General features: G+C 53.8%; 10 protein-coding genes and 7 gene segments (V, D, J or C); 15 read left to right on the forward strand and 2 right to left on the reverse strand.

Annotated features, from left to right (window-relative positions):
- Window positions 1–2,151: 2,151 nt before the first annotated feature.
- On the reverse strand, window positions 2,152–4,515 carry LOC134053394 (olfactory receptor 6F1-like). The gene is made up of 3 exons (XM_062508412.1): window positions 4,475–4,515; window positions 4,303–4,378; window positions 2,152–3,096 (listed from the first exon to the last, which is right to left on the reverse strand). Exons 1-3 carry the CDS (start codon window positions 4,513–4,515, stop codon window positions 2,152–2,154), a joined length of 1,062 nt encoding a protein of 353 aa, XP_062364396.1.
- Window positions 4,516–6,648: 2,133 nt separating this feature from the next.
- On the reverse strand, window positions 6,649–7,379 carry LOC134053068 (feather keratin Cos1-1/Cos1-3/Cos2-1). The gene is made up of 2 exons (XM_062507887.1): window positions 7,319–7,379; window positions 6,649–6,956 (listed from the first exon to the last, which is right to left on the reverse strand). Exon 2 carries the CDS (start codon window positions 6,952–6,954, stop codon window positions 6,649–6,651), a length of 306 nt encoding a protein of 101 aa, XP_062363871.1. The 5' UTR covers window positions 6,955–6,956; window positions 7,319–7,379.
- A 7,007-nt stretch (window positions 7,380–14,386) lies between these two features.
- On the forward strand, window positions 14,387–15,775 carry LOC134053435 (uncharacterized). The gene is made up of 2 exons (XM_062508459.1): window positions 14,387–14,438; window positions 15,222–15,775. The coding sequence occupies exons 1-2, from the start codon at window positions 14,387–14,389 to the stop codon at window positions 15,773–15,775; spliced, it is 606 nt and encodes a 201-aa protein (XP_062364443.1).
- A 1,416-nt stretch (window positions 15,776–17,191) lies between these two features.
- LOC134053436 (uncharacterized) lies at window positions 17,192–19,339 on the forward strand. The gene is made up of 3 exons (XM_062508460.1): window positions 17,192–17,631; window positions 18,476–18,824; window positions 19,132–19,339. The coding sequence occupies exons 1-3, from the start codon at window positions 17,355–17,357 to the stop codon at window positions 19,337–19,339; spliced, it is 834 nt and encodes a 277-aa protein (XP_062364444.1). The 5' UTR covers window positions 17,192–17,354.
- A 567-nt stretch (window positions 19,340–19,906) lies between these two features.
- On the forward strand, window positions 19,907–20,831 carry LOC134053437 (T cell receptor alpha variable 4-like). The segment is given in 2 exon segments: window positions 19,907–19,958; window positions 20,413–20,831. Coding segments are annotated over 2 exon segments (471 nt in total).
- Window positions 20,832–22,801: 1,970 nt separating this feature from the next.
- LOC134053438 (T cell receptor alpha variable 3-like) lies at window positions 22,802–23,843 on the forward strand. The segment is given in 2 exon segments: window positions 22,802–22,853; window positions 23,290–23,843. Coding segments are annotated over 2 exon segments (606 nt in total).
- Window positions 23,844–25,253: 1,410 nt separating this feature from the next.
- LOC134053439 (uncharacterized) lies at window positions 25,254–27,397 on the forward strand. Its single transcript, XM_062508462.1, has 3 exons — window positions 25,254–25,693; window positions 26,534–26,882; window positions 27,190–27,397. The coding sequence occupies exons 1-3, from the start codon at window positions 25,417–25,419 to the stop codon at window positions 27,395–27,397; spliced, it is 834 nt and encodes a 277-aa protein (XP_062364446.1). The 5' UTR covers window positions 25,254–25,416.
- Window positions 27,398–27,964: 567 nt separating this feature from the next.
- LOC134053440 (immunoglobulin iota chain-like) lies at window positions 27,965–29,561 on the forward strand. Its single transcript, XM_062508463.1, has 3 exons — window positions 27,965–28,016; window positions 28,502–28,865; window positions 29,312–29,561. Exons 1-3 carry the CDS (start codon window positions 27,965–27,967, stop codon window positions 29,559–29,561), a joined length of 666 nt encoding a protein of 221 aa, XP_062364447.1.
- A 2,961-nt stretch (window positions 29,562–32,522) lies between these two features.
- LOC134053441 (T cell receptor alpha variable 4-like) lies at window positions 32,523–33,449 on the forward strand. The segment is given in 2 exon segments: window positions 32,523–32,574; window positions 33,031–33,449. Coding segments are annotated over 2 exon segments (471 nt in total).
- Window positions 33,450–35,444: 1,995 nt separating this feature from the next.
- LOC134053442 (immunoglobulin heavy variable 5-51-like) lies at window positions 35,445–37,573 on the forward strand. The segment is given in 3 exon segments: window positions 35,445–35,496; window positions 35,935–36,432; window positions 37,503–37,573. Coding segments are annotated over 3 exon segments (621 nt in total).
- Window positions 37,574–37,905: 332 nt separating this feature from the next.
- On the forward strand, window positions 37,906–40,056 carry LOC134053443 (uncharacterized). Its single transcript, XM_062508464.1, has 3 exons — window positions 37,906–38,345; window positions 39,193–39,541; window positions 39,849–40,056. The coding sequence occupies exons 1-3, from the start codon at window positions 38,069–38,071 to the stop codon at window positions 40,054–40,056; spliced, it is 834 nt and encodes a 277-aa protein (XP_062364448.1). The 5' UTR covers window positions 37,906–38,068.
- A 567-nt stretch (window positions 40,057–40,623) lies between these two features.
- Window positions 40,624–42,220, forward strand: LOC134053444 (immunoglobulin iota chain-like). The gene is made up of 3 exons (XM_062508465.1): window positions 40,624–40,675; window positions 41,161–41,524; window positions 41,971–42,220. Exons 1-3 carry the CDS (start codon window positions 40,624–40,626, stop codon window positions 42,218–42,220), a joined length of 666 nt encoding a protein of 221 aa, XP_062364449.1.
- Window positions 42,221–45,181: 2,961 nt separating this feature from the next.
- LOC134053445 (immunoglobulin heavy variable 3-43D-like) lies at window positions 45,182–47,615 on the forward strand. The segment is given in 3 exon segments: window positions 45,182–45,233; window positions 45,712–46,209; window positions 47,539–47,615. Coding segments are annotated over 3 exon segments (627 nt in total).
- On the forward strand, window positions 47,555–49,816 carry LOC134053446 (uncharacterized). Its single transcript, XM_062508467.1, has 3 exons — window positions 47,555–48,122; window positions 48,964–49,282; window positions 49,714–49,816. Exons 1-3 carry the CDS (start codon window positions 47,846–47,848, stop codon window positions 49,814–49,816), a joined length of 699 nt encoding a protein of 232 aa, XP_062364451.1. The 5' UTR covers window positions 47,555–47,845.
- Window positions 49,817–54,729: 4,913 nt separating this feature from the next.
- Window positions 54,730–56,916, forward strand: LOC134053447 (T cell receptor beta variable 7-9-like). The segment is given in 3 exon segments: window positions 54,730–54,781; window positions 55,237–55,734; window positions 56,885–56,916. Coding segments are annotated over 3 exon segments (582 nt in total).
- A 285-nt stretch (window positions 56,917–57,201) lies between these two features.
- Window positions 57,202–59,034, forward strand: LOC134053055 (uncharacterized). Its single transcript, XM_062507860.1, has 2 exons — window positions 57,202–57,641; window positions 58,490–59,034. The coding sequence occupies exons 1-2, from the start codon at window positions 57,365–57,367 to the stop codon at window positions 58,981–58,983; spliced, it is 771 nt and encodes a 256-aa protein (XP_062363844.1). The 5' UTR covers window positions 57,202–57,364; the 3' UTR covers window positions 58,984–59,034.
- A 573-nt stretch (window positions 59,035–59,607) lies between these two features.
- Window positions 59,608–60,514, forward strand: LOC134053448 (T cell receptor alpha variable 4-like). The segment is given in 2 exon segments: window positions 59,608–59,659; window positions 60,096–60,514. Coding segments are annotated over 2 exon segments (471 nt in total).
- The last annotated feature ends 434 nt before the right edge of the window (window positions 60,515–60,948 follow it).

Consider the following 60,948-nt stretch of genomic DNA (forward strand, 5'->3'; position numbering starts at 1 on the left):
CCAGCCTTGTCAATGTTCCCTCCTCAAAATAACACCAGAATTCTCATAGCAAGTTGCCTATTGGCTCTTCTTCCTGTTTCATCTCCATGGGCCTCCACTGATGGGCACATCTGGAAAATGAGGCCTTTGGTAAGGAGGCACAATTGCTCTTACAGTTTTGCCACTGTGGTCAGAGAAGCCCAAGATGGGAAGGGCTCTTCCTTACCCTGCATCAGTAACTGGAAAATGGCCATCAGCCAGATTCTGGACAAGAATTTTCCTGCATTCATCCAGTGCCAGAGAGTGGTCCCACTCTTTTTCATGTCTCTCCTTTTCAGGGAAATGACCAGTGCTGGAGGGAGCTCCCATGTTCTTAAGTCCATGCCAATTTCTCTGTCCAACAGCTGGTAACATCTCAGTGATCTCCCTTCCTCTCATGAGCTGAAGAAAGGGTTCTGGAGACCTATTTTCAGGCAACCCCACTACAGCACTCAGCTCAAGGGTGCTGAGTTTCCAGATGGATCCCTGGAATTCACCCTGTGAACTGGAATCTGTTGCTTATGAAGTAGCATCCCCTTTGCCTGAGAAATCTCAGGGTACTTACTTGTTCTTCTGCTGTTCTTCAAGAATAGCCTGCCTCTCCCAAGTGACAAGGGTCTGCTCTGACAGTCCTGTCTGAGGCTTTGTATGCCCCTGTTTATCTCAGAGGGCTCTAAGCAGTATTGACGAGGAATTCACAGCAGGTCTCAGTGTCCTGCACTCTGCTGTGTCTTGGATTTCTTGGACATTTCAGGTCCTGCTTTTTGTTGCTTTCCAGGATTGTAGAGAGCTTGAACACTCCAAATATACATTTCTCTCCAAAATGCATCATTCTTAGCAGAAATGACAACAGTGATGTCTGCCTGAGGATAAATCCAGTAGTCTCAGACTCTTTCTGCTGTCCCAGGCATTTTCCCAAATACCACTGAAAAAGAGCACAGCTGACAAACAGTGGGAATCAGCCTATGCCTTGGGCAATGGTGCCTGGATACAGGACTAAGTGCCAAGTGCCCAGGTGGAGGCAGAAGATATGTGAATCTCCTCCAGAAATTCCATTGCTTCTAGAAGAGAAAAGTAGATGTTCAGTTCAGACTCAATCACCTCCCTTGGAGAGCTCTACACTCAAGTGAAATTAATCCCACACTCTCCATAAAGGTGTGTCTATCATGTGGATGCCTCCTCCTTATGAAGTGGTTACATGGACTGTCTTTACTCTCAGTGTACAGAAAGAAAAGCTTTGAGAACATGATTAATCTGTTCTGAAATAAAAATTGGGAGGGGAAAAACAAGTGTTGTTTGGAGGTGCTAATATCCTCCCAATGAGTGTAAAGAGAGACTTGCTTCCCAGCCAGCCTTCCACAGCTCTACACTTTGACTGCTTTGCCAATCCCATTAAAGTTTTTCCACAACAAAGACCAAAATGGGTGGAACAATGTACTGCTAAAAATGATGTGGGGTTTTAGATGTGGAAATGCCCTGACACATCTTCTATGAAGCACACCATTTTGCATAATTTTAATGAAAAATAAGAGAGTAGATTCAGATACTATTTTATTATATGTTATATCTTATGTTATGAATAATGGCTGTGGGTAGAGATATCAGACATTGCCAAATTTTATCCTTAATCAGAGTATGATTTGATGAAATAGCTACAAGAATGTGGCATAGATATATCACAAAACATCAGGCTAAATGGAAAAACACATCTACTTCCTAAAGCAATGTTTCCTCAAGTTGCTGGGATTTCTTTAGGAGATTCAGACAAACCCTGACAAAATGAAGCACTTGGTAAACTGGGGTAGAAACCTGTGGGAGTACCACTCCTCTGGCTCAGTTACAGAACCATTTGTGGTTGGGGTTTGTGACCCTATCCAAGCACGGGACTTTAAAGGACTGGGAAGAATTCTGAATTCACAGGGAATGAACAGATGATGGTAGGAGCAGCAGAACTGAGGCCCAGCCCAGCCAGAGATGGCTGTAAGGTGATAAGAGCTCACTGGGGAATTGGCAGATTCTTGATGCCTGGGATGCCCACACAGACACTTCAGTGGGGATCTTGTACAGGGCAAGAAGTCATGAGAGGGTGGGGATGAATCTGTTTGTTCAACTGATGCCCTGTGAAAAGTCACTTCACTTTTTCCGGAAAGCCTGTCCCAGAGCAAGCTTCACCTCTTTGTTTCTGAGTGTGTAAATGAAGGGGTTCAACAAAGGAGTTACCACTGTGTTAAAGGTATTCACAATTTTGTTCAGATCCAGGGAGTTCTGGGCTGATGGCTTGACATACAGGAACATGGTGGAGCCATACCAGATGGTGACAACACTGAGATGGGCAGAGCAGGTGGAAAAGGCCTTTTTCCGGCCATGGGCTGACTGGATCCGCAGGATGGAAGAGATTATGTACATGTAGGAGACCAGGGTGACCACACAGGAGGCCACCACAACAATTATGGAGATGAGAAAGGTTGCCAGCTCCACAGGCCATGTATCACTGCAGGAGAGGGCAAGGCAGGAATCTATGTCACATAGAAAATGATTGATGATATCTGGCCCACAGAAAGTCAGCCTGGATGTCAGAAAGGCCAGCAGGGAAATGGCCAAAAAGCCTCCCAGCCAGGAGCTGAGTGCCAGCCGAACAGAGAGGACACTGCTCATGAGGGAGCAATACCTCAGGGGGTAGCATATGGCTAAGTAGCGGTCATAGGCCATTACAGACAGGAGAAAACACTCAGTTGAGCCTAGAGAGAGAAGAAAGAACAACTGGAGGATACAGACACTGAAGGAGATGGTCTGGCTAGTCCCCAGCAGGACTCCTATGGCTTTGGGAACAACACCCGTAGTATACCAGATCTCCAGAAAGGAGAGATTACAGAGGAAAAAGTACATTGGGGTGTGTAGGTTGCTGCTTCTCCACACAAGGGCTATAATGGATGCATTGCCTATTATTGTCAGGGTGTATATCAGTGCAAATACCACCACAAAGGAAACTCGGAATTGCCATGTGCCTGGGAAGCCAAGAAGGATGAATTCTTCCACACTTGTCCCATTTGCCATGTCCTTCCAAATGTTGAGATCTGTCTGCAAAGAAAGATAAGATTCTGTAAAAGTTTGCATGCCTGTGCTGGTCCTTCAGGTGCTACAAGTAGTGAAAAAGGTCACCATCCCTGAAAATGCAGTTGGTGCACAACATGGGAAAATGGCATTTATCCTATGTTAAAATTGTCAAAGAAATCCTTCCCTGATGAAACTCATTTGTACAACTAGATCAGGCATACCCCAACAAATGAACACTTGGATAAGTATTTATCAGATTGTGCACCTCCTTTACAGCATGGGGAAGGTAGTCACATCTCTAAGATGAAAATCCCACTTAGGAAATTATGGACAAAAAAAAACCAAGCTGTTACAAGTAGGAGGGGAATAACATAACCTGTAGTCTCCAAGGCAGGCAATACTGATGTGTGATATCAGTAAATGCAACTGAGGAATACAAATACTCTCATGATAATGTGACACTGCAAGAGATTTGCCCCTCACAAGGGATGGAGACTGAGCTGCAGCCACATAGGGCACTAGGTAAGCATGACAGTCACTACTCAAGGTCTCCTATACTTGCTTTCTTCCAAGCCTCAGAACAGGAATCCTTTGCAAATACTTCCATTTCCCTCACTGGTGTCTGCTTCTCAGCATACATGCTAGGGTTGCAATTCACCTCTTTGCAATTTTGCCATCTCAGTCAGGGGAAGGATTTCTGCTGACCAAGCTGAAATATCAGCAGTGAAATACTATCTCAGCTCCTCAGCTTACCCCCTTTCTTTCTTCACAGAGAGAGAAAAAACGTGAGGGAGACATGGCTCATTTTGTCTTATAAACATGGCTAAAAAGCACTTTAGAAGTGCCAGGTTGTCTCTGAGGTCTCAGGCAGGAGTCTGGTAAGCATCTGGATGTTAGACATCTCAACTTGGGCAGAGATATTCGTCTCAGCAACTGAAGGCAAAATCCTCTGAGTTTAATCCCATTAAAGGTAGCTCTGCTGAGCTGTTCCTGCAGACGAGGGAAGATTCTTGATCAGTTCTCTAGAGAGAACATATCTTCAGGTGGATGTGGAAGAGAGATGGACTAAATCACCATCTGAATATCTTTCTCTCCTATCTTCCTCCACAGCAATGTATTCCAGACATCTTATGTACTAAAAGGGTAAAGAAATCTCCCTTAAATCAGCTCTCCTTAAACATGCAAGGCATTGGAAGTCTGTGCTATATGTCTTGGGCAGGCTTCACTCACCAGATTTGCCCGTGGAAATGATCCAAATGACATTTTCTGATGCACTATCCTCCCAAGGTTGCCATGGTCCCCTTGGCTGATGGAGAGCATTAGAAAGAGGAAGATTTACTGGGGGGAACTCTGGATTCAGGTGAAGGTGTGTTGATGAGCAGCTCTCCCCCTGCTGACTCACTTTAAGCTGATGGCAGCTGCCTGACCTGGTTTCCTCTCCATCCAGTAGGATCTGACAGCTTCCAGTCCTGATCTTTTCCCTCTCACAGCCACCACAGTAATTCCACTAAAGGGAGCTTTGTGTGCACACACACAAAGTGCAAACTCTCTTCAGCTTAGCTTCATACAGTGAGATCATAGACTACAGAGTGCCAGCATCATTAGCATAAGAACATTCCCACACCCACCTCATTAACACAATGAAGCTCCAGCTGGCCACGCCTAGGAGACTGTTTTCTGTTTTCCCTCTGGTGTGCCCCAGGGAGTTTGACCTCTGGGAGGTCTTAGATAATAGTACTCTCTCTTTACACAGGCCAATTAAAGAACAGCAATGCAAATACTTATGGGGCTGCTAGGCTGGCTGTTTGCCTCCTACCTGCTCCTGTGGTATGAGAACCTTGTCAGGAACTCAGCTGACACGGAGATGTCTGAAATAGTCGTGTTCCAAGAGACTGGTAGTGTTAAGGTGGCCATGCAACCTCCAGGGTGGGAAGTAACAAAAGGCAACTATGGGCACATGAATACAGAGACTGTAAGGTAAGGGCTTCCCCAGCCTTCATTTCAGAGCCTCTAAATGCAGTTAAGGCCTCTGTCTTCACCTTTAATTGAAGAACTAAGTAAAGATGTAAGCTCAAAATCAGACAAGACATTAGTAGGGGAAAATTCATTTCCCTTGACTCAGAAAAGATGCCCTCTGTAGAGGTACTCATCTTTGCTCTATTCATCATCAGCTGAGAGCAATACTCTCAAGACTTAGTTCTACCCTATCAGTCAATACAGGCCTTACAGACACCTATTTTTCCTCTCAAGACACTCAAGATAAACTAGTCAGCTGGCTTAGACCTCACACACACACAAATACACACACTTATCCTCCAGAGGGAGTCTGCCTGCACTGTCCAGCACCACCACACATGTGTTGGACTTGACAGAGATGTTTTCTGATTTGACACAGATGTTTTCTGACTTGACACAGATGTTTTCTGTGTCCCAGGCTTCAGTGTGGTTGAGAGAAAACTGACCTGTACTTGGTGTGAGGTGGAGATGCAGCTAATGGGAGTGAAGTGCTTAGCCTGAGCCTATTTGCTGACCATGAAACCATCTCCCCACTATCTATCTGTCCTATCCATGGAAATGGATGTAGGGTTAAGCCATGGGATGGAGGTGTTGGAGCCTGTGGGTTCACTTGTGATCACTTAACAAAGCAAGCCATGCACACATGACCAGGTATGGAGGCCCTGCTGTGAGTCTGTCCTAGTTAAGGAGTTCAGAGGCCACCACTGGTCAGCTGCAGAATTTGTGTCTCCAGAAAGATCATTCATGCCATTTCCTGTGCACAAATGCTTTGGGATGGGGTAATATGGGTGATAAGATCTCCCATCACTCACTGTGGGAAGAATCTACAGAGTTTGATAGGGGTTGTACTCCCCATCTGCAGGGCATGTTCTGAGGCCAAGGAGTCATATCTGAGCAGAAATGTTGGAAGGCTAAACCTGTTCCCTGCTGTCTGTGGAGAAGTCAGGGATGCCTTCCTCAGCTCCAAGGGATAGTGCCTGAAAGGGCCCAATTTCTGTGTTTCCCACCCTCCCCTCCTCTGGGTATAATCAGTGATCCACTTGTGTTCACACCTTTCCCTCCACCACCCATGGCAATGCCTTTTGGTCTCAGCAACTTGAGACAAGGACACCAAAAAAAGATTACATGGAGGCTAAGGGTGAGATGCTGAAAGCTTTATTGTCATTGAAGTGGGAAATGAGTTCCCTTATAGAGGAGGCTACTGGTGGTGGTGGGAGACCACATGTAACCGAGGAAAGTCTGTGCCCACTTTGGCACAGACACTGGAGAGCCACTGGAGAGCCAGTGGGGCATCCATCTGCCTGCTTCACTGTGGGCAGGGGTTAGCAGATCCCCCAGAGAGGCTCTGAAAGTCTTACAGTCCAGAAGTATGGAAGACGAGAGAGAGTAAGGCAGGGAAAGCAAACAGGGGCCATGGTTTCAGAGAGCCCCACCTGCCCTCCTTCAGAAGGGCAGCACTGGTTGCTCAGCACCTCTGAATTTAATGGCCAGGAGCTCTGTCCTCAGTCCAGAATCAGCTTCTGGGTTCCTGGGGGTCCTTTTGATGGCTGCACCATGACTTTAACAGGGACGGCATCTGCTGCCACCATAGCGGTTGGTGATGCAGGAGAGGTCAAAGCCCCCAGAGTTGATGGGCACTCCATCACAGCTGAGGATGCTGCCAACAGCAGCAGAGGTGGAGGATCCCACCACGGTGTTCTGAGGGAAGGAGCTGAGGATGGGGCCAGGCAGGGTCACCACCACGGGAGAGGGTTCGATGATGACGGTGGAGTCCTGGCACTGCCTGACACAGGGCTCATTGCAGCTGTTGGCCAGCGGGGTGGGGCCGCAGGGCTGGCAGGGCCGGCACGGGGTGTAGCAGGACATGTCTTGGGGCTGGAGATGCACCTGAAAGAGAGGGAAGGGAAGGAAGGAAGCAAAGCATAGGCACTGTGAGGAGCCATCTGCCATGAGTCCATCATCCCACTGCAAGAATTGCAATGGTACCTGCTTGTGCCAGAAGAGAGAAACTAGGCAGTGAAAGGGGTTTTCAGCCTCATCCTGACATAGTACTGCAAAGTTTCATCTCATTTCTTAAATAAAGAGCTCCCTCAGCCAAATCCCTGGCACTAAGTAAGAATTTAATTCTTCTCTGACCCCTCAGCAGCAGCAGCACTAAGACCCCTCACAGGCTATAGGAACACACATCTGCTTTACCAAAAAAGGACAGGGAAAAGAGCTTCAGACTCACCTGGGTACAAAGGAGAAGGAGGCAGGAGAAGTGGATGAGAAAGTATGAAGTTGGGCTGGCTTTTATGGTTGCTCTGAGTTGCCCCAGGCCCAGAGGTGGCTTCTATGCAAGTGGTAATTTCCTAAAGGTGCTCATGATGTATGGAAAACATCCCAGCTAATGAATGGGCTGGGTGCTTCTTTTCTGCGTTGCCACCTTTTCATTTCCTGGCTTCTGTCATAGACATTTCTTCATGGAAGCTTCTTCTAAGTGCTGAGATTGAGATGCCTCAGGATTTCCAGGGCAGGAATGTGTCAGTGTCTGCAGAATACTCTGCTCAGGTGCTGGATGGGTGCAGTGTGGGGAAGTGAGGTTGGTCTGGAGCTCACTTGTGGTGTTGCCTGTGGCCTTGTTGATAGGAAGGGACCCAGCTGCTCCCAGTCAACCCTTGACTGGTCACTCAAGGACAAGCCATGATACGATTGCAAAAGGACATGCCATGTCTCTTTCCTTCATGCCTCCCAACTTGCTCCAGTGCTTGTTTGTGTTTAGAATCTTGGGCATATGGGTTTCATCTTCTTGCTCCTAAGGCTGTCCTTATGTCCTTCCAATAGCTCCAAGGAGGGAGAATCCTCAAGTCATCTTGGGCAATGTGAGCCAGTGCTTGGTTATCCTCAACAATAAGAAGGTCTTTTCTATGTTTCACAGAGAGCCTCCAGGGTTCCAGCTTGTGCTTGTTGCTTCTGGTCCCATCACTGGGCACCTCAGAGGAGCATCTGGCTCTGTTTGCCTTGCACCCTCTGGATTTGAGTTGCATGGCAAGGTTTTGGTTGTGGGGGAGCCAACACCAGATGGCTTTATGACTGATCCACCACTGGCCAAGGCTGAGCTCATCAGCAATGGTGAAAGCACCTCTGGAATAACATGCTTAAGAAGGGAGAAAACACCTACTGTGAAACACCAGCCAGAAGAGAGGTGAGAGAAGATGTGAGAGAAACAACCATGCAGACACCAATCTCAGTGAAGAGGGGAGACAGGTGCTCCAGATGACCCATAAAAGCTGATACGGGATCAGGCTCCTATCAGGAGCTGTGGCCATGTGAGTGACAGGCCTGTGCTAGAACAGGTTTGCAGGCAGGACCTGTGAAGGGCTGTAGCCCATATGAAGAACTCACATTGGAGAAGTTTATGGGATACTGTCTTCTCATGAGAGGGAACCCATGCTGGCGTAAATAAAGAATGTGAGAGCTCCTTCTCCTAAGGACAGAAGAGCCACACAGACATATGTTGAACTGACCACAACTCCTATTCCCTACCCCTTTGGAGGGGAGAAAATCAGGAGTGAAGTTGAGCCGAAGAAAAAGGAAGGGGTGGGGGGGAAGGTGGTTTTAGATTTTAGATTTATTTCTCATTACCCTACTCTGACTGGATTGCAATAAATCAAGTAAATTTCCCCAATCTCAGTTGTTTTTTCTCATAAGGGTAATTGGTGAGTGATCCTTCCTGTCCTTATCTAGACCCAGGAGCCTCTATCCAGCTGAGGAGGGGGAGTGATGGAACAGCTTTGGTGGGTATCTGGCATCCAGCCAGTGTCAAAGCACCACACCCTCCTTTCAGGTATTTATATATGTTGGTAAAATTCATCTAAGCCTTTTCTTCTCTGTAATGAAGAGTCCCAGTTCTCTCAGCCTTTCCTTATAGGAGAGATGCTGCTGTAAGAGAGTTCATTCATCATTTTTTTGGTCCCTTCATTGGATTCTGTCCAGCACTTCCATAACCCCCCTGTACTAGGGAGTCTAGAATAAGATCCAGTACTCCAGAAGCAGCCTCACCAGCGATGAAGAGAGAGGAACAGTCCTCTTCCTGGACCTTCTGGCAGCATTCCTTCCACTGCAGCCCAGAACACTGTTGACTTTCTTTGAGGCAAGTGCCCATTGCTGGCTCATTGTCAACTCGGTGTCCAGCAGGACAACCCATGTCTTCTGCAAAAGGCTTTACAGCTGAGGGTACATACAACACATACTGATGCACAGGGTTGTTCCTCCCCACATGCAGGACTTTGCCCTTCCCCATGCTGAACTGCAGAAGGTTCCTGTCAGGCCACTTCTTCAGCCTGTTGAAGTCCCTCTGAAAGGTAGCATCCACAGTACTGTAAGAATGATCAAGTGCTCCTCAGTAAACAAGGGCAGAACAAATGTATTTCTTCTTGGGAGAAAAATCGAAGTTTTTTATACAAGTAAGATAGCATTGAAGGGTCCAGTCTGCTTGATTTAGTCCAGTGTGATTTTCAGTCTTAGAGCACATCGAGCCTAAGAACACCAAGAGACTTATGTTATTATGAGAACCCGTGATGATTGTCACATCTTGCATCAGAGGACAACAACCAAGTTTACTGGGAGCAAAGTGAAAGTGATTGATGAGGGCTGAGAAGTATCACTTACAGCACCTAATAAAAGAAAAATCCCTAAACACAGTGGCACACTCCGTAATGTGTACTGGTGAGACTATAATACTCATAGAATATGAAATCATGGGTTGGTTTAGGTTAGAACGGACATTTAAAAGGTCATCCAATCCAACCCCTTCAACTATAAGGTGTGTGGAGGGGGTAAAGAAGTTGTATTTAAAAAACTTAAAACTTTTTTCTTTTTAGTGTGCAGTTAAAAACACACATTGGAGTGGGGTGAAGCCGCCTGACCTGGTCTGAGCTGAAAGACCACACACACACTTCCAATTGGGTTATAAGTTTTATTGAAAAAACACATTAAGGAAAATTGCTGCAAGAGATGTTAGTCTGAATCATCTGAAACATATTTTGAGTAGCTGTGGTCATGGGAAAAATCCATCTTCATATTTTTCAAAAAGAACCAGCATCCAATTATTTTTTATCTGGATTGCTAAAATGAAGTTTGCAAACCTGTTCAAAAAGAAAACCTTTTTGCAGTGACGCAGGGAAAAATCACAGTGGTGCTTACAGACCTTGGAGGAGCAATAACACAGTACTTCCTCTGGGAAGCAACATCCATAGAAATGTGCTTTAAAAGGTCATGACTCTTTCAGGAAAGGGAGCACTGTTCAGAGGGGAGCCGTAGAAATCAAAATCCTGCAGAGTTCAGATGTGCCAAGAAAAGTGCTGGCCAGTGCTCTCCAGGCTGTGGATTCATCAGCAATGCTGAGGAAGTGTGGGCCTTAGGGACCCAGTTGTTGAGGGAAGTGCCCAGAGATATGTTCTTGGTGTAGGACTACTGAGAAAATTCAAGAGATCTCATCCATCTCAGATCTCTGTCTTAGGAGAAAATTCTGCCCCTGAAGTTTCTGTTAATTATTACCTTAATCTGTTCTGCAGATGTGGCGGAGGTCCCAGGAGGACCAGATCTAAGTAGGAGTGCCAGGGCCAGACTCAAGAGAGACCCATCAGCAGGATCCATCCTGTGACTGCAATGGGTGGTGAAGGGACCTGGCCAGAACAAGAGTACAAAATAAGAATAAGAGTACTCTTGTTCTTGGAGAACAATAGCAGCTCAGGCCAGATGCAGGCACTGAGAGGGCAGAGCTGAGGCAGGCCTGTGCTAAGCTTGGGCTGTCAGAGCCCCTGGCAGGGACCAAGATGGAGCTGAGCCCATGGCTGAATTGGGTCCAGGTGATCTTGGGCTTGGTGCTCCCTATCCTGGGGTTACCTGCTGACTCTGCTCTGCCTCCCACAGACTCTGTCTGGGGTAGAAGTGCACTTGTGGCTGGGTTGTGACACCTGTGGGGTCCTAGAGTTCTTGGGCCTCAGGACAGCTGCTCTGTCCTGGAGCAAGGCAAGGCAGAACAAAGCCCTGCTGTGTGTTTTGCCACCACTCCCTGTCCTGGGGCTGGCTTCACCTGCTGGGTGCTGTGTTCAAAGGGAGAAGGACTCCAGCATGGGGCTTGCCATAGCTGATCCCACGGCTGACCTGGGAACACCTCAGCCCTACACCTGGAGCACCAGGTGAGCCAGGCCAGAGGCTGTGCTGCAGGGGGAGAGGGTTGTATGGAGAAGTTGTCTCTGCTGCCCATGACCAGGCATGCTGAGATTGGCCCCTGGATTAGTTGATGGAGGAGAGGAGCAGTGGAGTAGGGAATGTAGGCCATTCCAAGACTATTAACCCATTTCCAATTCCTGCCATTCTTTGGCTTGTGAACCTTCTTGCACCTTCAGCACAGCTTCACACAAAGCAAGAGAAACACTCTTCCCTAAGAACCTGTGGAAATGCTGACCTCCTCAGGGCTTCCCACATGCCTGCAGTTCTCTTCTAGAGAATAGCAGTTTTCAGGAGTTGTGACTGCAAGATGTGTTTCAGGTTCAAGCGGTATTTCTGACAGACACAAGCCATTGGCAGTGGAATAACAAGGGATGTCTTCCTCCATAGATGAAAGGCTGGATAAGAGTTGTAAATGTGCTCTTGCAGCCCAGAAAACTGTCTGTTTCCTGATTTTGCCCCTCTACGCTGAGACCCCATCTCAAATACTGTCTCTAGCTCTGGAGTCCTCAGCACAGGGAGGACATGGATCTTTTGGAGCAAGCCCAGAGGAGGCCACAAAAATGATCTGAGGGCAGGAGCACTACTGTTATGAGGACAGGCTGAGACAATTGGGCTCATTCAGCCTGGAGAAGACAAGGCTTTAAGGAGATTTTGTTGCAGCCTTTCAGAATGTAAAGCTTAAATAAATATTTTAGCAGGGTTTGTTGTGATAGGTCAGGGGATACAGTTTTAAACTAGAAGAGGGTAAATTCAGACCAGCTATGAAGAGATTTTTTACAAAGAGGGTGATAATAGAGAGGAATATGTTCCCCAGAAAGATGATAGATAGCTGAACATGTTCTAGGTCAGGCTTGTGTGAGGCTTTGAACAACCTGGTCTAGTGGAAGGTGTCACTACTCATTGTAGGGAGACTGGACGAGGAGAAATTTAAAAGATCCAACCCAAAATTCTATGAAATTCTGTGATGTTTCAATGTGTGGAAGCAGTGCTAGAAAGTCAAACCCAGGAACAAGGCCACTTTTTTGAGACAAAGGCCCCGAAGATCCCAGTGGAGTGACCCAGACTGACATAATTTACTTTTAATGGACTCCTGCAGCACGTGGCATGAGTCCTGGACTGACGCTGATGTGTTTTGACCCAGAAATGCTTGGGCCTCTCATCTTGTCATGCAAAAGATGCTTTCATTGAGGAGTGTGCCAGAAATAAAGCAGGAAGTGAAAACACAACCATTTAAGAAGCCAAATCACAGCTCACAGCATTAAATGAGATGTTTTGCATTCAAGATGAATTTGTCAGAAAATTACTACCTCTAGAAGAGATACCTCTGGCAGCCTGGGGCAGTAAAGGTCCATGATAAAAGTCAGGATCAGGGAACATGCACCGTTGATGGAAGGAGATCAGCTCAGTGAATCCTTAGCAAACTGCACATATTTAGGCCCTGTTAGAATGTACACACAAGTGGTAAGGGAACCAGGTCCTGTCATTGTCAGGTCACTTGTGGTTACCTTCAGCTGAGCAGGGTGATCGGGTACTGAAGCAAAGCAAATGCCACTTCTGTCTTCAAGAAGGGGGAAAGGAGAACCCAGGGAGCTACAGCCTTCACAGCCTCACCTTAGCCCCTTAGGTGATGGAGCAGCTAATCCTGAAAAGCTCTTCTAATCAAGGCATGTCAGTGATGAGAAAGTCACTAGGAACAGATCAGTGTGGCTTCACCAAGGGGAAGTTATGCCTGATCTTCTTGACAATGTGCTGTGGTGATGTGACAGGTTCAGGAGAGAAAGAAAGAATGGTAGATCTTCTCTACCTGGATGTGAGAAAGGTCTGTGACACTTTTGTGTGGATTCCTGTAGGAGCCTCACAGAGAAGCTCTTGATGTTGGATGAGCAGACAGTGAGGTAGAATGAAAACTGACTGGCCAGGCACAGGGATCAGTGATCAGCAGCACAAAATAAAGTTGGAGACCAGTGACTGGTGGTGCATCCAAAGGGTCAAGACTTGATGGGTCCTGTTTAACAACTTCATTGATGATGTGGGTGATGGGACAGAGTGGGCCCTCAGCAGGTTTGCAGACAGCACCAAACTGGGAGGAGAGGCTTATGCATCAGTCAGGCCAGCATCCAGAGGGACCTCAGCAAGCAGGAGAAATGGCCTGATGGGAAACTCATGCAATCAAACAAGGGAAAGTACAAATTCCCTTCTGTCAAGAAGTCCAACAGTATCCTCAGCTCCATTAGACCAGGTGTTGCCAGGAGCTCAAGAGAGGTGACTGCTCCCCTTTGTGCAGCACTGGGGAGATACAGCTGCAGTGGCCTCCTCTGCCACCACATTGGTGACAAAATGGATCAGTAAGAGCGGTAAGGTGAGTGGAAAATTGTCTGGGCTACCAGGCCCAAAGAGTTGTGGCCATTGCTTCAAAGTCCAGCTGGCAGACAACTCTAGTGTCTCTCAGGGATCAGCAGCAGGACCACTAGATTTGCATGTTACCATGAAGGTCATAAATTTTGGGAAGGAAGACATTCCACAAATTTGGAAGTGACATTGAAAGACAAAGAGCAGGCAGTGAACTGGCATCTCTTTCCCAAGTTGTTCCCAGAGAATCCTGGAACCACCTGTGCAAAGGAAACAGGGAATACAGATCAGACTCTGGAAGTTCTCTATAACAGGAGACTAGGCTACCAACAGCTGCTGGAACATGGGGCTCTCAGGCTCCTCACAGCCATCTGCAGAAAATCTCTGGCTGCTGTTTCCAGCCCCTGAGCACGGAGAGAGCTTGGGGACCCTGCTCTACTCTTGGTTAAGGATCTCCCTGCTGCCTCAGACTGTAGCTATTTCTATGCCAGCTGATTCCCCCTGGGATGTCCTTGCTGGAGGACGGGAAGAGTCCATTCACCAGGACACCAAGCTGTACCCGTGCAGAGCCTCTGACTGCTCTGAGCCGGCGCGAGAGCACGAGCGGCACCGGCGCAGGGTTCAGCCCCGGGGCGGAGCTGAACGGAGCGGCGGGGACGGGAGGCGAGAGAAGGGAAAGAGAGGGGAGCCGGGACCGGCCGGGACAGCGATGCTCGGCCGGCGGAGCGGCGCGATGCGGCAGGGTCGGGGCGCGGGGCTGGCGGCGCTGGCCGCGGTGCTGCTCGGTGCGAGGGGGGGCGGCGGAGAATGAGGGTCGGGGCTGGGGCTGGGATGTTCCCCAGGGATCACGGCGCCTGGTCCTCTGTGTCTTTCAACGTCTCATCCCGCCTTCTTTGCGTCTCTGTCATCTCTCAGCCCCCTTTCCAAATCCTCGTAGTACCCATCTCTCTTGGCATGAGCCAGGTTGCATCTGTGCCTGCTTTTCCATGAACCGTTCTCCTTCTCCTGCCTGTTCAACTTATCATTGCGCTGATTGTAGCCCTCTACCCTTCATTGTAACAACTTTCCCTGTCTATTCTTCATCCATCCACCCACTCATCGTCACCCTGCTCTCCAAGCATCATCCCGCACTTCTCTTTCCACTTGGAGACTTCTCTCATCTCTCCCTTTGATTGTTTCATATCTGTAGATACAATCGTTATCTCGTTAATGTCTCCATTATTCCATCATCCACACATACCCTGTGCATCCGAAGTTATTTTTCTTCTGAATTCAGCCCTCCATTCTACCCTGTTGAAGACTCAAACCTCCTGTCCCTTTTCTTTCTTGTTGCCCCTTCCTCCATGCAGCCAACATTCTTATTATATCATGCACCAATTTCAAATTCTCACCCACATCAGTATCACGCTCCATGCCTGGTAATGTTCATTCACTCCCATTTTTTTTCAGCCTGGTTCTGTCTCACTGCAGACTGTGAGACATACTGCAGACTGTCTCTGTGGGAAAACAGGCAACAAAGTTGAGCCATCATAGCTGATCTTCGGACTTTCTAACTTCTTTCCTGGCAGCGGCTGCGGGCAGAGCCCAGGTGCAGCAGGACCCATTCCTGGAGACCACCGAAGGCACGAGTATCAGAATCAGCTGCTCACACCCCAATATACGGACTGGCGATTTCATCCATTTCTACCGTCAGCTCCCGGGCCAAAGACCCCAGCTCCTGGCGGTCACTGCTAAAGCGCCCAAGGAAGTGCGAAACCCAGAAGGGCGTTTGTGGGTATCGGCAGATCGGCGTTCGAGCGCGCTGTGGCTCGGGCGGCCCCGGCGCGGGGACGCGGCCGTGTATTACTGCGCGCTGGGGCCACGGGCAGAGGAGCCGGGGCTGCGGCCGGGCACGAACCGCCGCGGGCGGGGCCGGGCGGGGCCGGCAGGGGCCGCTCCTCTCCCGGCTGACGCTGCTGCGCGGCACCGGCACCGAGCCGCGCCTGGAACCACAGAAATTACACAATATCTGCGAGGGAATACAATAAATCTCCTAGAACTGACGAGCGTTTCAAAGGATCAGAAAGGTCTGTCACACCTACCTTTCACCTTAAACTGCTTGGTCCCCTTTCCTGCACGATAGCAACCTGTCAAACATCCAGAAGAACAAATGCCACAATTGAGCAATGCTGCAAGTGCTAGAGGGAGAAACTCTAAAGGCTGAGTTACACATGAGGTTTCAATCCAGAGACTTGCCCTAGAGACCCCATTTCCTTAGGGGACAGGAGCCTTTCCGCATCTTCAGGAACTCAGTGGAAGGAGCAAGTTCAGCAGAGGCCGCAGTCAGGCCATGGGAAAGGCCAGACTGTCTGGTTCTCCACGACTCACATCACGCCCATTTACCTTCCCAAGAGAAAGGGAAAAGGGAAAGCGATGATCAAATCACACAATGACACCAGTGTAGCAGTAGGTGATAAGGGAGAGAAGGAGGGAGCCCAGAGCTCTCCAGTTTCTAATTAAAGGGCCATTAGCAACCTGCTGTGAATTGCCTCAGGCTGAACTTTGTCAGTGACAGGAATTGACATGAGGAGCTTGAGGAAAATGGAGGTTTGAGGCGGTCTTGTGGGATTAGGGAGCACTCACCAAGGAATGCCTGTGAGGTTGTGGTGCCTCCAGCCTAGGAGTTCTCCAAAAACCCTCTCAACATGACCTGAGTGTTGTGCTCTCTATTAGGCTTTCTGAGCAGGGGCTTGGATCAAATTGCCCCAGAAGTGATCCCTTGCATGGGAAACCATGATGTGACTCCATAATCTGAGACGTGAGGAGAGGATAAGAAGAACGACCGAGCCTTCAAAGGAGACGTGAAAGTGAGAGATTTGAATCTTCAAAGCGTTCCTTGGAGGATGGAGAGAGAAGGGAGTCAGATGTGCTGAAGACGCTGTGAATGCAGACACAGAGATGCAGCCAGGTGCAGCCAAACCAGCCAAAGGGTTGGGATGATGAGAGACGACAAGGAAGACCCAGGAAAGCACAATCGGCAGTGCTGTGGCCCTGGGGTCAGCAAGGATGGCTGCAGGTTTCTTGACTCAGCACAAATGCAGAACGCTCATCTCCCTGTACATGTCTGATCGTTTTATCTCTGCTCTGATGCCTTAAGAAGGCACAACCTTAGAAAAAGGACTTAGCAGGGAAAGCTTGATCCTGCCCGTTGAACAGGAAAATCTTTGACCATCTCAGGTCCCTCCACTTCTCTCGATACCTCCTTCTAAACCATGGAGCAGTGCAACACCTGCCTGAGAATGTTCCCATTACACCCATTATCATTGCCTGCATCATTGTTCACATCGTTCCAAAGAGTTTCGTGTGACCAACCCGTTTCAGAGGAAAACAAAATAACCTGTATGTGATCACTCAGTAGTGGATATGAGGAAAGAAGAAAACCACGCTGGGAGTGAGGGACCTGGGAGAGAGGCATTTGTCCCAGGCCGATGAAGAAGGGCAGGGGGAGAAGGGGCAGAGACACGGGAGTCCCCTGTTCCCAGAGAAAACTGCCATGAGCCCAGGCGGGTGAGAAATCTCAGCGGGGAAGAAGCCCCTGAGCTCGCAAATGCCCAGCACGGGGTGTGCAGCAGAGCTGGCGATTGCAGCCGGGGAGGTGAGGACTGCAGTGCGAGCTGAGCGGGAACAGCCCCTTGCCATGGCTGAGGCCCCAGAGGCACGGAATGCTCCGAATGCCAGCGGCTGAGCGAGCCACGGGGGCTGCTGCTGGACGAGCGAGAAAGCCAGCAGGAGCATTTCAGGCACGGCAAGGACAGCCCATCGCTCTGCCCGCTCCCGCTGCTGCTTCCTTCGCTCCCGCCCACAGTCGATTCCGGCAGCTCTCTTATCTCGGGGCTGCCACGTCCTCTCCGACTCTTCCTCACTCAGCGAACACGCAGCTTGCTCTCGCCATGCACCTCGCACATCTCATCCTCAGCGTCTTCCTGGCACAGCTCCTGGGTAAGTCCTGCCTTCTCCCCAAGGCACTCCTCTCATTCTTCTTCTTCTTCCCCCAAGAAACTCCCAAAAGCCCATTTAGGGACGTGTTGGGAAATGTCAGTGACTAGAGTGAAAATGCTGAGAAAAATCTCTTCCTCTTTGCGGTTTTTTGAGTGTTTGCTCAAAGAACACATGGATTTTGAACGGAAGAGAGTGAAAACTCCGACCACTTCTCTGTCGTTTCTCTGGCCTTCAATCCATCTTTCTCTACCTCTCTCTTCTCATCCTCCTGCTGACACCTCAGAAGGTCTAAGCAGTCTCTATTATCCTGCATTGTTCCCATTTATATGTAAATTCTCAGATCCTATCAAACCTGCCCAAGGCACCTCACAGTTCTCATTTCACTGACATTAACAGGGTGTCCTTTTGTGACTCCAGGCTGATACTGCTCTGCCACGGCTTCCAGGGTTCTCTGGGCTGGCAGCACAACCAGGGCTCCCTCTTTCCAAGCTCAGCTTTGTATTCTACTCAAGAATCGAGGAGCTCTCAGAGGTGACAGGGAGGGGGAAGCAGGATGAAACTTTCTGCTGTGCCTCATTGGGATCCTCAGTCTGCTTGAGCACACAAAATTCAGGTTGTTCCCAGGTCGTCTGAGCAGTCAAGTAGGAGAAGGGCCACTGAGCAGCTCTTCTCAGGATCCTGACAGCTCTGAAGCCTTGACCAAAGTAATTCTCGCCTGTTTGTCCGCCCATCTCAGGACTTCCCTGCATGACAGAGGGTTTACTGCTCGAGGGATTTGCACCCAATTTCCTTTTCCTGCCTGTAGTCCTTCCCTGTGCACCTGCTGACATTGCCTTTCTTCCAGGCACCATGGGGCAGATCACGGTCACCCAGGAAGATGGACAAGTCATGGTGAAACATGGACACACATTCCACACCACCTGCAAATACCAGAGCAGTAATTTTGACGGACTATTCTGGTACCAGCTGCGGAAAGGCCAAGCCCCCCAGCTGCTCTCCTATCAAGCAGGGACTGGCCCCAGGCACATCGGTCGTATCAGCACGCACCTGAACACCACGGGGAAATACAGTGTCCTGAAGGTGGAGGAAGTGGAGGGCTCTGACAGTGCCCTGTACCTCTGTGCTGTGCAAGACACCCTGGTGCAGGGAGCTTCCTCGGCTGTGCAACAACCCAGGGGAGGGAGGGAGGGGAGGTGTCATGAGGGGCAGAGATTGGGGAAGAGACACACATCCACCCAAGTGTTCACCACAATTTGCATCCCATGTTTGAACAATGGTCTCATAATTTTTCCACCATCCATCCAGACATTTCCCTTGGGAAAGTATTGTAATCTATTTTGACTCATTTCCACATCGTTCAATCTCGAATTTAAGAAAAATATGCCCTGTCCATGGCTGGCACCTTGTCCTTGCACACTCCAGCCCTGCTGATTTTGGCCCCCCATGTTCTCAGCAGAGCCTATGTCTGGTTCTGTGCTCCTGCCCTGTGTGCTCTTGCAGCAGCCCCGTTTGCATGGACACACGTGAAGCACAAATTGGTGGATGGCTCCACACTGCTGTGCACGAGCCTGTGTCAGTCCGTGTGTGTCCCTCATCAGGAGGGAATTCCCTGCCGATGCCAGGGACACCGAGCACTGCTCTGGCCCTGCACAGCACAGAGCAGCAGCTTGCCAGGCTCAGAAGGAGCCCGAGTGCAGCTGAGCGCTGACGGCAGCTGCTCGCTGCAGATGTGTGCAGGGAAGAGGTGCTGAAATGCAGCCCCTGTGTCCCGAGGCCTCCCTTTCGTGCTATTGCAAAGCTCCCGCTCCGCTGATGCAGATGTCAGCCCCAGCAAGGGCTGTTTCGGTCCGGCTTGGATGCTCACTTGAAGTGAGGACCAACAACACGGGCGGGGGCTCAGCAGGGCTGGCAGCTCCCGTGGCCTGGGCCCCAGGCGGGACAGAGCCGCTCGCAGCAGCGCTGCAGAGGGCAAAAGGAGGAGCTTTGCCTTGCGGCCGTGGAGACAGGCTCGGCAATGCTGCAGCCGTGTGCTGCCAGTGGCGAAGTGGATGGATGTGCTCGGGATGCAGTGTGGGTGGTGTGCGGGATGGGACACAGCCGTCTCCTGTCGCTGGCCGTGCCAATCGTCCTGGTGGCGCTCGTTGTGCCGGTGCCGGCAGAGGCGGGGGCTGAGGCCGGCCGGGGCGGAGCTGGCGGCGTCGGAGAGGAGGCGGCACGGCCGCAGCAGAGAGCCGGGGCTGAGGGCACAGCGATGCTCGGCCGGCGGAGCGGCGCGATGCGGCGGGGTCGGGGCGCGGGGCTGGCGGCGCTGGCCGCGGTGCTGCTCGGTGCGAGGGGGGCGGCCGGGGGGTCCGGGGCAGCGGGATATGTGAGATCGGCCCAGCCCGACATTCATCTCTTACCCTCGTGTTCTCTTTCAGTTCCTATCTACCCTTTGTCCCGTTCTGTACCTTCATACGTTCTTCCCTACTTGAAGTCATTCCTTCCAACTGTGTGTTCCTTACATCACTTCTTTATACATCCCTCCCTCCCTCCATCCATCGCTCCCTCCATCCATCCGTCCGCTCCCCTCTGCCAGTGTATTTTCTCATTTCGTTCTGATTTTTCCTCAAAACACGCTCACAGATTCTTGCCCTCACAAAAACATGCTCAGTGAGACAATCCCTCCCAACTTTCTTATCAGAACATACCCCGGTTCGCTCTGACCTGTCTTCCTCTCCCATCGCGTCCTGCATGTCATTCTTTTCTAAAGAAAAGGGATTTTTCTTTTCTTCCACACAGTGGCTGTGGCCAGAGCTCAGGTACAGCAGGACCCATTCCTGGAGACCAACGAGGGTACCGAAATCAACATCAACTGCTCACATCCCAAAATCCAGACCATCGAATACATCCACTGGTACCGTCAGCTGCCCGGCCGAGGACCCCAACCGCTTGCAGTCATTTTGAAAAATTCCAAAGAGCTGCCGGACATCGGAGGAAAGCTGTGGGTGTCGGCAGACCGGAGCTGGAGCGCGCTGTGGCTCGGGCGGCCCCGGCGCGGGGACGCGGCCGTGTATTACTGCGCGCTGGGGCCACGGGCAGAGGAGCCGGGGCTGCGGCCGGGCACGAACCGCCGCGGGCGGGGCCGGGCGGGGCCGGCAGGGGCCGCTCCTCTCCCGGCTGACGCTGCTGCGCGGCACCGGCACCGAGCCGCGTCTTGAACCCGCGGGACCCCGGCCCGGAGACACCACGGCCCCGGCACACGGCTTGGCCTTCCACGACAGCCCCCTCCGAGCACGGGGATGCTGCCCTGCAAGGAGTACAAAACGATTCTGCTGGACAGGAACATCTCATCTGCGGTCACGGCAATCTGGCAAGGTAGTTCTCAGCGTATTGGCGGCCAAAGAAACGCTCCGGAGATTTCGGCTCCTTGCTCGGTGAGGAAGGGGACCTGATCAAATAACAGGGAAAGGGCTCTCACTCCCCGTGCCTATTTGCCCTCATCTCCTCAGTTCCATCCCATCGCTGAGCCTCCCTGAAGCCTTCCTGGGAATAAATGAGCACAAAGTGTAGAAGAAGAAGTAATTAAAGAACTCCTACTGCACACACACGAGTTCACAGTATCACAAAGACACTCTGGAGCTTGCACACACCCCAAGAGTAACTCATAGCTCCGCATTTATGAAGAGGTGTGGGTGCACACACATCTCCAAAGCACACCCAAGCACTGACACTTCTCCTTCTGGCATGTCCCCACCGATGTGCAAACACACACACTCACTCCTATTCCTGCTCCCGCACCCAAGTCTTTGCACGCCCATCTACGTGAACATTCCTGTCCAGACATGTGCACGCATGAAGCACATCCCAAGACGTCTCTATTCACACACATACACGCTCCCATCTTCCCTCCTCTGCTCACCCTGATGCTGACCGGTTTTCGCCTCCTGATGGGTTAGCATTGGGCTGCTGGTTTTGATCCTGCCCTGTTAAAACTGCCTTCAGGAAAGTGTTCAGGCCTCATTGGACATCTTACTCTCCGTTCAGCCTGCGAGTACACAGACTATGTCATGGGCTGGCCTGACTCCTTGTCCTTCCCCACAAGGCTCCAGCCCTGCTGCTCTTGGTCCCAGGTTTCCTCAGCAGCATCCATGGCTGCTTGTGTCCTTGCCTGTGCTCCTGATTTGTGTGTGCTTGTTTCCAGGCAGGGTCCACAGGAATCCATGTGGGAGCACAGATTCGTGCATGAATCCACCCCGGTGTGCAGGAGCGTGTGTCCGTGTGTGTGCGTGTGCCTGTGTGTGTGTGTCCTATTGTGTTAATGAACAAGTGAAATGCGTTGATTGCACTGGACACGCTCTCTGCTGCTCTGTCCTGAGCATCACCGAGCAGCATTTTCCCAGACTCAGAAGGAGCCCGAGTGCAGCTGACCAACGATGTAGCAGCCTGCAGGAGATTTGTCCAGGGAAGAGGCGCTGAAATGCACTCCCTGCTTCCTGGGCCCTCCTTTTCCAGCTGCTCTAAACATCATGTTCTGCTACTGCCAATTGCCGGCCCCAACAACGATGGTATGAGTCAAGCTGGGGTTTTAGCTTCATCTCTTTAAAACGTTTGCAGTGTTTCATCATGCCACTGAGTGCTCGCACAAAGACAGACACACAGACGTACGGATACACAGACAGACGGACAGGTCTCTCCAGCCTGTGCACAGCTGCTCCCCCCTCTGCTGCATCAGATTTGTTTCGCAGACACGGAGTAAGGCTGAGGTTTTATGCCCACCTCCTGTATCCTGTGAGAGTGGATTTCTTTTCAGTGCCCTGAAGGACAATTCAGGAGTCCCCACAAGACAGCCAAGGGGGGATGTCAGGAAACAGATGATGGGAGTGAAAGAAACACAAGGAACTGTCAATCTTGAGCTTCATGACACCAGCCCAACCCCTGCCATCCATCCCGACCCGCCGCTTCCGACTTTCAGAGACTGGACCGCAGCCGCACTCCCACCGCGCTCGTCTCCGCTGCGAGCCCTGCCCGGACTCGCCGAGCAGCGGCGGCTCAGGGCTCTGCCCCGGGGCGGAGCGGGGGGCGGCGGAGAGACCAGAAGAGGAGTGGAGACGTGCGAGAGGAGGCGGCACGGCCGCAGCAGAGAGCCGGGGCTGAGGGCACAGCGATGCTCGGCCGGCGGAGCGGCGCGATGCGGCGGGGTCGGGGCGCGGGGCTGGCGGCGCTGGCCGCGGTGCTGCTCGGTGCGAGGGGGGCGGCCGGGGGGTCCGGGGCAGCGGGATATGTGAGATCGGCCCAGCCCGACATTCATCTCTTACCCTCCTGTTCCTTTTCGGTTCTTTTTTAACCTCTGTCCGTTTCTGTACCCTCATGCTTTGTTCCCTCCGTGAAGTCATTGCTTCCAAATGCGCGATCTTTATTTCACGTCTATATCCATTCATCCATCCATCCGTCTGTCCGTCCACCTCAGTCAGTCTATTTTTCTTATTTCGTTCTGATTCTCTTCAAAACACCCCTTATACATTGTTGTCCTCGCAGAATTATTCTCAGTGAAATAATCACTCCATACTTTATTATCACACCATAATCCCGGTGAGCTCTGGTAGTTCTTCCTACCCCATTTGCCCCTGCATGTTATTTTCTACTAAAAAGAATGATTGTTTTTTTCCCCCCCTACAGTGGCCGTGTCCAGAGCTCAGGTACAGCAGGAGCCGTCACTAGAGACCACCGAGGGCACCGGAATCAACATCACCTGCTCACATCCCAAAATCCAGACCAACGATTATATCTACTGGTACCGTCAGCTGCCCGGCCGAGGACCCAAGTTCCTCGCGCTCACTGCTAGAGGCTCCAAGGATTTGCCGGACATCGGAGGAAAGCTGTGGGTGTCGGCAGACCGGAGCTGGAGCGCGCTGTGGCTCGGGCGGCCCCGGCGCGGGGACGCGGCCGTGTATTACTGCGCGCTGGGGCCACGGGCAGAGGAGCCGGGGCTGCGGCCGGGCACGAACCGCCGCGGGCGGGGCCGGGCGGGGCCGGCAGGGGCCGCTCCTCTCCCGGCTGACGCTGCTGCGCGGCACCGGCACCGAGCCGTCCCTGGAACCACAGAAATTACACAATATCTGCGAGGGAATACAATAAATCTCCTAGAACTGACGAGCGTTTCAAAGGATCAGAAAGGTCCGTCACACCTACCTTCCACCTTAAACTGCTTGGTCCCCTTTCCTGCACGATAGCAACCTGTCAAACATCCAGAAGAACAAATGCCACAATTGAGCAATGCTGCAAGTGCTAGAGGGAGAAACTCTAAAGGCTGAGTTACACATGAGGTTTCACTCCAGAGACTTGCCCTAGAGACCCCATTTCCTTAGGGGACAGGAGCCTTTCCGCATCTTCAGGAACTCAGTGGAAGGAGCAAGTTCAGCAGAGGCCGCAGTCAGGCCATGGGAAAGGCCAGACTGTCTGGTTCTCCACGACTCACATCACGTCCATTTACCTTCCCAAGAGAAAGGGAAAAGGGAAAGCGATGATCAAATCACACAATGACACCAATGTAGCAGTAGGTGATAAGGGAGAGAAGGAGGGAGCCCAGAGCTCTCCAGTTTCTAATTAAAGGGCCATTAGCAACCTGCTGTGAATTGCCTCAGGCTGAACTTTGTCAGTGACAGGAATTGACATGAGGAGCTTGAGGAAAATGGAGGTTTGAGGCGGTCTTGTGGGATTAGGGAGATCTCACCAAGGAATGCCTGTGGGGTTGTGGTGCCTCCAGCCTTGGAGTTCTCCAAAAACCCTCTCAACATGACCTGGGTGTTGTGCTCTCTATTAGGCTTTCTGAGCAGGGGCTTGGATCAAATTGCCCCAGAAGTGATCCCTTGCAAGGGAAACCATGATGTGACTCCATAATCTGAGACGTGAGGAGAGGATAAGAAGAACGACCGAGCCTTCAAAGGAGACGTGAAAGTGAGAGATTTGAATCTTCAAAGCGTTCCTTGGAGGATGGAGAGAGAAGGGAGTCAGATGTGCTGAAGACGCTGTGAATGCAGACACAGAGATGCAGCCAGGTGCAGCCAAACCAGCCAAAGGGTTGGGATGATGAGAGACGACAAGGAAGACCCAGGAAAGCACAATCGGCAGTGCTGTGGCCCTGGGGTCAGCAAGGATGGCTGCAGGTTTCTTGACTCAGCACAAATGCAGAACGCTCATCTCCCTGAACATGTCTGATCGTTTTATCTCTGCTGTGATGCCTTAAGAAGGCACAACCTTAGAAAAAGGACTTAGCAGGGAAAGCTTGATCCTGCCCGTTGAACAGGAAAATCTTTGACCTCCTCAGGACCCTCCACTTCTCTCGACACCTCCTTCTAAACCATGGAGCAGGGCAACACCTGCATGAGAATGTTCCCATTACACCCATTATCATTGCCTGCATCATTGTTCACATCGTTCCAAAGAGTTTCGTGTGACCAGCCCTTTTCAGAGGAAAACAAAATGACCAATATGGGATCACTCTGGATTGGATATGGGGAATAAAAGAGGGTGGGAGTGAGGGACCTGGGAGAGAGGCATTTGTCCCAGGCCGATGAAGAAGGGCAGGGGAGAAGGGGCAGAGACACGGGTGTCCCCTGCTCCCAGAGGAAACTGCCATGAGCCCAGGCGGGTGAGAAATCTCAGCGGGGAAGAAGCCCCTGAGCTCGCAAATGCCCAGCACGGGGTGTGCAGCAGAGCTGGCGATTGCAGCCGGGGAGGTGAGGACTGCAGTGCGAGCTGAGCGGGAACAGCCCCTTGCCATGGCTGAGGCCCCAGAGGCACGGAATGCTCCGAATGCCAGCGGCTGAGCGAGCCACGGGGGCTGCTGCTGGACGAGCGAGAAAGCCAGCAGGAGCATTTCAGGCACGGCAAGGACAGCCCATCGCTCTGCCCGCTCCCGCTGCTGCTTCCTTCGCTCCCGCCCACAGTCGATTCCGGCAGCTCTCTTATCTCGGGGCTGCCACGTCCTCTCCGACTCTTCCTCACTCAGCGAACACGCAGCTTGCTCTCGCCATGCACCTCGCACATCTCATCCTCAGCGTCTTCCTGGCACAGCTCCTGGGTAAGTCCTGCCTTCTCCCCAAGGCACTCCTCTCATTCTTCTTCTTTCCCCAAGAAAATCCCAAAAGCCCATTTAGGGACGTGTTGGGAATGTTTGTGGTTGGAGTGCAAAAACACTGAGAAAATATAGTTCCTCTTTGTGGTGTTTCGACTGTACACTCAAGAAGCTCTTGGATTTTTAAAAGGAAGAGAGTGAACCCCATGACTTCTTCTCTGTCTTTTCTCTCCCCTTCAATCCCTCTTCCTCTGCCCCTCTCTTCTCCCCCACCGTCACCTTATAAAATCTCAGCAGTCTCTACTATCCTGCACTGATGGTACATATATGTAAATTCCCAGATCCTATCAAACGTGCCCTAGGCACCCCGAGGTTCTCATTTCACTGACATTAACAGGGTATCACGTTTGCCTCCAGGCGGACACAGCTCTGCCACGGCTTCCAGGGTTCTCTGGGCTGGCAGCACAACCAGGGCTCCCTCTTTCCAAGCTCAGCTTTGTGTTCTACTCAGGGCTGGAGCACCCGTCAGAGGTGACAGGGAGGAGGAAGCAGAATGAACGTTTCTGCTGTGCCTCAGTGGGCTCCTCAATCTGCTTGAGCACACAAAATGCGGGTTGTTCCCAGGTCGTCTGAGCAGTCAAGTAGGAGCAGGGACACTGCGCAGCTCTTCTCAGGATCCTGAGAGATTTGAAACCTTACCCAAAATCATTGTCTCTTGTCTGTCTGCCCATCTCAGGAATTCCCTTACAGAGTAGAGGGTTTTCTCCAGCAGGCTTTTGCACCTAGTTTGCTTTTCCTGCCTGTAGTCCTTTCTTGTGCACCTGCTGACATTAACTTTTCTTCCAGGCACCAAGGGGCAGATCGCCGTCACCCAGGAAGATGGACAAGTCATGGTGAAGCATGGTCACACATTCCACACCACCTGCAAATACCAGAGCAGTGGTTTTAATGCCTTGCTCTGGTACCAGCTGCGGAAAGGCCAAGCCCCCCAGCTGCTCTCCTATCAAGCAGGGACTGGCCCCAGGCACATCGGCCGTATCAGCACGCACCTGAACACCACGGGGAAATACAGTGTCCTGAAGGTGGAGGAAGTGGAGGGCTCTGACAGTGCCCTGTACCTCTGTGCTGTGCGAGACACCCTGGTGCAGGGAGCTTCCTCGGCTGTGCAACAACCCAGGGGAGGGAGGGAGGGGAGGTGTCATGAGGGGCAGAGACTGGGGAAGAGACACACCTCCACCCAAGTGTTCACCACAAGTTGCATCCCATGTTTGAACAATGGTCTCATAATTTTTCCACCATCCATCCAGACATTTCCCTTGGGAAAGTATTGTAATCTATTTTGACTCATTTCCACATCGTTCAATCTCGAATTTAAGAAAAATATGCCCTGTCCATGGCTGGCACCTTGTCCTTGCACACTCCAGCCCTGCTGATTTTGGCCCCCCATGTTCTCAGCAGAGCCTATGTCTGGTTCTGTGCTCCTGCCCTGTGTGCTCTTGCAGCAGCCCCGTTTGCATGGACACACGTGAAGCACAAATTGGTGGATGGCTCCACACTGCTGTGCACGAGCCTGTGTCAGTCCGTGTGTGTCCCTCATCAGGAGGGAATTCCCTGCCGATGCCAGGGACACCGAGCACTGCTCTGGCCCTGCACAGCACAGAGCAGCAGCTTGCCAGGCTCAGAAGGAGCCCGAGTGCAGCTGAGCGCTGACGGCAGCTGCTCGCTGCAGATGTGTGCAGGGAAGAGGTGCTGAAATGCAGCCCCTGTGTCCCGAGGCCTCCCTTTCGTGCTATTGCAAAGCTCCCGCTCCGCTGATGCAGATGTCAGCCCCAGCAAGGGCTGTTTCGGTCCGGCTTGGATGCTCACTTGAAGTGAGGACCAACAACACGGGCGGGGGCTCAGCAGGGCTGGCAGCTCCCGTGGCCTGGGCCCCAGGCGGGACAGAGCCGCTCGCAGCAGCGCTGCAGAGGGCAAAAGGAGGAGCTTTGCCTTGCGGCCGTGGAGACAGGCTCGGCAATGCTGCAGCCGTGTGCTGCCAGTGGCGGAGTGGATGGATGTGCTCGGGATGCAGTGTGGGTGGTGTGCGGGATGCGACACAGCCGTCTCCTGTCGCTGGCCGTGCCAAACGTCCTGGTGGCGCTCGTTGTGCCGGTGCCGGCAGAGGCGGGGGCTGAGGCCGGCCGGGGCGGAGCTGGCGGCGTCGGAGAGGAGGCGGCACGGCCGCAGCAGAGAGCCGGGGCTGAGGGCACAGCGATGCTCGGCCGGCGGAGCGGCGCGATGCGGCGGGGTCGGGGCGCGGGGCTGGCGGCGCTGGCCGCGGTGCTGCTCGGTGCGAGGGGGGCGGCCGAGGGGCCGCGGCCGGGCCTGGGCTTCTCCCGCACGTCCCTGGAGGCTGCCGTCCTGCCTGGCTTCTTTAGACTCGTCATCCCGCGAAACTGTTCTCCTCTTCATCCCTCCCTCTTCTCTGAGCCATAGTCTTTCAGAGATCTCAGCAATCAATTATTTGTTCAACCCTTCAGTAGCATTCCTTCTTTGTAACTCACCGTGTCAGTCCTTATGCCTTCAGACTTCTGTCTTTTTGTGCTTTCTCCCACATCCTCCCTTTCTGAAGTGACTTTCCTTAGTTGTCCTGTCGTTTAGGCATTCATCTGCCGGCGAACGATTAATGCACACTTCAGTCCCTGCCTGCCTTTAAATCCTCTAGGAACTGTTTTCTTCACCGGCTCTGTACGGTCCTGACTCTTCTTGAGTGTTTTCTTCTCTGCTGTAGGGCAATCTAGGATTTCAGGTTTGTCCTTTTTCTGTTCCCGGCAGTGGCTTCAGGCAGAGCCCAGGTACAGCAGGACCCATTCCTGGAGACCACGGAGGGCATCAGCATCAATATCAGCTGCTCTCACCCCAGCAAAGTGAGCGGCGATTACATCCACTTCTACCGTCAGCTGCCGGGCCAAAGTCCCGAATTCCTCGCACTCACTGCTAGAGGCTCCAAGGATGTGCCGGGCATTGGAGGAAAGCTTTTGGTGTCGGAGGACGGGCGTTCGAGCGCGCTGTGGCTCGGGCGGCCCCGGCGCGGGGACGCGGCCGTGTATTACTGCGCGCTGGGGCCACGGGCAGAGGAGCCGGGGCTGCGGCCGGGCACGAACCGCCGCGGGCGGGGCCGGGCGGGGCCGGGGGCACAGCTCCGCCCGCGGACAGCAGGGGGCGCTGCCGCTCCGCCCGCCGGGGCCCGGGCTCGGGGGGCGACACCGACACCGGAACCGACACCGGAACCGAAACCGGCACAAACAGTGACACCGACACCGGAACCGACACCGGAACCGACACCGGCACAAACAGTGACACCGACACCGGAACCGACACCGGAACCGACACGGGCACAAACAGTGACACCGACACCGGAACCGACACCGGAACCGACACCGGCGCAAAAATGACACCGACACCGGCACAAACAGTGACACCGGAACCGACACCGACACCGGAACCGACACTGGCACAAACAGTGACACCGACACCGGAAACGGCGCTGACATCAACATCGGAACCGACACCGGAACCGACACCGACACCGGAACCGAAAAGTGAACCGACACCGATACCAAAAACCGCCCCCACAACGGACAGTGACACCAGAAGAGGAATCGACACCGGAACCGACACTGGCCCCGACAACGATACCGAAACCGGGTCCAGAACCGACACTTACACCGCCATCGGCACCTCCAGCTCCCACTCGGAGTCACCCACCACTCTCAGCCCCTCTTCTCACTGCGGGTTTCTCGCAGCTCAGCTCCTGACAGCAGCAAGCAGCCCCGCCCGGCCTCAGCTCCATGTGCTCACTGACATGGTCTGGGGGAGGCATGGAGGGCAGTAGGGTCCTTCCCAAGACATCTCTTGCTCCTTCCGAAAGGGCTCTGTGCCTTCTGGGCAACGTGCCATCCTCTAGAATGTGTACAAAGGCCTGCGACTGTTGTCTCCAAACTACATCCATGTTCACATCCCATGCATTCCCACTCACACCACCCACCTGGGAAATGACGGCTCCACCTCTCTTAACGTGCACTCCGGGCACACACAGAACACCAGCACAGCTCAGAGACACCCATCTTGCTCACCTCCTCAGGCCTGTTCCAACATTTGCCAATGGAAATACAGCTGGGCTGAGCCTCCCACTCAGCCATCTCATTCCAGAAAGAGTGCACACATCAGGTCTCACTCAGCTCTCCTGTGTGCCCCTGGGCTGCCCACCAGGATCTTCCCTTTAGCAGGGATACCACTCAAGGTCACTCCTCAAGGCTGAGGAATCCTGACTGCATCTTATACTTGGTGTGTCAGCTGGCAAGAAGAGCACGGAAACCCTGAAATCTTAGCTAAACGATAGAAAGGATGGATGGTGCATAGAGAATTGGTTAGACTAAAAGCATTCACCAAGGCTGCGACAAAGCCAGGATGCAGCTGCACGTAAACTGCCCAAATGAGAAGCAGTTTGGATTGCAGGGGAGTCCTTTGTGAACCTCTTGACTCAGTGGCAGTCTCCGTGACAGCTTTAGCTGACCCTGGAAATAATCAAGTGGACTTTGCTCTCAAATCTAGGTAAACCAGCATCTTAGTAACTTTGTTCACTCACTACTTCACATCAATGCAATGTGTTGCTGCTTTAGCCTCGCAAGTGCGGGGTTTCATCAGAAACACCGCTCGTGACAGAACAAACAGCTTGCTTAGGTCGCACAGATACACAGACATCCACAAATCTACACCTCTAGTCCTCTCGAGCTCGTTGAGAAGCCTCAAGGCAGCCAAAGAGAGGCTGCTTGCACTGTCCATGGCCACAGCGCTGCTGCTGGGCTTGGCAGAGTCAGCTTGTGCAACTCGTGTTTCCAAGGTTTCCGTGTGGCAGGGAAAAGACCGATTGGAGTTTGCTGAGAGTGGGAGATGCCCATCCTGAGCCCACTCGCCCACACTAAAGCCCTTCCCTGCTATGTGTCTGTGCCTGAGCATTGTGGCCATGGCGTTGGGAGCAATAGGTGAAGAGTGAGGCAGTGGTGAGGAGGATTGTCGTTCATCAAGTGTCCTGGCAGCTGGAAAGAGCCCTTGGGAAAGAGGTGTGAAGAGCCGATGGGGATCCTTTAGCGTGCACCGAGTTTCACTGTGCCTGCATCTCTGTTGTGCAATTCTGCACACAGGTGCCTTCAGGGATCCCGTGCTACGGGAGGGAAGGGAAACACGTTTTTCATTCCAGCTGTGTCTGGGTGATTGTTCTGTCTGTCTGCCAGTGCTGACTCGCACACAACTCTCTGGGTTTGAAATTTCATACCTGGAGCTGAGAGACGTTTTCTTTCCCAATATGGAGAGACTCCTTATCAGCAACAGTTCATCACAAGATTTCATGACAGATCAATACTCATGAAATCCATGCAGTTGATTCCTTCAGACATAAACGGTTGTCTCAGTCTGAGACTAAGGTTCAATGCACCAAAGCTCCCGCAGGTATGCAGAAATCAAGGGGTTCCACTCTCAATGTTGGGAGTCAGTGGGAGGTCTTGATTACACTTTGGCATGTATAGTCTCTCTATAAATGATTCTGGTTTAATTCTAGCTCGATTTTTCTAGGTATTTCCATCCATGTAGTAGCCATAGAAATACTCAAGAAAAATTGGGAACATCCCAGGGATTTGAGCTGCATTTTTTACCTGCCCTTCATTTCCACAGGCCTAGAGGACATCTTTGCAGAGGGAACAATTTCCCCACAAGCTCATGTGCGTGCAAACACCTAATGCTGGGGGCTGTGCTTTCATCTCCTGCACTGCTGCATTTCATTTCCAGGTTTGGGCCATGCCCATTCCAAACAGAAGGATTCTTCTGCTAACATTGCTATGAAAGGCACCAGGATATATTGGGCAGGAACGCAGCACTGAAGGCAGAAGCCTCAGCTGCAGTGCTGGATGGATCCACAAGAGAAAGTGATGTGTCAGCCAGGGTGCCTCTGATTTTATCATTGCCAGGAAGAAGCTCCAGCCATCCCCAATGTCTCATAGTCTCATAGCCTCATAGTCTATTGTGCTGGATGCCACCTCTCAGTTTTGTGTGGCCTTCTGCCCCCAGCGCATGCCGATGTTCAGTTCTGGTTTTCTCCCCGTGGGTGTGCCTATCCTGCTGTTATTGCCCTCAGGAAATTGTGCTGGTCTATTTTGATTCAGCTCCATTCTGTGCACAACAAAAATTTTGTCCACTACTTGACTGGGAGCTCAGCCTTCCAAATAATTCTGCTGCCCTGCTGCTTCTGGCACCGTGTGTGCCCTTAGCAAAGCCACGTGCTGATATTACTGCTTACGGTGTTCCTGCCTGGCAAGCTCTTGGAGCAGCCGAGTTTGCAGCGACACGTGAGAAGCACAAATTTCTGAAAGACTCCACACTGATGTGCGCATGCCTTTCTGTATCTTAGTGCGTCCATGTGTGTTCCGTCATGGGAAAGGAATTCCCTGACCATGCCAGGGACACCGAGCACTGCTCTGGCCCTGCACAGCACAGAGCAGCAGATTCCCAGGTTCAGAAGGAGCGCGAGTGCAGCTGAGCGCTGACAGCACCTGGCCGCGAGAGATGTGTGCAGCAAGGATGTGCTCGGGATGCAGTGTGGGTGGTGTGCGGGATGCGACACAGCCGTCTCCTGTCGCTGGCCGTGCCAAAAGTCCTGGTGGCGCTCGTTGTGCCGGTGCCGGCAGAGGCGGGGGCTGAGGCCGGCCGGGGCGGAGCTGGCGGCGTCGGAGAGGAGGCGGCACGGCCGCAGCAGAGAGCCGGGGCTGAGGGCACAGCGATGCTCGGCCGGCGGAGCGGCGCGATGCGGCGGGGTCGGGGCGCGGGGCTGGCGGCGCTGGCCGCGGTGCTGCTCGGTACGAGGGGGGGCAGCCGGGGGGTTCCGGGGCAGCGGGATATGTGAGATCGGCCCAGCCCGACATTAATCTCTTACCCTCGTGTTCTCTTTCAGTTCCTATCTACCCTTTGTCCCGTTCTGTACCTTCATACGTTCTTCCCTACTTGAAGTCATTCCTTCCAACTGTGTGTTCCTTACATCACTTCTTTATGCATCCCTCCCTCCCTCCATCCATCGCTCCCTCCATCCATCCATCCGCTCCCCTCTGCCAGTGTATTTTCTCATTTCGTTCTGATTTTTCCTCAAAACACGCTCACAGATTCTTGCCCTCACACAAACATGCTCAGTGAGACAATCCCTCCCAACTTTCTTATCAGAACATACCCCGGTTCGCTCTGACCTGTCTTCCTCTCCCATCAAGTCCTGCGTGTCATTCTTTTCTAAAGAAAAGGGATTTTTCTTTTCTTCCACACAGTAGCTGTGGCCAGAGCTCAGGTACAGCAGGACCCATTCCTGGAGACCACCGAGGGTACCGGAATCAACATCAACTGCTCGCATCCCAAAATCCAGATCAATGATTATATCCACTGGTACCGTCAGCTGCCCGGCCGAGGACCCCAACCGCTTGCAGTCATTTTGAAAAATTCCAAAGAGCTGCCGGACATCGGAGGAAAGCTGTGGGTGTCGGCAGACCGGAGCTGGAGCGCGCTGTGGCTCGGGCGGCCCCGGCGCGGGGACGCGGCCGTGTATTACTGCGCGCTGGGGCCACGGGCAGAGGAGCCGGGGCTGCGGCCGGGCACGAACCGCCGCGGGCGGGGCCGGGCGGGGCCGGCAGGGGCCGCTCCTCTCCCGGCTGACGCTGCTGCGCGGCACCGGCACCGAGCCGCGTCTTGAACCCGCGGGACCCCGGCCCGGAGACACCACGGCCCCGGCACACGGCTTGGCCTTCCACGACAGCCCCCTCCGAGCACGGGGATGCTGCCCTGCAAGGAGTACAAAACGATTCTGCTGGACAGGAACATCTCATCTGCGGTCACGGCAATCTGGCAAGGTAGTTCTCAGCGTATTGGCGGCCAAAGAAACGCTCCGGAGATTTCGGCTCCTTGCTCGGTGAGGAAGGGGACCTGATCAAATAACAGGGAAAGGGCTCTCACTCCCCGTGCCTATTTGCCCTCATTTGAAATGGAGTCGCTTCTCCTCAGTTCCATCCCATCGCTGAGCCTCCCTGAAGCCTTCCTGGGAATAAATGAGCACAAAGTGTAGAAGAAGAAGTAATTAAAGAACTCCTACTGCACACACACGAGTTCACAGTATCACAAAGACACTCTGGAGCTTGCACACACCCCAAGAGTAACTCATAGCTCCGCATTTATGAAGAGGTGTGGGTGCACACACATCTCCAAAGCACACCCAAGCACTGACACTTCTCCTTCTGGCATGTCCCCACCGATGTGCAAACACACACACTCACTCCTATTCCTGCTCCCGCACCCAAGTCTTTGCACGCCCATCTACGTGAACATTCCTGTCCAGACATGTGCACGCATGAAGCACATCCCAAGACGTCTCTATTCACACACATACACGCTCCCTTCTTCCCTCCTCTGCTCACCCTGATGCTGACCGGTTTTTGCCTCCTGATGGGTCAGCATTGGGCTGCTGGTTTTGATCCTGCCCTGTTAAAACTGCCTTCAGGAAAGTGTTCAGGCCTCATTGGACATCTTACTCTCCGTTCAGCCTGCGAGTACACAAACTATGTCATGGGCTGGCCTGACTCCTTGTCCTTCCCCACAAGGCTCCAGCCCTGCTGCTCTTGGTCCCAGGTTTCCTCAGCAGCATCCATGGCTGCTTGTGTCCTTGCCTGTGCTCCTGATTTGTGTGTGCTTGTTTCCAGGCAGGGTCCACAGGAATCCATGTGGGAGCACAGATTCGTGCATGAATCCACCCCGGTGTGCAGGAGCGTGTGTCCGTGTGTGTGCGTGTGCCTGTGTGTGTGTGTCCTATTGTGTTAATGAACAAGTGAAATGCGTTGATTGCACTGGACACGCTCTCTGCTGCTCTGCCCTGAGCATCACCGAGCAGCATTTTCCCAGACTCAGAAGGAGCCCGAGTGCAGCTGACCAACGATGTAGCAGCCTGCAGGAGATTTGTCCAGGGAAGAGGCGCTGAAATGCACTCCCTGCTTCCTGGGCCCTCCTTTTCCAGCTGCTCTAAACATCATGTTCTGCTACTGCCAATTGCCGGCCCCAACAACGATGGTATGAGTCAAGCTGGGGTTTTAGCTTCATCTCTTTAAAACGTTTGCAGTGTTTCATCATGCCACTGAGTGCTCGCACAAAGACAGACACAGAGACGTACGGATACACAGACAGACAGACAGGACTCTCCAGCCTGTGCACAGCTGCTCCCCCCTCTGCTGCATCAGATTTGTTTCGCAGACACGGAGTAAGGCTGAGGTTTTATGCCCACCTCCTGTATCCTGTGAGAGTGGATTTCTTTTCAGTGCCCTGAAGGACAATTCAGGAGTCCCCACATGACAGCCAAGGGGGGATGTCAGGAAAAAGATGATGGGAGTGAAAGAAACACAAGGAACTGTCAATCTTGAGCTTCATGACACCAGCCCAACCCCTGCCATCCATCCCGACCCGCCGCTTCCGACTTTCAGAGACTGGACCGCAGCCGCACTCCCACCGCGCTCGTCTCCGCTGCGAGCCCTGCCCGGACTCGCCGAGCAGCGGCGGCTCAGGGCTCTGCCCCGGGGCGGAGCGGGGGGCGGCGGAGAGACCAGAAGAGGAGTGGACACGTGCGAGAGGAGGAGAGGAGGCGGCAGGGCCGCAGCAGAGAGCCGGGGCTGAGGGCACAGCGATGCTCGGCCGGCGGAGCGGCGCGATGCGGCGGGGTCGGGGCGCGGGGCTGGCGGCGCTGGCCGCGGTGCTGCTCGGTGCGAGGGGGGCGGCCGAGGGGTCCGGGGCAGCGGGATATGTGAGATCGGCCCAGCCCGACATTCATCTCTTACCCTCCTGTTCCTTTTCGGTTCTTTTTTAACCTCTGTCCGTTTCTGTACCCTCATGCTTTGTTCCCTCCGTGAAGTCATTGCTTCCAAATGCGCGATCTTTATTTCACGTCTATATCCATTCATCCATCCATCCGTCTGTCCGTCTACCTCAGTCAGTCTATTTTTCTTATTTCGTTCTGATTCTCTTCAAAACACCCCTTATACATTGTTGTCCTCGCAGAATTATTCTCATTGAAATAATCACTCCATACTTTATTATCACACCATAATCCCGGTGAGCTCTGGTAGTTCTTCCTATCCCATTTGCCCCTGCATGTTATTTTCTACTAAAAAGAATGAGTGTTTTTTTTTCCCCCCCTACAGTGGCCGTGTCCAGAGCTCAGGTACAGCAGGAGCCGTCACTAGAGACCACCGAGGGCACCGGAATCAACATCACCTGCTCACATCCCAAAATCCAGACTAGCGAATCGATCTACTGGTACCGTCAGCTGCCCGGCCGAGGACTCGAATTCCTCGCACTCATTGCTAGAGGCTCCAAGGATGTGCCGGACATCAGAGGAAAGCTGTGGGTGTCGGCAGACCGGAGCTGGAGCGCGCTGTGGCTCGGGCGGCCCCGGCGCGGGGACGCGGCCGTGTATTACTGCGCGCTGGGGCCACGGGCAGAGGAGCCGGGGCTGCGGCCGGGCACGAACCGCCGCGGGCGGGGCCGGGCGGGGCCGGCAGGGGCCGCTCCTCTCCCGGCTGACGCTGCTGCGCGGCACCGGCACCGAGCCGCGCCTGGAACCACAGAAATTACACAATATCTGCGAGGGAATACAATAAATCTCCTAGAACTGACGAGCGTTTCAAAGGATCAGAAAGGTCCGTCACACCTACCTTTCACCTTAAACTGCTTGGTCCCCTTTCCTGCACGATAGCAACCTGTCAAACATCCAGAAGAACAAATGTCACAATTGAGCAATGCTGCAAGTGCTAGAGGGAGAAACTCTAAAGGCTGAGTTACACATGAGGTTTCACTCCAGAGACTTGCCCTAGAGACCCCATTTCCTTAGGGGACAGGAGCCTTTCCGCATCTTCAGGAACTCAGTGGAAGGAGCAAGTTCAGCAGAGGCCGCAGTCAGGCCATGGGAAAGGCCAGACTGTCTGGTTCTCCACGACTCACATCACGTCCATTTACCTTCCCAAGAGAAAGGGAAAAGGGAAAGCGATGATCAAATCACACAATGACACCAATGTAGCAGTAGGTGATAAGGGAGAGAAGGAGGGAGCCCAGAGCTCTCCAGTTTCTAATTAAAGGGCCATTAGCAACCTGCTGTGAATTACCTCAGGCTGAACTTTGTCAGTGACAGGAATTGACATGAGGAGCTTGAGGAAAATGGAGGTTTGAGGCGGTCTTGTGGGATTAGGGAGCAGTCACCAAGGAATGCCTGTGGGGTTGTGGTGCCTCCAGCCTTGGAGTTCTCCAAAAACCCTCTCAACATGACCTGGGTGTTGTGCTCTCTATTAGGCTTTCTGAGCAGGGGCTTGGATCAAATTGCCCCAAAAGTGATCCCTTGCAAGGGAAACCATGATGTGACTCCATAATCTGAGACGTGAGGAGAGGATAAGAAGAACGACCGAGCCTTCAAAGGAGACGTGAAAGTGAGAGATTTGAATCTTCAAAGCGTTCCTTGGAGGATGGAGAGAGAAGGGAGTCAGATGTGCTGAAGACGCTGTGAATGCAGACACAGAGATGCAGCCAGGTGCAGCCAAACCAGCCAAAGGGTTGGGATGATGAGAGACGACAAGGAAGACCCAGGAAAGCACAATCGGCAGTGCTGTGGCCCTGGGGTCAGCAAGGATGGCTGCAGGTTTCTTGACTCAGCACAAATGCAGAACGCTCATCTCCCTGTACATGTCTGATCGTTTTATCTCTGCTGTGATGCCTTAAGAAGACACAACCTTAGAAAAAGGACTTAGCAGGGAAAGCTTGATCCTGCCCGTTGAACAGGAAAATCTTTGACCATCTCAGGACCCTCCACTTCTCTCGATACCTCCTTCTAAACCATGGAGCAGGGCAACACCTGCCTGAGAATGTTCCCATTACACCCATTATCATTGCCTGCATCATTTGTTCACATCGTTCTAAATAGTTTCGTGCGACCAACCCGTTTCAGAGGAAACCAAAATAACCTGTATGTGATCACTCATTAGTGGATATGAGGAAAGAAGAAAACCACGCTGGGAGTGAGGGACCTGGGAGAGAGGCATTTGTCCCAGGCCGCTGAAGAAGGGCAGGGGGAGAAGGGGCAGAGACACGGGAGTCCCCTGTTCCCAGAGGAAACTGCCATGAGCCCAGGCGGGTGAGAAATCTCAGCGGGGAAGAAGCCCCTGAGCTCGCAAATGCCCAGCACGGGGTGTGCAGCAGAGCTGGCGATTGCAGCCGGGGAGGTGAGGACTGCAGTGCGAGCTGAGCGGGAACAGCCCCTTGCCATGGCTGAGGCCCCAGAGGCACGGAATGCTCCGAATGCCAGCGGCTGAGCGAGCCACGGGGGCTGCTGCTGGACGAGCGAGAAAGCCAGCAGGAGCATTTCAGGCACGGCAAGGACAGCCCATCGCTCTGCCCGCTCCCGCTGCTGCTTCCTTCGCTCCCGCCCACAGTCGATTCCGGCAGCTCTCTTATCTCGGGGCTGCCACGTCCTCTCCGACTCTTCCTCACTCAGCGAACACGCAGCTTGCTCTCGCCATGCACCTCGCACATCTCATCCTCAGCGTCTTCCTGGCACAACTCCTGGGTAAGTCCTGCCTTCTCCCCAAGGCACTCCTCTCATTCTTCTTCTTCTTCTTTCCCCAAGAAACTCCCCAAAGCCCATTTAGGGACGTGTTGGGAAATGTCAGTGACTAGAGTGAAAATGCTGAGAAAAATCTCTTCCTCTTTGCGGTTTTCTGAGTGTTTCCTCAAGGAACACATGGATTTTGAACGGAAGAGAGTGAAACCTCCGACCACTTCTCTATCGTTTCTCTGGCCTTCAATCCATCTTTCTCTACCTCTCTCTTCTCATCCTCCTGCTGACACCTCAGAAGGTCTAAGCAGTCTCTATTATCCTGCATTGTTCCCATTTATATGTAAATTCTCAGATCCTATCAAACCTGCCCAAGGCACCTCACAGTTCTCATTTCACTGACATTAACAGGGTGTCCTTTTGTGCCTCCAGGCTGATACTGCTCTGCCACGGCTTCCAGGGTTCTCTGGGCTGGCAGCACAACCAGGGCTCCCTCTTTCCAAGCTCAGCTTTGTATTCTACTCAAGAATCGAGGAGCTCTCAGAGGTGACAGGGAGGGGGAAGCAGGATGAAACTTTCTGCTGTGCCTCATTGGGATCCTCAGTCTGCTTGAGCACACAAAATTCAGGTTGTTCCCAGGTCGTCTGAGCAGTCAAGTAGGAGAAGGGCCACTGAGCAGCTCTTCTCAGGATCCTGACAGCTCTGAAGCCTTGACCAAAGTAATTCTCGCCTGTTTGTCCGCCCATCTCAGGACTTCCCTGCATGACAGAGGGTTTACTGCTCGAGGGATTTGCACCCAATTTCCTTTTCCTGCCTGTAGTCCTTCCCTGTGCACCTGCTGACATTGCCTTTCTTCCAGGCACCATGGGGCAGATCACGGTCACCCAGGAAGATGGACAAGTCATGGTGAAACAGGGACACACATTCCACACCACCTGCAAATACCAGAGCAGTAATTTTGGCGGACTATTCTGGTACCAGCTGCGGAAAGGCCAAGCCCCCCAGCTGCTCTCCTATCAAGCAGGGACTGGCCCCAGGCACATCGGCCGTATCAGCACGCACCTGAACACCACGGGGAAATACAGTGTCCTGAAGGTGGAGGAAGTGGAGGGCTCTGACAGTGCCCTGTACCTCTGTGCTGTGCGAGACACCCTGGTGCAGGGAGCTTCCTCGGCTGTGCAACAACCCAGGGGAGGGAGGGAGGGGAGGTGTCATGAGGGGCAGAGACTGGGGAAGAGACACACCTCCACCCAAGTGTTCACCACAAGTTGCATCCCATGTTTGAACAATGGTCTCATAATTTTTCCACCATCCATCCAGACATTTCCCTTGGGAAAGTATTGTAATCTATTTTGACTCATTTCCACATCGTTCAATCTCGAATTTAAGAAAAATATGCCCTGTCCATGGCTGGCACCTTGTCCTTGCACACTCCAGCCCTGCTGATTTTGGCCCCCCATGTTCTCAGCAGAGCCTATGTCTGGTTCTGTGCTCCTGCCCTGTGTGCTCTTGCAGCAGCCCCGTTTGCATGGACACACGTGAAGCACAAATTGGTGGATGGCTCCACACTGCTGTGCACGAGCCTGTGTCAGTCCGTGTGTGTCCCTCATCAGGAGGGAATTCCCTGCCGATGCCAGGGACACCGAGCACTGCTCTGGCCCTGCACAGCACAGAGCAGCAGCTTGCCAGGCTCAGAAGGAGCCCGAGTGCAGCTGAGCGCTGACGGCAGCTGCTCGCTGCAGATGTGTGCAGGGAAGAGGTGCTGAAATGCAGCCCCTGTGTCCCGAGGCCTCCCTTTCGTGCTATTGCAAAGCTCCCGCTCCGCTGATGCAGATGTCAGCCCCAGCAAGGGCTGTTTCGGTCCGGCTTGGATGCTCACTTGAAGTGAGGACCAACAACACGGGCGGGGGCTCAGCAGGGCTGGCAGCTCCCGTGGCCTGGGCCCCAGGCGGGACAGAGCCGCTCGCAGCAGCGCTGCAGAGGGCAAAAGGAGGAGCTTTGCCTTGCGGCCGTGGAGACAGGCTCGGCAATGCTGCAGCCGTGTGCTGCCAGTGGCGGAGTGGATGGATGTGCTCGGGATGCAGTGTGGGTGGTGTGCGGGATGCGACACAGCCGTCTCCTGTCGCTGGCCGTGCCAAACGTCCTGGTGGCGCTCGTTGTGCCGGTGCCGGCAGAGGCGGGGGCTGAGGCCGGCCGGGGCGGAGCTGGCGGCGTCGGAGAGGAGGCGGCACGGCCGCAGCAGAGAGCCGGGGCTGAGGGCACAGCGATGCTCGGCCGGCGGAGCGGCGCGATGCGGCGGGGTCGGGGCGCGGGGCTGGCGGCGCTGGCCGCGGTGCTGCTCGGTGCGAGGGGGGCGGCCGAGGGGCCGCGGCCGGGCCTGGGCTTCTCCCGCACGTCCCTGGAGGCTGCCGTCCTGCCTGGCTTCTTTAGACTCGTCATCCCGCGAAACTGTTCTCCTCTTCATCCCTCCCTCTTCTCTGAGCCATAGTCTTTCAGAGATCTCAGCAATCAATTATTTGTTCAACCCTTCAGTAGCATTCCTTCTTTGTAACTCACCGTGTCAGTCCTTATGCCTTCAGACTTCTGTCTTTTTGTGCTTTCTCCCACATCCTCCCTTTCTGAAGTGACTTTCCTTAGTTGTCCTGTCGTTTAGGCATTCATCTGCCGGCGAACGATTAATGCACACTTCAGTCCCTGCCTGCCTTTAAATCCTCTAGGAACTGTTTTCTTCACCGGCTCTGTACGGTCCTGACTCTTCTTGAGTGTTTTCTTCTCTGCTGTAGGGCAATCTAGGATTTCAGGTTTGTCCTTTTTCTGTTCCCGGCAGTGGCTTCAGGCAGAGCCCAGGTACAGCAGGACCCATTCCTGGAGACCACGGAGGGCATCAGCATCAATATCAGCTGCTCTCACCCCAGCAAAGTGAGCGGCGATTACATCCACTTCTACCGTCAGCTGCCGGGCCAAAGTCCCGAATTCCTCGCACTCACTGCTAGAGGCTCCAAGGATGTGCCGGGCATTGGAGGAAAGCTTTTGGTGTCGGAGGACGGGCGTTCGAGCGCGCTGTGGCTCGGGCGGCCCCGGCGCGGGGACGCGGCCGTGTATTACTGCGCGCTGGGGCCACGGGCAGAGGAGCCGGGGCTGCGGCCGGGCACGAACCGCCGCGGGCGGGGCCGGGCGGGGCCGGGGGCACAGCTCCGCCCGCGGACAGCAGGGGGCGCTGCCGCTCCGCCCGCCGGGGCCCGGGCTCGGGGGGCGACACCGACACCGGAACCGACACCGGAACCGAAACCGGCACAAACAGTGACACCGACACCGGAACCGACACCGGAACCGACACCGGCACAAACAGTGACACCGACACCGGAACCGACACCGGAACCGACACGGGCACAAACAGTGACACCGACACCGGAACCGACACCGGAACCGACACCGGCGCAAAAATGACACCGACACCGGCACAAACAGTGACACCGGAACCGACACCGACACCGGAACCGACACTGGCACAAACAGTGACACCGACACCGGAAACGGCGCTGACATCAACATCGGAACCGACACCGGAACCGACACCGACACCGGAACCGAAAAGTGAACCGACACCGATACCAAAAACCGCCCCCACAACGGACAGTGACACCAGAAGAGGAATCGACACCGGAACCGACACTGGCCCCGACAACGATACCGAAACCGGGTCCAGAACCGACACTTACACCGCCATCGGCACCTCCAGCTCCCACTCGGAGTCACCCACCACTCTCAGCCCCTCTTCTCACTGCGGGTTTCTCGCAGCTCAGCTCCTGACAGCAGCAAGCAGCCCCGCCCGGCCTCAGCTCCATGTGCTCACTGACATGGTCTGGGGGAGGCATGGAGGGCAGTAGGGTCCTTCCCAAGACATCTCTTGCTCCTTCCGAAAGGGCTCTGTGCCTTCTGGGCAACGTGCCATCCTCTAGAATGTGTACAAAGGCCTGCGACTGTTGTCTCCAAACTACATCCATGTTCACATCCCATGCATTCCCACTCACACCACCCACCTGGGAAATGACGGCTCCACCTCTCTTAACGTGCACTCCGGGCACACACAGAACACCAGCACAGCTCAGAGACACCCATCTTGCTCACCTCCTCAGGCCTGTTCCAACATTTGCCAATGGAAATACAGCTGGGCTGAGCCTCCCACTCAGCCATCTCATTCCAGAAAGAGTGCACACATCAGGTCTCACTCAGCTCTCCTGTGTGCCCCTGGGCTGCCCACCAGGATCTTCCCTTTAGCAGGGATACCACTCAAGGTCACTCCTCAAGGCTGAGGAATCCTGACTGCATCTTATACTTGGTGTGTCAGCTGGCAAGAAGAGCACGGAAACCCTGAAATCTTAGCTAAACGATAGAAAGGATGGATGGTGCATAGAGAATTGGTTAGACTAAAAGCATTCACCAAGGCTGCGACAAAGCCAGGATGCAGCTGCACGTAAACTGCCCAAATGAGAAGCAGTTTGGATTGCAGGGGAGTCCTTTGTGAACCTCTTGACTCAGTGGCAGTCTCCGTGACAGCTTTAGCTGACCCTGGAAATAATCAAGTGGACTTTGCTCTCAAATCTAGGTAAACCAGCATCTTAGTAACTTTGTTCACTCACTACTTCACATCAATGCAATGTGTTGCTGCTTTAGCCTCGCAAGTGCGGGGTTTCATCAGAAACACCGCTCGTGACAGAACAAACAGCTTGCTTAGGTCGCACAGATACACAGACATCCACAAATCTACACCTCTAGTCCTCTCGAGCTCGTTGAGAAGCCTCAAGGCAGCCAAAGAGAGGCTGCTTGCACTGTCCATGGCCACAGCGCTGCTGCTGGGCTTGGCAGAGTCAGCTTGTGCAACTCGTGTTTCCAAGGTTTCCGTGTGGCAGGGAAAAGACCGATTGGAGTTTGCTGAGAGTGGGAGATGCCCATCCTGAGCCCACTCGCCCACACTAAAGCCCTTCCCTGCTATGTGTCTGTGCCTGAGCATTGTGGCCATGGCGTTGGGAGCAATAGGTGAAGAGTGAGGCAGTGGTGAGGAGGATTGTCGTTCATCAAGTGTCCTGGCAGCTGGAAAGAGCCCTTGGGAAAGAGGTGTGAAGAGCCGATGGGGATCCTTTAGCGTGCACCGAGTTTCACTGTGCCTGCATCTCTGTTGTGCAATTCTGCACACAGGTGCCTTCAGGGATCCCGTGCTACGGGAGGGAAGGGAAACACGTTTTTCATTCCAGCTGTGTCTGGGTGATTGTTCTGTCTGTCTGCCAGTGCTGACTCGCACACAACTCTCTGGGTTTGAAATTTCATACCTGGAGCTGAGAGACGTTTTCTTTCCCAATATGGAGAGACTCCTTATCAGCAACAGTTCATCACAAGATTTCATGACAGATCAATACTCATGAAATCCATGCAGTTGATTCCTTCAGACATAAACGGTTGTCTCAGTCTGAGACTAAGGTTCAATGCACCAAAGCTCCCGCAGGTATGCAGAAATCAAGGGGTTCCACTCTCAATGTTGGGAGTCAGTGGGAGGTCTTGATTACACTTTGGCATGTATAGTCTCTCTATAAATGATTCTGGTTTAATTCTAGCTCGATTTTTCTAGGTATTTCCATCCATGTAGTAGCCATAGAAATACTCAAGAAAAATTGGGAACATCCCAGGGATTTGAGCTGCATTTTTTACCTGCCCTTCATTTCCACAGGCCTAGAGGACATCTTTGCAGAGGGAACAATTTCCCCACAAGCTCATGTGCGTGCAAACACCTAATGCTGGGGGCTGTGCTTTCATCTCCTGCACTGCTGCATTTCATTTCCAGGTTTGGGCCATGCCCATTCCAAACAGAAGGATTCTTCTGCTAACATTGCTATGAAAGGCACCAGGATATATTGGGCAGGAACGCAGCACTGAAGGCAGAAGCCTCAGCTGCAGTGCTGGATGGATCCACAAGAGAAAGTGATGTGTCAGCCAGGGTGCCTCTGATTTTATCATTGCCAGGAAGAAGCTCCAGCCATCCCCAATGTCTCATAGTCTCATAGCCTCATAGTCTATTGTGCTGGATGCCACCTCTCAGTTTTGTGTGGCCTTCTGCCCCCAGCGCATGCCGATGTTCAGTTCTGGTTTTCTCCCCGTGGGTGTGCCTATCCTGCTGTTATTGCCCTCAGGAAATTGTGCTGGTCTATTTTGATTCAGCTCCATTCTGTGCACAACAAAAATTTTGTCCACTACTTGACTGGGAGCTCAGCCTTCCAAATAATTCTGCTGCCCTGCTGCTTCTGGCACCGTGTGTGCCCTTAGCAAAGCCACGTGCTGATATTACTGCTTACGGTGTTCCTGCCTGGCAAGCTCTTGGAGCAGCCGAGTTTGCAGCGACACGTGAGAAGCACAAATTTCTGAAAGACTCCACACTGATGTGCGCCTGCCTTTCTGTATCTTAGTGCGTCCATGTGTGTTCCGTCATGGGAAAGGAATTCCCTGACCATGCCAGGGACACCTAGCACTGCTCTGGCCCTGCACAGCACAGAGCAGCAGATTCCCAGGTTCAGAAGGAGCCCGAGTGCAGCTGAGTGCTGACAGCACCTGGCCGCGAGAGATGTGTGCAGCAAGGATGTGCTCGGGATGCAGTGTGGGTGGTGTGCGGGATGGGACACAGCCGTCTCCTGTCGCTGGCCGTGCCAAAAGTCCTGGTGGCGCTCGTTGTGCCGGTGCCGGCAGAGGCGGGGGCTGAGGCCGGCCGGGGCGGAGCTGGCGGCGTCGGAGAGGAGGCGGCACGGCCGCAGCAGAGAGCCGGGGCTGAGGGCACAGCGATGCTCGGCCGGCGGAGCGGCGCGATGCGGCGGGGTCGGGGCGCGGGGCTGGCGGCGCTGGCCGCGGTGCTGCTCGGTGCGAGGGGGGCGGCCGGGGGGTCCGGGGCAGCGGGATATGTGAGATCGGCCCAGCCCGACATTCATCTCTTACCCTCGTGTTCTCTTTCAGTTCCTATCTACCCTTTGTCCCGTTCTGTACCTTCATACGTTCTTCCCTACTTGAAGTGATTGCTTCCAACTGTGTGTTCTTTACATCACTTATTTATACATCCCTCCCTCCCTCCCTCCCTCCCCCCCTCCCTCCATCCATCGCTCCCTCCATCCATCCATCCGTCCGCTCCCCTCTTCCAGTGTATTTTCTCATTTCGTTCTGATTTGTCCTCAAAACACGCTCACAGATTCTTGACCTCACACAAACATGCTCAGTGAGACAATCCCTCCCAACTTTCTTATCAGAACATACCCCGGTTCGCTCTGACCTGTCTTCCTCTCCCATCACGCCCTGCATGTCATTCTTTTTTACAGAAAAATAATTGTTCTTTTCTTCCACACAGTGGCTGTGGCCAGAGCTCAGGTACAGCAGGACCCATTCCTGGAGACCACCGAGGGTACCGGAATCAACATCAACTGCTCGCATCCCAAAATCCAGATCAATGATTATATCCACTGGTACCGTCAGCTGCCCGGCCGAGGACCCCAACCGCTTGCAGTCATTTTGAAAAATTCCAAAGAGCTGCCGGACATCGGAGGAAAGCTGTGGGTGTCGGCAGACCGGAGCTGGAGCGCGCTGTGGCTCGGGCGGCCCCGGCGCGGGGACGCGGCCGTGTATTACTGCGCGCTGGGGCCACGGGCAGAGGAGCCGGGGCTGCGGCCGGGCACGAACCGCCGCGGGCGGGGCCGGGCGGGGCCGGCAGGGGCCGCTCCTCTCCCGGCTGACGCTGCTGCGCGGCACCGGCACCGAGCCGTCCCTGGAACCACAGAAATTACACAATATCTGCGAGGGAATACAATAAATCTCCTAGAACTGACGAGCGTTTCAAAGGATCAGAAAGGTCTGTCACACCTACCTTCCACCTTAAACTGCTTGGTCCCCTTTCCTTCACGATAGCAACCTGTCAAACATCCAGAAGAACAAATGCCACAATTGAGCAATGCTGCAAGTGCTAGAGGAAGAAACTGTAAAGGCTGAGTTACACATGAGGTTTCACTCCAGAGACTTGCCCTAGAGACCCCATTTCCTTAGGGGACAGGAGCCTTTCCGCATCTTCAGGAACTCAGTGGAAGGAGCAAGTTCAGCAGAGGCCGCAGTCAGGCCATGGGAAAGGCCAGACTGTCTGGTTCTCCACGACTCACATCACGCCCATTTACCTTCCCAAGAGAAAGGGAAAAGGGAAAGCGATGATCAAATCACACAATGACACCAATGTAGCAGTAGGTGATAAGGGAGAGAAGGAGGGAGCCCAGAGCTCTCCAGTTTCTAATTAAAGGGCCATTAGCAACCTGCTGTGAATTGCCTCAGGCTGAACTTTGTCAGTGACAGGAATTGACAAGAGGAGCTTGAGGAAAATGGAGGTTTGAGGCGGTCTTGTGGGATTAGGGAGCACTCACCAAGGAATGCCTGTGGAGTTGTGGTGCCTCCAGCCTTGGAGTTCTCCAAAAACCCTCGCAACATGACCTGGGTGTTGTGCTCTCTATTAGACTTTCTGAGCAGGGGCTTGGATCAAATTGCCCCAAAAGTGATCCCTTGCATGGGAAACCATGATGTGACTCCATAATCTGAGACGTGAGGAGAGGATAAGAAGAACGACCGAGCCTTCAAAGGAGACGTGAAAGTGAGAGATTTGAATCTTCAAAGCGTTCCTTGGAGGATGGAGAGAGAAGGGAGTCAGATGTGCTGAAGACGCTGTGAATGCAGACACAGAGATGGAGCCACGTGCAGCCAAACCAGCCAAAGGGTTGGGGATGATGAAAGAGGAAAAGGAAGACCCAGGAAAGCACAATCGGCAGTGCTGTGGCCCTGGGGTCAGCAAGGATGGCTGCAGGTTTCTTGACTCAGCACAAATGCAGAACGCTCATCTCCCTGAACATGTCTGATCGTTTTATCTCTGCTGTGATGCCTTAAGAAGGCACAACCTTAGAAAAAGGACTTAGCAGGGAAAGCTTGATCCTGCCCGTTGAACAGGAAAATCTTTGACCATCTCAGGTCCCTCCACTTCTCTCGATACCTCCTTCTAAACCATGGAGCAGGGCAACACCTGCCTGAGAATGTTCCCATTACACCCATTATCATTGCCTGCATCATTGTTCACATCGTTCCAAAGAGTTTCGTGTGACCAACCCGTTTCAGAGGAAACCAAAATAACCTGTATGTGATCACTCAGTAGTGGATATGAGGAAAGAAGAAAACCACGCTGGGAGTGAGGGACCTGGGAGAGAGGCATTTGTCCCAGGCCGATGAAGAAGGGCAGGGGGAGAAGGGGCAGAGACACGGGAGTCCCCTGTTCCCAGAGAAAACTGCCATGAGCCCAGGCAGGTGAGAAATCTCAGCGGGGAAGAAGCCCCTGAGCTCGCAAATGCCCAGCACGGGGTGTGCAGCAGAGCTGGCGATTGCAGCCGGGGAGGTGAGGACTGCAGTGCGAGCTGAGCGGGAACAGCCCCTTGCCATGGCTGAGGCCCCAGAGGCACGGAATGCTCCGAATGCCAGCGGCTGAGCGAGCCACGGGGGCTGCTGCTGGACGAGCGAGAAAGCCAGCAGGAGCATTTCAGGCACGGCAAGGACAGCCCATCGCTCTGCCCGCTCCCGCTGCTGCTTCCTTTGCTCCCGCCCACAGTCGATTCCGGCAGCTCTCTTATCTCGGGGCTGCCACGTCCTCTCCGACTCTTCCTCACTCAGCGAACACGCAGCTTGCTCTCGCCATGCACCTCGCACATCTCATCCTCAGCGTCTTCCTGGCACAGCTCCTGGGTAAGTCCTGCCTTCTCCCCAAGGCACTCCTCTCATTCTTCTTCTTTCCCCAAGAAACTCCCCAAAGCCCATTTAGGGACGTGTTGGGAAATGTCAGTGGCTAGAGTGAAAAGGCTGAGAAAAATCTCTTCCTCTTTGCGGTTTTCTGAGTGTTTCCTCAAAGAACACATGGATTTTGAACGGAAGAGAGTGAAAACTCCGACCACTTCTCTATCGTTTCTCTGGCCTTCAATCCATCTTTCTCTACCTCTCTCTTCTCATCCTCCTGCTGACACCTCAGAAGGTCTAAGCAGTCTCTATTATCCTGCATTGTTCCCATTTATATGTAAATTCTCAGATCCTATCAAACCTGCCCAAGGCACCTCACAGTTCTCATTTCACTGACATTAACAGGGTGTCCTTTTGTGCCTCCAGGCTGATACTGCTCTGCCACGGCTTCCAGGGTTCTCTGGGCTGGCAGCACAACCAGGGCTCCCTCTTTCCAAGCTCAGCTTTGTATTCTACTCAAGAATCGAGGAGCTCTCAGAGGTGACAGGGAGGGGGAAGCAGGATGAAACTTTCTGCTGTGCCTCATTGGGATCCTCAGTCTGCTTGAGCACACAAAATTCAGGTTGTTCCCAGGTCGTCTGAGCAGTCAAGTAGGAGAAGGGCCACTGAGCAGCTCTTCTCAGGATCCTGACAGCTCTGAAGCCTTGACCAAAGTAATTCTCGCCTGTTTGTCCGCCCATCTCAGGACTTCCCTGCATGACAGAGGGTTTACTGCTCGAGGGATTTGCACCCAATTTCCTTTTCCTGCCTGTAGTCCTTCCCTGTGCACCTGCTGACATTGCCTTTCTTCCAGGCACCATGGGGCAGATCACGGTCACCCAGGAAGATGGACAAGTCATGGTGAAACAGGGACACACATTCCACACCACCTGCAAATACCAGAGCAGTAATTTTGGCGGACTATTCTGGTACCAGCTGCGGAAAGGCCAAGCCCCCCAGCTGCTCTCCTATCAAGCAGGGACTGGCCCCAGGCACATCGGCCGTATCAGCACGCACCTGAACACCACGGGGAAATACAGTGTCCTGAAGGTGGAGGAAGTGGAGGGCTCTGACAGTGCCCTGTACCTCTGTGCTGTGCGAGACACCCTGGTGCAGGGAGCTTCCTCGGCTGTGCAAGAACCCAGCGGAGGGAGGGAGGGGAGGTGTCATGAGGGGCAGAGACTGGGGAAGAGACACACATCTACCCAAGTGTTCACCAGGACTTACCCATGTTTGCACAATGGTCAGAAGCTTTTGCCACCATCCGTTCAAACCTTTCCCTTGGGAAAGTCGTTTCGGCAATTTTTACTCATTTGCACATACTGCAGACTGGAAGTGAAAAACAACATTCCTGTGCGTAGCTGGCACCTTGTCCTTGCACACTCCAGCCCTGCGTATTTTAGCCCCACTTGTTCTCAGTAGAGCCCATGGCTGGTTCTGTGCTCCTGCCCTGTGTGCTCTTGCAGCAGCCCCGTTTGCATGGACACACGTGAAGCACAAATTGGTGGATGGCTCCACACTGCTGTGCACGAGCCTGTGTCAGTCCGTGTGTGTCCCTCATCAGGAGGGAATTCCCTGCCGATGCCAGGGACACCGAGCACTGCTCTGGCCCTGCACAGAACAGAACATCAGATTCCCCGGCTCAGAAGGAGCCCGAGTGCAGCTGAGTGCTGACAGCACCTGGCCGCGAGGGATGTGTGCAGCAAGGATGTGCTCGGGATGCAGTGTGGGTGGTGTGCGGGATGGGACACAGCCGTCTCCTGTCGCTGGCCGTGCCAAACGTCCTGGTGGCGCTCGTTGTGCCGGTGCCGGCAGAGGCGGGGGCTGAGGCCGGCCGGGGCGGAGCTGGCGGCGTCGGAGAGGAGGCGGCACGGCCGCAGCAGAGAGCCGGGGCTGAGGGCACAGCGATGCTCGGCCGGCGGAGCGGCGCGATGCGGCGGGGTCGGGGCGCGGGGCTGGCGGCGCTGGCCGCGGTGCTGCTCGGTGCGAGGGGGGCGGACGAGGGGCCGCGGCCGGGGCTGGGCTTCTCCCGCACGTCCCTGGAGGCTGCCGTCCTGCCTGGCTTCTTTAGACTCGTCATCCCGCGAAACTGTTCTCCTCTTCATCCCTCCCTCTTCTCTGAGCCATAGTCTTTCAGAGATCTCAGCAATCAATTATTTGTTCAACCCTTCAGCAGCATTTCTTCTTTGTAACTCACCGTGTCAGTCCTTATGCCTTCAGACTTCTGTCTTTTTGTGCTTTCTCCCACATCCTCCCTTTCTGAAGTGACTTTCCTTAGTTGTCCTGTCGTTTAGGCATTCATCTGCCGGCGAACGATGAATGCACACTTCAGTCCCTGCCTGCCTTTAAATCCTCTAGGAACTGTTTTCTTCACCGGCTCTGTACGGTCCTGACTCTTCTTGAGTGTTTTCTTCTCTGCTGTAGGGCAATCTAGGATTTCAGGTTTGTCCTTTTTCTGTTCCCGGCAGTGGCTTCAGGCAGAGCCCAGGTACAGCAGGACCCATTCCTGGAGACCACGGAGGGCATCAGCATCAATATCAGCTGCTCTCACCCCAGCAAAGTGAGCGGCGATTACATCCACTTCTACCGTCAGCTGCCGGGCCAAAGTCCCGAATTCCTCGTATTCACTGCTAGAGGCTCCAAGGATGTGCCGGGCATTGGAGGAAAGCTTTTGGTGTCGGAGGACGGGCGTTCGAGCGCGCTGTGGCTCGGGCGGCCCCGGCGCGGGGACGCGGCCGTGTATTACTGCGCGCTGGGGCCACGGGCAGAGGAGCCGGGGCTGCGGCCGGGCACGAACCGCCGCGGGCGGGGCCGGGCGGGGCCGGGGGCACAGCTCCGCCCGCGGACAGCAGGGGGCGCTGCCGCTCCGCCCGCCGGGGCCCGGGCTCGGGGGGCGACACCGACACCGGAACCGACACCGGAACCGAAACCGGAACCGAAACCGGCACAAACAGTGACACCGACACCGGAACCGACACCGGCAGCGACACCGGCACAAACAGCATCAACGAAAAGGGAACCGACACCGGCACGAACAGTGACACCGACACCGGAACCGACACCGGCAGCGACACCGGCACGAACAGCATCACCGAAAAGGGAACCGACACCGGCACGAACAGTGACACCGACACCGGAACCGACACCGGCAGCGACACCGGCACAAACAGTGACACCGACACCGGAACCGACACCGGAACCGACACCGGCACGAACATCATCACCGACAGAGGAACCGGCACAGGCACAAACAGTGACACCGACACCGGAAACGGCGCTGACATCAACATCGGAACCGACACCGGAACCGACACTGGCACAAACAGTGACACCGACACCGGAACCGGCGCTGACACCAACATCGGAACCGACACCGGAACCGACACCGACACCGGAACCGAAAAGGGAACCGACACCGATACCGAAACCGGGTCCAGAACCGACACTTACACCGCCATCGGCACCTCCAGCTCCCACTCGGAGTCACCCACCACTCTCAGCCCCTCTTCTCACTGCGGGTTTCTCGCAGCTCAGCTCCTGACAGCAGCAAGCAGCCCCGCCCGGCCTCAGCTCCATGTGCTCACTGACATGGTCTGGGGGAGGCACGGAGGGCAGCAGGGTCCTTCCCAAGACATCTCTTGCTCCTTCCGAAAGGGCTCTGTGCCTTCTGGGCAACGTGCCATCCTCTAGAATGTGTACAAAGGCCTGCGACTGTTGTCTCCAAACTACATCCATGTTCACATCCCATGCATTCCCACTCACACCACCCACCTGGGAAATGACGGCTCCACCTCTCTTAACGTGCACTCCGGGCACACACAGAACACCAGCACAGCTCAGAGACACCCATCTTGCTCACCTCCTCAGGCCTGTTCCAACATTTGCCAATGGAAATACAGCTGGGCTGAGCCTCCCACTCAGCCATCTCATTCCAGAAAGAGTGCACACATCAGGTCTCACTCAGCTCTCCTGTGTGCCCCTGGGCTGCCCACCAGGATCTTCCCTTTAGCAGGGATACCACTCAAGGTCACTCCTCAAGGCTGAGGAATCCTGACTGCATCTTATACTTGGTGTGTCAGCTGGCAAGAAGAGCACGGAAACCCTGAAATCTTAGCTAAACGATAGAAAGGATGGATGGTGCATAGAGAATTGGTTAGACTAAAAGCATTCACCAAGGCTGCGACAAAGCCAGGATGCAGCTGCACGTAAACTGCCCAAATGAGAAGCAGTTTGGATTGCAGGGGAGTCCTTTGTGAACCTCTTGACTCAGTGGCAGTCTCCGTGACAGCTTTAGCTGCCCCTGGAAATAATCAAGTGGACTTTGCTCTCAAATCTAGGTAAACCAGCATCTTAGTAACTTTGTTCACTCACTACTTCACATCAATGCAATGTGTTGCTGCTTTAGCCTCGCAAGTGCGGGGTTTCATCAGAAACACCGCTCGTGACAGAACAAACAGCTTGCTTAGGTCGCACAGATACACAGACATCCACAAATCTACACCTCTAGTCCTCTCGAGCTCGTTGAGAAGCCTCAAGGCAGCCAAAGAGAGGCTGCTTGCACTGTCCATGGCCACAGCGCTGCTGCTGGGCTTGGCAGAGTCAGCTTGTGCAACTCGTGTTTCCAAGGTTTCCGTGTGGCAGGGAAAAGACCGATTGGAGTTTGCTGAGAGTGGGAGATGCCCATCCTGAGCCCACTCGCCCACACTAAAGCCCTTCCCTGCTATGTGTCTGTGCCTGAGCATTGTGGCCATGGCGTTGGGAGCAATAGGTGAAGAGTGAGGCAGTGGTGAGGAGGATTGTCGTTCATCAAGTGTCCTGGCAGCTGGAAAGAGCCCTTGGGAAAGAGGTGTGAAGAGCCGATGGGGATCCTTTAGCGTGCACCGAGTTTCACTGTGCCTGCATCTCTGTTGTGCAATTCTGCACACAGGTGCCTTCAGGGATCCCGTGCTACGGGAGGGAAGGGAAACACGTTTTTCATTCCAGCTGTGTCTGGGTGATTGTTCTGTCTGTCTGCCAGTGCTGACTCACACACAACTCTCTGGGTTTGAAATTTCATACCTGGAGCTGAGAGACGTTTTCTTTCCCAATATGGAGAGACTCCTTATCAGCAACAGTTCATCACAAGATTTCATGACAGATCAATACTCATGAAATCCATGCAGTTGATTCCTTCAGACATAAACGGTTGTCTCAGTCTGAGACTAAGGTTCAATGCACCAAAGCTCCCGCAGGTATGCAGAAATCAAGGGGTTCCACTCTCAATGTTGGGAGTCAATGGGAGGTCTTGATTGCACTTTGGCATGTATAGTCTCTCTATAAATGATTCTGGTTTAATTCTAGCTCGATTTTTCTAGGTATTTCCATCCATGTAGTAGCCATAGAAATACTCAAGAAAAATTGGGAACATCCCAGGGCTTTGAGCTGCATTTTTTACCTGCCCTTCATTTCCGCAGGCCTAGAGGACATATTTGCAGAGGGAACAATTTCCCCACAATCTCATGTGCATGCAAACACCTAATGCTGGGGGCTGTGCTTTCATCTCCTGCACTGCTGCCTTTTCATTTCCAGGTTTGGGCCATGCCCATTCCAAACAGAAGGATTCTTCTGCTAACATTGCTATGAAAGGCACCAGGATATATTGGGCAGGAACGCAGCACTGAAGGCAGAAGCCTCAGCTGCAGTGCTGGATGGATCCACAAGAGAAAGTGATGTGTCAGCCAGGGTGCCTCTGATTTTATCATTGCCAGGAAGAAGCTCCAGCCATCCCCAATGTCTCATAGTCTCATAGCCTCATAGTCTATTGTGCGGGATGCCACCTCTCAGTTTTGTGTGTCCTTCTGCCCCCAGCGCATGCCGATGTTCAGTTCTGGTTTTCTCCCCGTGGGTGTGCCTATCCTGCTGTTATTGCCCTCAGGAAATTGTGCTGGTCTATTTTGATTCAGCTCCATTCTGTGCACAACAAAAATTTTGTCCACTACTTGACTGGGAGCTCAGCCTTCCAAATAATTCTGCTGCCCTGCTGCTTCTGGCACCGTGTGTGCCCTTAGCAAAGCCACGTGCTGATATTACTGCTTTCGGTGTTCCTGCCTTGCGAGCTCTTGGAGCAGCCGAGTTTGCAGCGACACGTGAGAAGCACAAATTTCTGAAAGACTCCACACTGATGTGCGCCTGCATTTCTGTATCTTAGTGCGTCCATGTGTGCTCCGTCATGGGAAAGGAATTCCCTGCCGATGCCAGGGACACCGAGCACTGCTCTGGCCCTGCACAGCACAGAGCAGCAGATTCCCAGGTTCAGAAGGAGCCCGAGTGCAGCTGAGTGCTGACAGCACCTGGCCGCGAGAGATGTGTGCAGCAAGGATGTGCTCGGGATGCAGTGTGGGTGGTGTGCGGGATGCGACACAGCCGTCTCCTGTCGCTGGCCGTGCCAAAAGTCCTGGTGGCGCTCGTTGTGCCGGTGCCGGCAGAGGCGGGGGCTGAGGCCGGCCGGGGCGGAGCTGGCGGCGTCGGAGAGGAGGCGGCACGGCCGCAGCAGAGAGCCGGGGCTGAGGGCACAGCGATGCTCGGCCGGCGGAGCGGCGCGATGCGGCGGGGTCGGGGCGCGGGGCTGGCGGCGCTGGCCGCGGTGCTGCTCGGTGCGAGGGGGGCGGCCGGGGGGTTCCGGGGCAGCGGGATATGTGAGATCGGCCCAGCCCGACATTCATCTCTTACCCTCGTGTTCTCTTTCAGTTCCTATCTACCCTTTGTCCCGTTCTGTACCTTCATACGTTCTTCCCTACTTGAAGTCATTGCTTCCAACTGTGTGTTCCTTACATCACTTCTTTATACATCCCTCCCTCCCTCCATCCATCGCTCCCTCCATCCATCCGTCCGCTCCCCTCTGCCAGTGTATTTTCTCATTTCGTTCTGATTTTTCCTCAAAACACGCTCACAGATTCTTGCCCTCACAAAAACATGCTCAGTGAGACAATCCCTCCCAGCTTTCTTATCAGAACATACCCCGGTTCGCTCTGACCTGTCTTCCTCTCCCATCACGCCCTGCATGTCATTCTTTTCTAAAGAAAAGGGATTTTTCTTTTCTTCCACACAGTGGCTGTGGCCAGAGCCCAGGTACAGCAGGACCCATTCCTGGAGACCACCGAGGGTACCGGAATCAACATCACCTGCTCACATCCCAAAATCCAGACTAGCGAATCGATCTACTGGTACCGTCAGCTGCCCGGCCGAGGACCCCAATCGCTTGCAGTCATTTTGAAAAATTCCAAAGAGCTGCCGGACATCGGAGGAAAGCTGTGGGTGTCGGCAGACCGGAGCTGGAGCGCGCTGTGGCTCGGGCGGCCCCGGCGCGGGGACGCGGCCGTGTATTACTGCGCGCTGGGGCCACGGGCAGAGGAGCCGGGGCTGCGGCCGGGCACGAACCGCCGCGGGCGGGGCCGGGCGGGGCCGGCAGGGGCCGCTCCTCTCCCGGCTGACGCTGCTGCGCGGCACCGGCACCGAGCCGCGCCTGGAACCACAGAAATTACACAATATCTGCGAGGGAATACAATAAATCTCCTAGAACTGACGAGCGTTTCAAAGGATCAGAAAGGTCTGTCACACCTACCTTCCACCTTAAACTGCTTGGTCCCCTTTCCTGCACGATAGCAACCTGTCAAACATCCAGAAGAACAAATGTCACAATTGAGCAATGCTGCAAGTGCTAGAGGGAGAAACTCTAAAGGCTGAGTTACACATGAGGTTTCAATCCAGAGATTTGCCCTAGAGACCCCATTTCCTTAGGGGACAGGAGCCTTTCCACATCTTCAGGAACTCAGAGGAAGGAGCAAGTTCAGCAGAGGCCGCAGTCAGGCCATGGGAAAGGCCAGACTGTCTGGTTCTCCACGACTCACATCACGTCCATTTACCTTCCCAAGAGAAAGGGAAAAGGGAAAGCGATGATCAAATCACACAATGACACCAATGTAGCAGTAGGTGATAAGGGAGAGAAGGAGGGAGCCCAGAGCTCTCCAGTTTCTAATTAAAGGGCCATTAGCAACCTGCTGTGAATTGCCTCAGGCTGAACTTTGTCAGTGACAGGAATTGACATGAGGAGCTTGAGGAAAATGGAGGTTTGAGGCGGTCTTGTGGGATTAGGGAGCACTCACCAAGGAATGCCTGTGGAGTTGTGGTGCCTCCAGCCTTGGAGTTCTCCAAAAACCCTCTCAACATGACCTGGGTGTTGTGCTCTCTATTAGGCTTTCTGAGCAGGGGCTTGGATCAAATTGCCCCAAAAGTGATCCCTTGCATGGGAAACCATGATGTGACTCCATAATCTGAGACGTGAGGAGAGGATAAGAAGAACGACCGAGCCTTCAAAGGAGACGTGAAAGTGAGAGATTTGAATCTTCAAAGCGTTCCTTGGAGGATGGAGAGAGAAGGGAGTCAGATGTGCTGAAGACGCTGTGAATGCAGACACAGAGATGCAGCCAGGTGCAGCCAAACCAGCCAAAGGGTTGGGATGATGAGAGACGACAAGGAAGACCCAGGAAAGCACAATCGGCAGTGCTGTGGCCCTGGGGTCAGCAAGGATGGCTGCAGGTTTCTTGACTCAGCACAAATGCAGAACGCTCATCTCCCTGAACATGTCTGATCGTTTTATCTCTGCTCTGATGCCTTAAGAAGGCACAACCTTAGAAAAAGGACTTAGCAGGGAAAGCTTGATCCTGCCCGTTGAACAGGAAAATCTTTGACCTCCTCAGGACCCTCCAGTTCTCTCGACACCTCCTTCTAAACCATGGAGCAGGGCAACACCTGCATGAGAATGTTCCCATTACACCCATTATCATTGCCTGCATCATTTGTTCACATCGTTCCAAAGAGTTTCGTGTGACCAGCCCGTTTCAGAGGAAAACAAAATGACCAATATGGGATCACTCTGGATTGGATATGGGGAATAAAAGAGGGTGGGAGTGAGGGACCTGGGAGAGAGGCATTTGTCCCAGGCTGATGAAGAAGGGCAGGGGAGAAGGGGCAGAGACACGGGAGTCCCCTGTTCCCAGAGGAAACTGCCATGAGCCCAGGCGGGTGAGAAATCTCAGCGGGGAAGAAGCCCCTGAGCTCGCAAATGCCCAGCACGGGGTGTGCAGCAGAGCTGGCGATTGCAGCCGGGGAGGTGAGGACTGCAGTGCGAGCTGAGCGGGAACAGCCCCTTGCCATGGCTGAGGCCCCAGAGGCACGGAATGCTCCGAATGCCAGCGGCTGAGCGAGCCACGGGGGCTGCTGCTGGACGAGCGAGAAAGCCAGCAGGAGCATTTCAGGCACGGCAAGGACAGCCCATCGCTCTGCCCGCTCCCGCTGCTGCTTCCTTCGCTCCCGCCCACAGTCGATTCCGGCAGCTCTCTTATCTCGGGGCTGCCACGTCCTCTCCGACTCTTCCTCACTCAGCGAACACGCAGCTTGCTCTCGCCATGCACCTCGCACATCTCATCCTCAGCGTCTTCCTGGCACAGCTCCTGGGTAAGTCCTGCCTTCTCCCCAAGGCACTCCTCTCATTCTTCTTCTTCTTCTTCTTTCCCCAAGAAAATCCCAAAAGCCCATTTAGGGACGTGTTGGGAATGTTTGTGGTTGGAGTGCAAAAACTGAGAAAATATAGTTCCTCTTTGTGGTGTTTCGACTGTACACTCAAGAAGCTCTTGGATTTTTAAAAGGAAGAGAGTGAACCCCATGACTTCTTCTCTTTCTTTTCTCTCCCCTTCAATCCCTCTTCCTCTGCCCCTCTCTTCTCCTCCACCGTCACCTTATAAAATCTCAGCAGTCTCTACTATCCTGCACTGATGGTACATATATGTAAATTCCCAGATCCTATCAAACTTGCCCTAGGCACCCCGGGGTTCTCATTTCACTGACATTAACAGGGTGTCCTTTTGTGCCTCCAGGCTGATACTGCTCTGCCACGGCTTCCAGGGTTCTCTGGGCTGGCAGCACAACCAGGGCTCCCTCTTTCCAAGCTCAGCTTTGTGTTCTACTCAGGGCTGGAGCACCCGTCAGAGGTGACAGGGAGGAGGAAGCAGAATGAACGTTTCTGCTGTGCCTCAGTGGGCTCCTCAATCTGCTTGAGCACACAAATTGCGGGTTGTTCCCAGGTCGTCTGAGCAGTCAAGTAGGAGCAGGGACACTGCGCAGCTCTTCTCAGGATCCTGAGAGATTTGAAACCCTACCCAAAATCATTGTCTCTTGTCTGTCTGCCAATCTCAGGATTTCCCTTACAGAGTAGAGGGTTTTCTCCAGCAGGCTTTTGCACCTAGTTTGCTTTTCCTGCCTGTAGTCCTTCCCTGTGCACCTGCTGACATTAACTTTTCTTCCAGGCACCAAGGGGCAGATCACCGTCACTCAGGAAGATGGACAAGTCATGGTGAAACAGGGACACACATTCCACACCACCTGCAAATACCAGAGCAGTGGTTTTAATGCCTTGCTCTGGTACCAGCTGCGGAAAGGCCAAGCCCCCCAGCTGCTCTCCTATCAAGCAGGGACTGGCCCCAGGCACATCGGCCGTATCAGCACGCACCTGAACACCACGGGGAAATACAGTGTCCTGAAGGTGGAGGAAGTGGAGGGCTCTGACAGTGCCCTGTACCTCTGTGCTGTGCCAGACACCCTGGTGCAGGGAGCTTCCTCGGCTGTGCAACAACCCAGGGGAGGGAGGGGATCTGTCAGTGCAAGGCTCAAATTGGGAAAATGGACACAAATCTCTCCCCAGTATGCACCAGAAGCCGCATTACTTGGGTTCAATGCTCTGACGCTTTTGACACCATCTCTCCAAGCATTTCGCTTGGGAAAATATATAAGTCTATTTTGACTCATTTCCACATTGTGCAGTCTCCAAATAAAAAGCAACATCCCCTGTGCATGCTTGGGACCTTATCCTTCCACAGTTCTACCCTGCTGCTTTTTACCCACCATGTTCTCAATAGAGCCCAGGGCTGGTTCTGTGCTCCTGCCCTGTGTGCTCTTGCAGCAGCCCCGTTTGCATGGACACACGTGAAGCACAAATTGGTGGATGGCTCCACACTGCTGTGCACGAGCCTGTGTCAGTCCGTGTGTGTCCCTCATGAGGAGGGAATTCCCTGCCGATGCCAGGGACACCGAGCACTGCTCTGGCCCTGCACAGCACAGAGCAGCAGATTCCCCGGCTCAGAAGGAGCCCGAGTACAGCTGAGTGCTGACAGCACCTGGCCGCGAGAGATGTGTGCAGCAAGGATGTGCTCGGGATGCAGTGTGGGTGGTGTGCGGGATGCGACACAGCCGTCTCCTGTCGCTGGCCGTGCCAAAAGTCCTGGTGGCGCTCGTTGTGCCGGTGCCGGCAGAGGCGGGGGCTGAGGCCGGCCGGGGCGGAGCTGGCGGCGTCGGAGAGGAGGCGGCACGGCCGCAGCAGAGAGCCGGGGCTGAGGGCACAGCGATGCTCGGCCGGCGGAGCGGCGCGATGCGGCGGGGTCGGGGCGCGGGGCTGGCGGCGCTGGCCGCGGTGCTGCTCGGTGCGAGGGGGGCGGCCGGGGGGTCCGGGGCAGCGGGATATGTGAGATCGGCCCAGCCCGACATTCATCTCTTACCCTCCTGTTCCTTTTCGGTTCTTTTTTAACCTCTGTCCGTTTCTGTACCCTCATGCTTTGTTCCCTCCGTGAAGTCATTGCTTCCAAATGCGCGATCTTTATTTCACGTCTATATCCATTCCTCCATCCATCCGTCTGTCCGTCCACCTCAGTCAGTCTATTTTTCTTATTTCGTTCTGATTCTCTTCAAAACACCACTTATACATTTTTGTCCTCGCAGAATTATTCTCAGTGAAATAATCACTCCATACTTTATTATCACACCATAATCCCGGTGAGCTCTGGTAGTTCTTCCTATCCCATTTGCCCCTGCATGTTATTTTCTACTAAAAAGAATGAGTGTTTTTTTCCCCCCCTACAGTGGCCGTGTCCAGAGCTCAGGTACAGCAGGAGCCGTCACTAGAGACCACCGAGGGCACCGGAATCAACATCACCTGCTCACATCCCAAAATCCAGACCGGCGAATACATCCACTGGTACCGTCAGCTGCCCGGCCGAGGAACCCAATCGCTAGCAGTCATTTTGAAAAACTCCAAAGAGCTGCCGGACATCGGAGGAAAGCTGTGGGTGTCGGCAGACCGGAGCTGGAGCGCGCTGTGGCTCGGGCGGCCCCGGCGCGGGGACGCGGCCGTGTATTACTGCGCGCTGGGGCCACGGGCAGAGGAGCCGGGGCTGCGGCCGGGCACGAACCGCCGCGGGCGGGGCCGGGCGGGGCCGGCAGGGGCCGCTCCTCTCCCGGCTGACGCTGCTGCGCGGCACCGGCACCGAGCCGCGTCTTGAACCCGCGGGACCCCGGCCCGGAGACACCACGGCCCCGGCACACGGCTTGGCCTTCCACGACAGCCCCCTCCGAGCACGGGGATGCTGCCCTGCAAGGAGTACAAAACGATTCTGCTGGACAGGAACATCTCATCTGCGGTCACGGCAATCTGGCAAGGTAGTTCTCAGCGTATTGGCGGCCAAAGAAACGCTCCGGAGATTTCGGCTCCTTGCTCGGTGAGGAAGGGGACCTGATCAAATAACAGGGAAAGGGCTCTCACTCCCCGTGCCTATTTGCCCTCATTTGAAATGGAGTCGCTTCTCCTCAGTTCCATCCCATCGCTGAGCCTCCCTGAAGCCTTCCTGGGAATAAATGAGCACAAAGTGTAGAAGAAGAAGTAATTAAAGAACTCCTACTGCACACACACGAGTTCACAGTATCACAAAGACACTCT

This window comes from Cinclus cinclus, chromosome 24 (genome assembly GCF_963662255.1).
Source record: "Cinclus cinclus chromosome 24, bCinCin1.1, whole genome shotgun sequence".
Taxonomy (NCBI): Eukaryota; Metazoa; Chordata; class Aves; order Passeriformes; family Cinclidae; genus Cinclus; species Cinclus cinclus.

Coding starts and splice junctions, on each gene's coding strand:
- LOC134053394 (XM_062508412.1), bottom strand. CDS start 4,515: ATGGAGAGGAAACCAGGTCAGGCAGCTGCCATCAGCTTAAA. Junction 4,379..4,474: donor GCAGCTGCCATCAGCTTAAA/GTGAGTCAGCAG, acceptor GCTCTCCATCAG/CCAAGGGGACCATGGCAACC. Junction 3,097..4,302: donor CATTTCCACGGGCAAATCTG/GTGAGTGAAGCC, acceptor CTTTCTTTGCAG/ACAGATCTCAACATTTGGAA.
- LOC134053068 (XM_062507887.1), bottom strand. CDS start 6,954: ATGTCCTGCTACACCCCGTGCCGGCCCTGCCAGCCCTGCGGCCCCACC.
- LOC134053435 (XM_062508459.1), top strand. CDS start 14,387: ATGCGGCAGGGTCGGGGCGCGGGGCTGGCGGCGCTGGCCGCGGTGCTG. Junction 14,439..15,221: donor GCTGGCCGCGGTGCTGCTCG/GTGCGAGGGGGG, acceptor CTTTCCTGGCAG/CGGCTGCGGGCAGAGCCCAG.
- LOC134053436 (XM_062508460.1), top strand. CDS start 17,355: ATGCTCCGAATGCCAGCGGCTGAGCGAGCCACGGGGGCTGCTGCTGGA. Junction 17,632..18,475: donor CTTCCTGGCACAGCTCCTGG/GTAAGTCCTGCC, acceptor CCTTTCTTCCAG/GCACCATGGGGCAGATCACG. Junction 18,825..19,131: donor AGGGGAGGGAGGGAGGGGAG/GTGTCATGAGGG, acceptor GTGCTCTTGCAG/CAGCCCCGTTTGCATGGACA.
- LOC134053439 (XM_062508462.1), top strand. CDS start 25,417: ATGCTCCGAATGCCAGCGGCTGAGCGAGCCACGGGGGCTGCTGCTGGA. Junction 25,694..26,533: donor CTTCCTGGCACAGCTCCTGG/GTAAGTCCTGCC, acceptor CTTTTCTTCCAG/GCACCAAGGGGCAGATCGCC. Junction 26,883..27,189: donor AGGGGAGGGAGGGAGGGGAG/GTGTCATGAGGG, acceptor GTGCTCTTGCAG/CAGCCCCGTTTGCATGGACA.
- LOC134053440 (XM_062508463.1), top strand. CDS start 27,965: ATGCGGCGGGGTCGGGGCGCGGGGCTGGCGGCGCTGGCCGCGGTGCTG. Junction 28,017..28,501: donor GCTGGCCGCGGTGCTGCTCG/GTGCGAGGGGGG, acceptor TGTTCCCGGCAG/TGGCTTCAGGCAGAGCCCAG. Junction 28,866..29,311: donor CGGGCGGGGCCGGGGGCACA/GCTCCGCCCGCG, acceptor CACAACGGACAG/TGACACCAGAAGAGGAATCG.
- LOC134053443 (XM_062508464.1), top strand. CDS start 38,069: ATGCTCCGAATGCCAGCGGCTGAGCGAGCCACGGGGGCTGCTGCTGGA. Junction 38,346..39,192: donor CTTCCTGGCACAACTCCTGG/GTAAGTCCTGCC, acceptor CCTTTCTTCCAG/GCACCATGGGGCAGATCACG. Junction 39,542..39,848: donor AGGGGAGGGAGGGAGGGGAG/GTGTCATGAGGG, acceptor GTGCTCTTGCAG/CAGCCCCGTTTGCATGGACA.
- LOC134053444 (XM_062508465.1), top strand. CDS start 40,624: ATGCGGCGGGGTCGGGGCGCGGGGCTGGCGGCGCTGGCCGCGGTGCTG. Junction 40,676..41,160: donor GCTGGCCGCGGTGCTGCTCG/GTGCGAGGGGGG, acceptor TGTTCCCGGCAG/TGGCTTCAGGCAGAGCCCAG. Junction 41,525..41,970: donor CGGGCGGGGCCGGGGGCACA/GCTCCGCCCGCG, acceptor CACAACGGACAG/TGACACCAGAAGAGGAATCG.
- LOC134053446 (XM_062508467.1), top strand. CDS start 47,846: ATGCTCCGAATGCCAGCGGCTGAGCGAGCCACGGGGGCTGCTGCTGGA. Junction 48,123..48,963: donor CTTCCTGGCACAGCTCCTGG/GTAAGTCCTGCC, acceptor CCTTTCTTCCAG/GCACCATGGGGCAGATCACG. Junction 49,283..49,713: donor CAGGGAGCTTCCTCGGCTGT/GCAAGAACCCAG, acceptor GTCCCTCATCAG/GAGGGAATTCCCTGCCGATG.
- LOC134053055 (XM_062507860.1), top strand. CDS start 57,365: ATGCTCCGAATGCCAGCGGCTGAGCGAGCCACGGGGGCTGCTGCTGGA. Junction 57,642..58,489: donor CTTCCTGGCACAGCTCCTGG/GTAAGTCCTGCC, acceptor CTTTTCTTCCAG/GCACCAAGGGGCAGATCACC.